Source organism: Peromyscus eremicus, chromosome 15 (assembly GCF_949786415.1).
Source record: "Peromyscus eremicus chromosome 15, PerEre_H2_v1, whole genome shotgun sequence".
In the NCBI taxonomy this organism is placed as follows: domain Eukaryota; kingdom Metazoa; phylum Chordata; class Mammalia; order Rodentia; family Cricetidae; genus Peromyscus; species Peromyscus eremicus.
Window position 1 is genome coordinate 17682203 of NC_081431.1, and position 71678 is coordinate 17753880.

Sequence of the window (71678 nt, forward strand, 5' to 3'; positions counted from 1 at the left end):
GAGCACTTCCATGGAATGCTCAAGGCCCTGGTTCCATCTTTAGTACTGTCTATATGAAGGGGGATCTTGGTCTCACCAGAAGACCCAGTTCATCATCCAGAGCATGTGCTGTTATATTTCTTCTAGCTTCCCCACAAGGATCACGTGGGCTCTTGCTGATGTTTGTGTGCATTGGAGGAGAAATGATTCACCTTTGTGGGGACTGGCTCAGAACTGGCTGATTGCAGATTTGAAACTGGCATTGCAGAACTTGTGGAGATTGGGATCTGTGGTGGCATGGGTCAGTACTGTGTCTCTGAACCTGTGAGGTCATTCTTTCAGTTCCAGAAAGATTAATGAGAATAATACTTAGCATTTGGAAGAATCCCATATTGGTGCTTTGACCCATGAGCTGAGGACTAGTTGGTGGGAGAGGCCACCTGGAAGACATTAGCACTGCCTATGCCTAAGGAAATAATAAGTCCAAAGCTTAACTATCCCTGGGTGATTAGAAATGTCACTGCCACATTAAGATAAGAGTAGTGGTTCCCCAAGAGCCCATGCATCTCTCCCATGTGCGTTTTGGGTATGATCCATTGATTAAGCAAATTCTCACATCCCTTGCTTGATGGTGGAAAGAGAACTGATTCCACAAAGTTGTCCTCTGACCTTCATGTGTGTTCCATGCACACAACATACGTGCCCCATGTATATGTACACACAAGAAAATAATAAATAATAAAGTACAAATAATAATTTTAATGAAACTTAAAAAAAAAATAGCCCTTCTAAAGGAAAGGTTAAGTTGTTGCATCTGACCTTGCCCACAAGCAGAACAGAGGGACCACGTCCACTGGGCCTCTTTATATTTGTACACAACCTACTCCTCATTTGACCAAGCTGCTAGTTTTCCAAACGAATGATTGAAATAAAGGAGTCTCAGTTTCATAGACCCAGCGTACTTCCAAAAGCTGATGGTTCTGAGCTGGGCTCATGACAGGAAAATGCTCTACCCTGCTTTTTTGTACGCTGCCCCACCATCAGGCAACACAATCCAGTGGATTTGTCTGCAGCAAGCAGGGACGATGTTTAGAGACAGCAGCAGGCTCGGAATCACAGAACAGGCCTTTGGAACATGGAGCTACACCCTTCCGAATAACTACTGTCCTTTCCAGAAAGTTGTTGGCTTGCTATTGGGCCTCAATGGAGACTGAATGACCTTAAGCTACCAAGTTGCCATGCAGCTCAAGGCTGTCTGTCATGAGCTGTGACCTGGCGCAGAGGGGTAAGAGTCCTGGGGGGAAGTGTGGCAAATGAGCGTGGGGGCTGGAGCAGCAAGCTGAGAGCTCCCTCCCACCTGGAACCATAACCAGAAGAGGGAAGACTGGGAATCGCATGGGACTTTTGAAACATGAAATCCTGCTCTCCATGGAATATTTCCTCCAGCAAGGCCATGCGCTTTAAAGCTACCCAAACAGGGCCACCAACTGGGACCAAGTATTCAAATGCAGGGGCCTCATTTGGATGGCCACAGGGGAACTCAGCTGGTTACGGCAAAGTCACTACCTGGAGGGATCAAGGATTTCCTCCAGAGGAAGCCAAATTCCAAGGAGCTTTTGGTGTTGCTTGGCTTGTTATGTATCAGCTGTCTTCTGTTACGAAAATCATGTGTGCCTTCATAGTTTTCCCAATTGACTTTTCCCTAAGAAGGGCTAACAGTGTGGACTGATCACTCTCCGGACATACACATTCCAGGACTTTGGAGAACAGCCTCAGGAAAGGCTTTCTCTGGAATCAGATATTTCCCTTAGCCACTTTGAAGGACTAATAGTGATAACAGCCCACTTGCAAGTCTCCTGATTTAAGGTAAATCCCACAAGGAGATACCGCCTAGGTCAGGTGGATGTTAAGTAATAGCTTTACACAGTTTAGCTCGGACCCTCCCTTCTTACCTTCCTCCTTTCCCAAACCTTACCTCTAGTTCCAGGTCTTTCTTTAACTATCACCAGAGGTGCCGGGCGGTGGTGGCACACGCCTTTATTCCCAGCATTCAGGAGGCAGAAGCAAGCAGATCTCTGTGAGTTGGAGGCCAGTCAGGGCTACAGAGTGAGTTCCAGGAAAGGCACAAAGCTATACAGAGAAACCCTGTTTCAAAAAAACAGCAACAAACAAACAAAAAACTATCACCAGAGGCATCTAGCTGTACACTAGGGACTGAATACACCTTCCCCCACCCTGCAGATAAATGGCAGATAGCTTGAACAGATAGGAGCCACAAAAAAGAAAAAAGAAAAAAAAATGATTTTATTTTCTCCCATTGCCCTAGCAACTTATAGATTCTTAACATTATCTACTAATCACGTTTAAGACTATAGCTGAGCACATAAGATCTCTCTTCTTAGATATTACCCGAATTTAGCCTTAATTCATTTCCCCATGGGTCACTTCCCTTTGGGGTTGCAAATGATAATTAACGGTTACTGCCTCTCTATGTGATTCTTATCAACCCCCCCCCCCCCATTTGACCCTGGAAGCCTGGCTTTACACTGCCAAGGGATTACTGCTTGTAAGTGTATATATACCAGGACTTCAAGGGCATGAGGCACGGAGAAGGGAAAAGAGAATGGAAGAACTAGATGGGTAAGAGCTTGAGAGGAAGTTACTAGATGGGGAAGAACTAGATTGAAGGGCTAGAAGAGAGTTCTAGAGGCATGAGATGGAAGATGAGGAAGAGCCAGATGGGGAAGTACTAGCTGGGTAAGAACAAGCTGAAAAGGACCTAGATGAGGAAGAATTAAGATGAGAGAATTAAGATAGAACTTTGAGGGAGCAATAGATAAGTATAGAGAGAAATCAGGCAAGAAAGGAGCTAGACGCCGGGCGGTGGTGGCGCACACATTTAATCCCAGCACTCGGGAGGCAGAGCCAGGCGGATCTCTGTGAGTTCGAGGCCAGCCTGGGCTACCAAGTGAGTTCCAGGAAAGGCGCAAAGCTACACAGAGAAACCCTGTCTCAAAAAACCGGAAAAAAAAAAAAAAAAAAAGAAAGAAAGGAGCTAGACACGAGAACAGAACTGAAGCTGTGTATAAAGGATGTTATGCCAGAGGAATTAAAGCAAGAGGACTATAGAGCTCGGTGTGCTGAGATTCTATTTCCTGAAAATAGTCCTCGCCGTTAGTAGTTCTCTCTCCTGGGCCCCTGGGGTGTATAATATTAAGGCTGGTCCTGCTAATATTATACAAGACCCCAGGCCTTCAGGTTTGACCAGGACTTAACACACAAGTACCCTCCATACAAGTTCTTGGAACTTTTGGCTGGGACTAGAACCTCAGCTTTTGTGGGCCTCCAGTTTGTGGACAGGGGCCATATCACAGGGCTTCGCAGTTCTTGTGAGCACATGAGCCAGTCCTTCGTAAATCTGCGTCTATAACATTCATATGTAATACTCTATTTCTTCAGTACGAGTTGTTTCGATAGCTTGCCTTCCTTTCCCCTGTATCCCTTAAATTCTAGTCTGTTTTATTTTGGCCTTTGTCTTGGGTCAGTTTTCAAATCCCCTGGTGATGCCTAGTTGACCGTGTTAGAGATTAAGTAAGGCACCTGAAACTATATGGAACTCCGTGTGCTTGGAGGGAATTTATTAGCAGAGAGGCTTTACTTTGGGGGAATAAGAAGCCAACTGATGTGTTGGGTATTGGGGAGTGTTTCCCAGCACCCAGAATGCAGGATTCCTTTCTTTGGGACCTTTAACCCTTTTCCTGAAGAGCTGATGCCTAGTTATCAAGGCTTCTTGTTGAGAGGGATGTTAATCCCGGAAACAGATTTTCATAATTTCCCCTCTTCACTGGTGCCGAGTCCCACTACAGACCCACGTTGTCTCCCGGACATCCTCCCTGACTAGTTCCCTCTGGTTCTCTCTCTCCCCCTCCCTCTCTGTATCTCTTTCTCCTTCTTTCGATCTTCCCCTCCCTCCCTTTCTTCCTCTCCTACTTCTGTGTGCATCTGTAATAATGGCGTAGCTATGAGCACATACAGACACTGTATGATCTCTGACCCCGTGTCTGAGCTCTTACTGAGAAGGGAAGATGGTTAGAGACTTGTCAGCATCAGCAACAAGATGCTAAAAGCTTATGACAAATTAGGACATGGACGCATTTTTTATTTCCCTTCCATGTGGTGGTGCAGGCAAGCGCTGTATTGCACCGTTAGCCCCTTCTAAGATGACAAACATTCTCGAGGTTGGATCTTGACGTCCGACCAATCTCCCCTGAGGAGAATTGTCAACACAAAATTTGTCTGGGATTAGATCCGTCTGTATACACACTGAAAGGCAGTGCTGTTCCCATGAATTTACTCACTAAGAAATGCCCACAGTTGTTTTCTTGGAATACCATGCTTATGTTAGTTTTAGGAAGTGCTCCTTGCAAAGCCGCTTCTCTTGTCACAGCAGTAGACTTCCGGCAGTGAATTGAGTGGTCTAGGATTTGATAAAATTGTGCCTACTTTATGATCCAAACCTGGAATTTAAAACAAATTAGTGATTTGTTTTGTGGGCTACTTACTCTGAAAATTTAACACACCGTCTTTCTTTCTTTCTTTTTTTTTTTTTTTTAGCAACTATATACAATGAAAAAGTAATTTAAGACATTTAAAGAGTCATAATTAAAATATGGGTGCCAGGGAGATGGTTAGTGGGGAAAGGCACTTATGGCCAAGTCTGACAAATGGGGTTCAAATCCTCTGCCTCCAGATAGTGGGAGGAGAGAACCCGACTCCCACCAGTTGTCCTGTGACCTCTGCATGCTCATGTGTGTGAGCACACATGTAACAAATAAGTATGCGACTAAACACTGTTAAAGTAAGATACAGAAAGGGGGGACGGAGTCAAAGCTCTTTCTTTGCTCTCCAGTTAATAGGTATGCTATTAGATTTCTATGCAAAGGTAAGAAAAACTCCTTATTGCTGTTTTGATGTCCCGGTGTCTGCTCTCCTGAGGACCTGGGTTTCAGCGTGGGCATCTCTGCCCTGCTGGCGCTGGCATCCCTCCAGACTGCAGCTGTTTCTCCGGAGACAAGACCAAGAGGAAATCCTTCCCAACCCCGCCATTCTTAAATTTGTTTTGTAGCCCAGGTTGGCTTTGAACTTTCAGTCCTCAAGCTTCAGTCTCCAGAGTAGCTGGAATTACGGCCTTATATCACCAGTTCTCTGTTTTTCAATAAAAAGAAAGGAACTCTTTAGGGAAAACTATGCAATTAGTAGTACCGGTGACACTTGGCTGTGACAGACAGTACAGCCTCCAGTTCAGTCATGCTGGGGTGTAGCTAGAGTTTTCCTGCCTGGCCCACAGTCAGGACAAATCTTTGTCACCCGCCAGTCCCACAGCCGCTCAGACCCAACCAAGTAAACACAGAGACTTATATTGCTTACAAACTGTATGGCCGTGGCAGGCTTCTTGCTAACTGTTCTTATAGCTTAAATTAATCCATTTCCATAAGTCTATACCTTGCCACGTGGCTCGTGGCTTACCGGCATCTTCACATGCTTCTTGTCATGGCAGCGGCTGGCAGTGTCTCCTTCTGCCTTCCTGTTCTTTCTTTTCTCCTTTTAGTCCCGCCTATACTTCCTGCCTAGCTACTGGCTAATCAGTGTTTTATTTATTGACCAATCAGAGCAATTTGACATACAGACCATCCCACAGCACTGGGGAGCAATATGGTCTGGGTGTGAATTCTGCCTCTTTTCTCCTGGCTGTGTGATTTTAGGGTTGGCTCATGAGAGGTCTTGGAAACTTGGCTTCCTCTTTTAAAATAACAGTACTCACTCACTGCAGAGGGATGCCTAAGGACTACATATGTGCCTGCCACAGTGTGAGACACCCCCCAAAATTTGGGGGATCCTTGATTTAGAAAGTCTCACCAATTCACTCAATGAGCCAAAGTCGAAAGCACCAATAACTATGGCGATGTGGGTACTGTTTAAGTGGTCGTCGTGTGAATACCCAGGATCACCTCTGTCCACCTCAGGATCCTCACATAGGCCACAGCGTACAGATATGATACTAGGGGAGCCTAGAACTTCTGAACCGTGAGGTAAATGATCAATTGCTACAGGCTTTTAAACTAGATGAAACGGAAGGTTCCCTAGCAGAGCACCAGGTTACATTCAAGATTTCGTTTCTAGCGCTCAGAGAATCAGCTTCCTAGAAGGAAGAGTTTTCACCCTTTAGCTAGAAGGATGCAGGGAGCTAGAAAGAAAGGAAGGCCGGGCTCCCCTCTACCTTCTTTCTGCGCTCCCCCCTCATCTGCACATCCATTTCTGCCGCCAGTTTCACTGGTTCCAGTCACGCCCCTTGAGGCAGTAAACCCCCAGGATATGCTGATCTTGATATCCCTGAGAGCTGATAGCACTTACCAGTGTCATAAAATGGCAGGGAGTAGTCTCTCAGGTAAGTAGATTGATTATACCATGTGGCTGTAGGCCTTGACAATCTTCTAAAACAAATGTATCGAATGAGTGTTTGCTGGTCGAGTTGAGGCTGATACGGAGCTTGGCTCTTGGGTGGAATTGCCAAGTCTATGAGGGGTCTACGTGGAAACAAAAATAGCTTGCTGAGCACCTTTGGAGAACTGGTCCATTTCTCATGAGCTGCAATCTAGGACTCCAGTGGACTGACACTCCCCCACCCCCCACCCAACCCCCCTGTGCATCTCGGTGTTCTATAGAACTGTTATAACTTTCCCATGCCTCTCCCCAACCATCCTCAAATGATGAACGTAAACCAAGAAATCAAGATGTAGTGGCCAAACACCTTCGTCACTCCTGGCGGTGTTCATTCACTGGCATGGCACCATGCTTGAGGCATGACTATAAGTATGCTAGGACACCAGATGGCATGTACCCGAGACCTTGAGAATATACATGTGCTTTGTCTCAGCAAGTCTAGCAATTAAAGATGTCAACAAAGACTAAGAATGCTTATCAAGGGGCTAATGGAAAGAATGGGAACAGCCTGACTTTGAAAAAAGAAGGGAAGCACCAGAAGTGGTAGACATGCCCCTCCCACAAAGGTGACATGTAAACTCAAGATGCGTGTCATTGCTTCAGGATTCTTTTTCCCACCTTGGAATGAGATTAGATGTATTCACTGTTTTTAAAAAAATTCTCTCCAACAAAGCACTAGAACACACACGTAGTGGGTAGCCATTCCAGCTTTGATCTGAAAGTTCCAACCTCCATTGAGGCTTCAGTAACTGTCGCCTACAAGGTGGGGCCAAGAGAGGACCCTGAAGACCCAGGATCCGGATGCACCAAAGAGTTCTCCAGAGAACACCATGTTCATTTTACTTTGTTTTAGCTTTTTTGCGGTGCTAAGGATCAAACCCAGGGCCTCGAACATGCTAGGCAAGCACTACCACCGGGCTATATCCCTAGTCCTTTCTACTTGACTGGATGCTTATACATTATGCAACGGACATTGCTTCTGAAGGCTAATCTGGAGGAAGCCTGAGCCAATCAGAGCCAACGGACTGTTAGCAGAGCCACGCCTTGGTAGTAGGCAGACTGGGATTTGGCCGTTAGTCCTCTAGGATATGATGGTAGAGGTAGAGTGGAGCGGGGTATTGGGTTCTGTCATTTCCTCTCTTACTGGTGTTCTAGTAGAGCACTTAGCTCTAGGAAAAGTTGATTAAATCATGCAGAGTGGTACACACCTATAGTTTGCAGTGACTCCACAGGCTGTGGTACAAAGGTACATGAACTCAGCTTCAATTTGAGACCAGCCTAGGTAACATAATTAGAGCTTATCCCCCAGATTTCAAAAACAGAAGTTTCTCTAAGCAAATACTTGATTTAGTACTAAGAGCCCTGAACTGGAACTCAGGAACTGTGGATTAAAACTTAAACCTAACATTTACAGTAATTGTGTGACCTTAGTTGAGACACATTACTTGGTGGAAAGAGAAAAACCGAGTTCTGAAGATTACTCCCTGACTTCCACACGTGCACTGTGGCATGAGCAGGCAGACCCACGATAAATAAATTTAAGAACTAAAGATGTATCATTCATCCGTATTTCGAACTGGGTCAGGATGACCTCAGAGCAGCTTCCAGTTTCGTAATTGAAATATAGACTATACACTGCTCTAAATACAGGTGGCCTGCCAACTCCCACCCTGCAGGAGGATAATTAGAGGTTGGCTAGTTGAAAGTTAGCTAAGAGAAGGGAAATCGAAATAGATAGCAGATGATGAACTCAAATGACAATGATCATGCTGAGTGCTTAATATGCCTTAGAATTTTACATCTATTCTTTTATTTGGGAGCGAGATACTCAGAGAATGTGAAAATTGCCCCAAATCAAACATTTTATAAGTTTCTCAAACTGACACTTTTACCTCTTGTAGTTTCTAGCCTGTCTGGACCAGGAAATAAGATTGACGTGTTTATGGCTGTTATTCTTTGCTGTTCTCTTTGTGAAAGCCACACATAGAAAGGAAGGAACCATGTAAACCAAACTTATATCTTTACTCAGAATGAAACCGAATCCCAGTAATTTTGAGTTATTTGGCCAATTTGGAATTCTAAACTCATAATGTTTCTTAAATTCCATAGATGATTTAGTGAAAATTCTATATTTATTGATGATTGTGGAAGCAATGCCTTCTCCTTTGAGAAAAATCTGTCAACTAGAGAAAAGAGTAAAAGAATACAAAGTACTAATAATATTACTACTTGTGAAAATGAGAACAAAGCCAGATATCATCAGTGAGAGAGATGTAGCTCCCTGGTGGAGGTCATGCTTAACATACTCGGGGCTTTGGGTTCGATTTCAGCACCCACAATCCTCCTAGGTAACCCAAATCAAGAAGTCCCAACATTTTTAATAGTTTGCCATATTCTCTCCCACTCTTCTTCTAGCCATTGGGTAACACTTGTGGTTAACATTACTATTACTGTTATTGTTAAGATTGTATAGCGAGGGACTGGAGAGGTGGGTTAACCCTTAGAGATAACCCGAGTTCACTTTCCAGCATCCACACGGGGCAGCTCACTTCTGACCTCCATGGACACTTGCTCTCAGGTGCACATACCCATATGCACACACATACGCATACAAAATTTTAAAAATATATATTTAAAAAAAGGTTATGCAGTCCACTGTACCCCATTCCCATTTTAGCTTCAGTGACATCCTTAGAAATTAAGATTTAGTGGTACGCTTCACCTTGGATCCCTTTTCACGCTGTGGTCAAAATGGAGTCTTGCCAGTTGCCCGGGATAATAACCTCTGATGTCCTTTCCTTGGTGACTGATAAATATGCTGGAGGAAGCAGGCAAGAAGCAATCAGTCATTACAGTCAGTTCCTTATGGAAGTGGACCAGCTGGTGTGTAATAGAAAATTTGTATGGACTTTGTGCCCTGTCCCAAGCAACTGAAACCAGTCAGATGTTCCAATCATTTTGGTTGTTATTCATAACACGAGTCTTTTCATCAGACCTGGGTTTGTGGTGTTGGCTGGTCTCCCTTCCCCAATAACCTCTAAAACCTATAATAGAATGTCATTTATTTCCAGGATTCATAAAGAAATATTTAGCATGTCATGTATTAGGTCAGAATAGTAGGGGAGAGAGAGAGGGTGAGGGAAGGGAGATGGGACAGAGGGAGGGAAGAGGGGAGGAAGGGAGGAAGGGATTAAGGGAGGGAGGAGACAGTATGTAAAGTCAATGAGAAGGCTGAAAGATAGTTAAGAGTAGTTAAGCCTGGCGGTGGTGGCGCATGCCTTTTATCCTAGCACTCGGGAGGCAGAGGCAGGCGGATCTCTGTGAGTTCAAGGCCAGCCTGGTCTACAGAGTGAGTTCCAGGGAAGGCGCAAAGATACACAGAGAAACCCTGTCTCAAAAAAAAAAAAAAAAAAAAAAAAAAAAAAAAAAAAAGTAGTTAAGAGCACTGTCTCTGTCTGCTCTTGCAGAGGACCCAGATCAGTGCCCAGCACTCACATCTGACAGCTCACAACTCCAGTCCCAGGGGATCTGATGCCCCTTTATGACCCCTGAGGGTGCCTGTACACATGCGGTATATCCATATATACTCAGGAACATACACATAAAATAAATACAGTCCTTGAAGTCAATGAAATAGATGTTGGTAATTGCTAAAACATAGGAGTAAAAAAAAAAAAAAAAAAAGATTCCTTATTATTTAACCTTTGAAATGTTTATAAAATTCCATAGGAAGTTTGTTTTTGTTTTTTTTTTTTGACTTAACTGTGGCGCACGCCTTTAATCCCAGCACTCGGGAGGCAGAGCCAGGCGGATCTCTGTGAGTTCGAGGCCAGCCTGGACTACCAAGTGAGTCCCAGGAAAGGCACAAAGCTACACAGAGAAACCCTGTCTCGAAAAACCAATAAATAAATAAATAAATAAATAAATAAATAAATAAATAAATAAAATAAAATAAATAGTTGATTATATAGGACTGTGATGTCAAGGCATGTGGCAGTAGTTAAGTCTGGTAGGGGGATTCTAACCTCACCTCAGAGCTGGGTTGTGAGGAAGGACAGGTCTCTACAGCCTTGGCCAGCCCTGAACTTATCACCATCCTCCTGCTTCAGAGCTCCTCAGTGCTGAGATTACCAGTATATGCCACCATCTTGGTTCTTGTTTTGAAGCGTAGCATGAGCCGCCCCCACAGGGACTGGGAAAACGTACGTCTGGGATGCGCGAGCATGAGATGTCTTTGTGTAACTGGAATGCTGTGGTGTTGAAGCCTTGGCCCCCAGGATGGTGCTACTGGGGAGTGGTGGAACCTTTAGGAGATGGGGCTTGGGGGAGGACCTTAGGTCATTGGTAACATTGAGGCAGAAGAATAGGACGGAGAGTGAAGTCCAAAAACCCTTACACAAAAGCTGTAAGATTAACGTATAAAAGAAACCTATTGACAGGGATTGGAGGAAGAGCTGATGAGACCTACAGAGAGCCAGGTATCTAGGGTTTGCATAGGCTAAAAGAAGGAAGTCTCTGGAGGAGGGAAATCACTTAAACCAAGACTAAATCATAGTTGAGTTCAGAATAGAGTATGTGTGGATGTGCTAGCTTTTTGTTACTGCAGCACATATCCGATAAATCGGCTTAAAAACAAGAAAGGTTATTTGCCTCGTGGTTACAGTCTGTGACTAATTAATTGGTCCTGTTGCTTTGGTCACACAGCACATCATGGCAGGAGAGCAATCTTCTAACGGCTCCTCCAGCCCTCCATAGCACCATTGGCAGGACACCAGCCCTTCAAATACTGGCCTTTGGGGACCATTCAAGATCTGACGATTGCAGGGGTCGGGGTAGGCCTGGTTACCTAGTGTGAATCACTGCAAGTGCTGGGCAGGGCAGGTTCTGTCTGTCTGTACAAACAGACCTCAGAGAGCTCTAATTTTCTGAATAACCACAGGTTGCCTGGGCCTGTGTACAGGCTAGGATAATAGGACCGAGCCCTGAGTTACTGCGGGGGATTAAGTCCTAAGAGGAGAGAGAAGTTGGCATGGAAATAGGGAACAAATGACGTTGCTGAGTGTGTGGGAGGTGGAGGTGCCACTTAGGCAAGCCTCCAAATCTGAGCACTGGTGTAGGAGTCCCCTAGAGCCAAGCTACAAGTTGGTGAGGAGTCACAGGCATCCAGGACGTGGTCCTTAGGGTTGGTTGCCCTCCAGTCTGCAGCAGGCTGTTTGATCCTCTCTGTTATCATCTGTCCAAGAAGAAGTTCACCCTGCTCTAGTCGGTGCTTTGAGAACGGAGCCATCTCCACTGGCCTCCAGTAGGGTGACCCGCTGCAGTCCCATGGAAGAGACCCCTGGTTGGTTGGGCAGAAGTGGAGTGAGAGAGGAGGAAATGAGTGTTTTAGGGAGGGCAGGAGATTTTGCTTCTAATTTTTCTCTCCTCCTTTTGCATTTTCTGCTCTCCCACCCCCTTTCCCCCAGGACTTTATGCATGCTAAACAGGTGTTCTATCACTGAGTCACAGCCCCCTTTTATTTTTATTTTGAAATAGGGTCTCTCTGCATTGTCCATGCTGACCCCAAACTCATGATCCTCCTGCCTCTGCCTCTCTAATGCTTGGATTATAGGTGTGTGCTCCATCATGCCCAGCCCCCTCTGACTCTGGGGAGTTTTCCAAGTTCTCACATGTGACCTTAACATGTGGAACACGAGAAAGCTTCTAATTCAGCCATTAAAGTAGGGAAGTTTCTGTTTGTTGTTGTTGTTGTTGTTGTTTGTTTTTTTAAGTTAGCTTAAGGAGAAATGCACCTGGCTTGGCCAGAGCTTTTGCAGTAAGGACTCAGCTCCTCTTCTGGAGGTTCACCTTGAGGGAAAGGATAAATGAATGGGAATGCCCATGGTCTAGGCTTCTGCTTACAGATTACTGATTCCTGAATCCGTCATAGAAAGCTCTCCTAAGGTGGCGTTGGTGTGCCAGCTGTTTCTGGTTCCACTGTGCATTATTTGCGTGTCCCTGACAGCTTGGCTGTCTGAAAGAGCAGGGTTTAATCTACACACGAGTAGATCTGTCCCCTGGGAGGGTGACTGTAACCAGAGCAGGATCTAGACTCAGCCACAGACAACATTCAATATGCATGGGGGAGATCAGGAGTGTTTTCTGTCTGTTGCCCGAGGGAATACCATCTTGTGCCCATCTGAGTGGCCTGTGCTGGGCCTCCAGACTTACAAACACAATCCTCTTTAATTCTCAGGCACCTATCAAGGGAAATGTGAACTCTTTGTTTTTATAACTGTTTCATAACAGTAAAAAGAGGCTCAGAGAGGCTAAGTGGACATTCTGAATACCACACAGCTTGTGAATACCAGAGCCGCGAAGCAAACCCAGTCCCTGAGTTCCGTGTCTTACTCAGAGCATCTACAGTCTATGCATGATGTTTGTTTTCCAGAGGAGTTCGGCACTCTTTCTGTTTGGACCGGATGATTCTCCCACTTCTAGGCAGTCAGCAGGCAGACCTAATGTACCAAAGGGACTGGGTAAGCTGGTTTTGGTTCAACCAAAAGAACTGTTCGGAAGCTCTGATGTGTCTGCAGTGTTCAGGCATGGGGGGTGCTGATGGTAGGTATGGTACGCTCACCCAAAGTTCATCTCCTGGTAAGGAAAAGCCATATCTAGACAACATGCTAACAACAGTGGTGAGTGCTGTAACATGTTCGAGAAGTAAGACTTGGGGCTAAGTATCTTAGCTCAGGATGTGAGCTAATATAGAAGATGCGATTAAAGACAGGGCTGGGAGATGACCAGAGCATCCTCTCACCTGCAGGATGTACTGGCCCTACGGTATTTCCTCAAGGAACGGGGGACGAGGGTGGGGGGCAGGTTCCATTAGCTCATCAGTAAAATGAGAATAATAGCTACTATTTTCATCAACGATGGAACAAGAGTAATGAGACATTTGTAGCTGGAGACTGAAAGGTCCCTTCTTTGTTAGATGTTTCTGTCTTTCTGGGTAGAATGAGCTGACCCTGAAGTGGTGTCTGGATGTTTTAGAGATGCTACAGTTGATATTTGTCTCAGTCACTGTTCTACTGCTGTGACAAGATACCGTGACCAAGGCAACTTGTATAAAAGGAAGTGTTTAGTTGGGGACTTGCTTTCTGTTTTAAAGACTTAGACCATGATCATTATATAAGGTGGGAAGCAGACAGGCATGATGCTAGCGCAGTAGCTGAGAGCTTTGTACCCTGATCTACACAGGCAGGAGGCAGAAACTGGGCCTGGCGTGAGCTTTTGAAACCTCAAAGTCCGCTCCCAGTGACACACTTCCTCCAACAAGGCTACACCTCCTAGTCCCCACAAACAGTCCCTCTGAGGATTAAGCATTCAAAGCCTATGGGGGCCTTTGTTTGTTTGTTTGTTTTTCAAGAAGGGTTTCTCTGTGTAGCTCTGGCTGTCCTGGAACTCCCTCTGTAGATCTGGCTGGCCTCAGAGATCTGCCTGCCTCTGCTTCCCAAGTGCTGGGATTAAAGGCACACACCACCACTGCCCAGCCTATGGGGGCCATTCTTATTCAAACTACGACATTTTACTCCCTGGCCTCTATAGGGCTGTGGCAATGTAATAAAGCAAAATGCGTTTAGCCCAACTTCAAAAGTTCCCAGTCTTTCATAGTCTCAACACTGTTTCAAAGTCCATGTCTCTTCTGAGACAATCTCTTAACTGTAATTTCCTGTAAAATCAAAAGCAGATCATATAATTCCAACTACAATGGCATAGAATACACATTACCATCTCAAAAGAGAGGAAAGGGGGCTTAGTGAGGAAATACTGGATCAAAGCAAGACTGAACACCAGCAGGGCAAACTCCAAGTTCTGTGTCTCTGTGTTTGATGTCCAAGAGATTAGATGACTCTTCGTACATCCCACCATCCCACTGTCTCCAGCTTTGCTGACTGCAACATGTTTCTCTCTCTTGGGCTGGTTCCCCTTCCTGTGTGCAGCTCTTCTTGGCAGGTAATCCCACCACTCTGGCATGGACAACATCTTGGGGTCTCCAATGTAATCCAGGCTTTACCTTCACAGCTTCAAGCAATGGCCTCTCCAGGCTTCCACACAGAGATTCCCCTGATACACACCTGGCCTAGGTGGCTTTTCTTTTTTTTTTTTTTTTGGAGCTGAGGATCGAACCCAGGGCCTTGAGCTTGCTAGGCAAGCGCTCTACCACTGAGCTAAATCCCCAACCCCCTAGGTGGCTTTTCTTAACCATGGAGGAAGACTCCATAACCCCTTTCTTGTATCCTTTATGACTCCAAATCCAGAACCGTGCAGCCAAAGCTGCCAAATCCTCCTGCGTTCTGGGGCTGGAACCTGACCCCTCTTCTTGAATTACATCTGCACAAGCTTTGTTGATTGTTTCGTTTGCTGCTCAAGCTTTTATTTAATTCATTTTCACAAATTAGAAGCTCAGTTGGGTGGGGTCTTGCCCTGAGGGCACCACCCCCTTTATTGATTTTTGAGTTAGGCCTGTCTTTAAACTTTTCATCTCCTTGGCTCCGACATTACACTTCCTGGTGCTCCTTTTCTCCCCAGACTATACATTTTGTATTTCTCTTTGTCCTACTTGCTTCTTTTTTCTGATCGTAGATCTGCATAAGAGTGATCATTTGGGCTGGAGAGATGGCTCAGAGGTTAAGAGTACAGACTGCTCCACCAGAGGTCCTGAGTTCAATTCCCAGCACCCACATACATGGTGGCTCACAACCATCTGTAATGAGATCTGGCACCCTCTTCTCTATACATAATAAATAAATAAATCTTAGAAAAAAAAAGAGTGATCATTAACAACCACATGGCACAGTCAGCACTAGGCTGTCTTGAAATCTCCTCCACCAACATCATCAATTCAAAACTCTTCAGTTTAGCCAAAGTTCTTTGCCCAAAAATATCACAAGAATGGTCTGTAGGCCACTTACTAATGTTCCTCCCCTTTGAAAGCTCTTGAGCCAGGCCTCCATAGTCAAAGTCATCCTCAGCACTATTGTCTTCCATGATCATACTTGGATTGACCTTTAAGCCCTCCTTAAAGCTTTCAACTGGTTTTCTAGTCCAAAGCCCTAAAGTCATCCATATCTTTTCAAACAACAACATGATCACAGCAATACTCCACTCATGGTACCAACTTCTGTCTTACAGACGCCATGACCAAGGCAACTCTTATGAAAGAAAGCATTTACTTGGGGCTTGCTTACAGTTTTAGAGGGTTAGTCCATGATCATCATGATGGGAAGTAGACAGACATGGCACTGGAGCAGTAACTGAGAACTTTACATCCTGATCCAGAAACACAGGCAGTGAGAGAGAGAGAGACTGAGCCAGGTATGGGCTTTTGAAACCCCAAAGACCATGTGACATATTTCCTCCAATAAGGTCACACCTCCTAATCCTTCTCAAACAGTTCCACTAACTGGAGATGAAGCATTCAAACATCTGAGGTTTTGGGGGGCCATTCTCATTCAAACCACCATAATATTCATTTGTTTGTTCATTTATTTATTTATTTTGGTGCTGGGGCCTGAATCTGGTGCCTTGTCCATGTCAAGCACATGCTCTACCACTGAATGGCACCTCCAATTGATGTTTGTTGATGTTGTTTATTTTATGTGTATGAGAGCTTTTTGTCTGCAAGTATGTCTGTGCACCATGTGTGTACACTGCCCACAGATGCAAGAAGAGGGTGTCAGATTCCCTGGAACTGGAGTTACAGATGATTGCAAGGCTCATATAGTCATGTGAGTGCTGGGAACTAAAGCCTGGTCCTCTGGAAGAGCAGCAAGTATTCTTAGCCACTGAGCCATCTCCCTAACCTCACTACTTAGGTTTTAAAGGGGCAATTAAACCTGACATGAACCCTGAGTTTTTGATCTCCCATACCACACTGATTTTTCTCCATTTGGGGGATCTTTTCAGGAATATCTTGGGCTCCACAAACCAACAGAGCATCCAGCCCTATTCAGTGAGCACCAGGCATCCAGTCTGGCCTGGGCATGGCACTGGTTAGCACTTGTCTCTAATTGAATTCTTCTTATGAGACTCTTATGTGGTCACTAAGATTACACTTGAGCCTTAATTACTAACTTATTAGGGGCCCACACTGATTTGCCAGTCAGTTTCACTAGTCTAGCCCTCGGGGCTGGGCATGCAGGGATAAGCTGGATGAATGTGTCTGCAAACAGCGGAAGGCAGACCCAAGTCCTGTCAGTGACCAGAGCCAAACCACCAATAAATGCTTTCGCTCACTTGTTCTGGTTTACTCAACAGCAGTGCTGTGGGATAATGCTGTTGTACACTGGTTTAATAAAACACAGATTGGCCAGTAGCCAGGCAGGAAGTATAGGTGGGGCGAGCCGACTAAAGGAAGAGGAAGAGCAGAGTCAGGAGTCGCCAGCCAGACACAGAGGAAGCAAGATGTGAAGGCAGAACTGAGAAAAGGTACCAAGCCCATGGCTAAACATAAATAAGAATTATGGGTTAATTTAAGTGTAAGAGCTAGCCAGTCATAAGCCTGAGCTAATGGCCATACAGTTTATAGTTAATATTAAGCCTCTGTGTGATTATTTTATAAAAGGCTGCGGGACTGTGGGTGAGAAATTTGTCCTGACTGCAGGCTAGGCAGGACACAGAAAAACTTCCTACTACACAACAGTGCATAGAAGGTCTGCTCTGCATAGTCACTACTGTCAGGCAGAGGTTATGGAAGTGATTTTCAGAGATGAGCAAGAAAGTTCCATGCTAGAGTGGGGACTAACCCAAACAGCAAACCATAGTGAGGCCAGACTAATGGGCTCAAGTTCTATCTCTGCTAGTTGCAACCTGTGGGATCTTGGGATAGTCACGTGTCCACATCTTGCCTCAGTTTTCTTATCTGGAACTCACAATTGTTATGAAGGTTAACTAAAATAATATATACTAAGACCAAGGCTGACGTGCAGTAAGATCTGTTAACTTTTGATACTAGTGATGAGATGGGTAGGAAATAAATCATAAGTAAAAAAATAAAACTGGAAGTTGTGATGTGGGAATTGAAGCGGTGTGAAGTAGGGAACATGGGTACGGAGATGGGCAGAAGGAGAAGCCTTCTGCTGGCCAAGGGACTCAGGAAGTGGCTGTCTAACGAGTTGGAAGGGAGCTGAGACATGCTGTCTGAGAGGATGGGGAGATGGGGGAAGCAGTCGCCCAGGGAGAAGGAAGAACCTGCCCAAAGGCCTGGGATACAGAAGAAGCATGGCCTCCTGAAGGAACTGAAGAAAGACCAAGGACTCTAGCTAGGAGTCTAGGTGAAGAGCTAGGACTGCAAGGGCTTTGCAGGACACAGCAACGAATTCGGATTTGATCCCAGGTGTAGTGGGCTGAGGGATTTATTTCAAGGAAGGCTGAGATCTAGCGTGCACTTTATGAAGCTCAAGCTAGAGAACAGATTGTTGGAGGATGAGAGTGAACACTGATAGAGACGATCAGGGAAAGGCAAAGGTGACTTGGATACCCTGAGACAGTGAGCTGGGGACACAGCCTGCATTGGGAATGGCCCCGTGCTACAGGCCATGGTGCTAAAGAGATAATGGAGCATTTAAGAGGTGGCACCTACGAGAAGGAAGATTGGTCACTGGGGATGTAACCTTGCAGGAGTGACCTTGCAGGAGTGCTGTGGGATAACGCTCTTGTCCACTGTAAAGATCTGTCACTCGAATTGGTTTAATAAAACGATTGGCCAGTAGCCGGGCAGGAAGTATAAGCAGGGTGACCAAACTAGAAGAATTCTGGGAAGAGGAAGGGCAGAGTCAGGAGTCACACATGGGAAGCAAGATGAGAATGTCATTTTGAGAAAAGGTACCAAGCCACGTGGCTAAACATAGAGAAGAATTATGGGTTAATTTAAGTGTAAGAGCTAGTTAGTAATAAGCCTGAGCTACTGGCTGAGTATTTATAAGTAATATTAAGCCTCTGAGTCAATGATCTGGGAAGCGGCTGCTGGGTATTTGGGAACAGGCAGGCAGGAGAGAAACTTCCACCTACACAGGGGATGTTGGGACCCTTGATCCTCCATCTCTCGACTGCTTCCTGGGTGATATTAGCCATGCAGCCAATACAGATTAATCTTGATTGCTAACTTGATGGGACTCTAGAAGACACACTGTATGTGTGTTCTGTGAGAGCTTCTCCAGAGAGATGGGCAGATCCATCTTGAATGTGGGAGGCACCTGCCAGGCCTCGGGCTGGAATCCAGGCTGAAGAAGAAAGAGAAAGCAAGTGGAGTGCCAGTATTCACCCTTCTCTGCTTCCTGACACCACGTGACCAGGTACCTCCTGCCATGTCTTCCCTGCCGTGATGGTGCGCTGTACCCTTAAACACGAGCCCAGATAAACCCTTTCTTAAGCAGCATTCGTCAGTTATCCTGTCCTAGCGATGAGAGAAGTAGCTAATGCACTGCTCTTGTGGTGTTCTGTGCCACCACAGCCACAGGGCCAAGATGACCAACATGCAAGCTTTCTGACGGGAGAACTGTCCTGGCGGCAGAGTTGACAGGACTCACTGGGGAATTAGACTGTCATCGGCAGGGTCTAAGGTGGGCAGAGAGCCACCTCAGGGCACACTGCAGTGGGGGGTGAGGCAACACGTCTAGTCCAAGGGCAGGGATTCCTTTCACGTGCTTCTGATGAGAAGCAAGAACGAGCTGAATACCGACAGCCAGAGGCCCCGGGGTGCTCTACACAATGTCCTGCTCAAACCCTTGAGCTCCCCAGGGCCTGGCTCAGGACACAAGTGATGGGTGTGGCTCCCCACAGCTCCCCAGAGCAAGCAGTGGCCAACAAAAATTTGTGTCCATTTTTCCTAGGAGATGAGCCCCCAGTAGACAAGGTGATCTCACCCATACACAGGAGGACCAAGGACTTGAGGGAGGAAGGGATGAGAATGCAGAGCCCGATTCCAGTTTCTCTCCATCCTTCTTCCTCCTGGGGTGGAGTTCAGAGGACTCAGAAGGGTCTGTGCCTTCTCTGGCAGAAACTTCTTTCTTTTTTAAACATGTATTTACCTATCCATGGGTTTGTGTATGTGTGTGGCACACACGTGTGCCACACCTGTGGAGGTCAGAGGACAACCTGCAGGAGTTGGGTCTCTCTACCATGTAGGTCCTGGAGACTGAATTCAGGTGTTCAGGTCTGGTGACAGGAGCCTTTGTCCCCTGAGCATCTCACCTGCTCTATGACAAGAAGATTCTCAGGATATCCAGGAAGGAAGCACCCTTCCACTCACGCCTCCTGCAGTAACTTCTGGGAACAAAGGGGCTTCTCTTCGTTAGCCAAACACTGAACAGGAAAGTAGAAACAAGGTCTGCTCAAATCCACCAGGCCACTGGGGCTCTAAGAGGCTGGCCCCAACTATGAGATGAGAAAAAGAGGTCTGAAGGGGTGGAGGGGGGGGTAGTAGGGGAAAAATAAACTATTGCATATTTTCTCTCTCTCTCTTTTTTTCCCCCGAGACAGGGTTTCTCTGTGTAGCTTTGCGCCTTTCCTGGAACTCGCTTTGTAGCCCAGGCTGGCCTCAAACTCACAGAGATCCACCTGGCTCTGCCTCCTGAGTGCTGGGATTAAAGACGTGCGCCACCACCGCCCGGCCATATTTTCTCTCTTATACAGAATCTAGATTTAAATATTACATGTGTAATACAAACACAGAAGTGGACTAATATACATGACATGCAAACTGTAAGGGGATTATTTACATGCAGCAAGGGGACCAGTGAGAGTTGGGGGAAGAGAAACAGAGGGAGGTAATTGGGCGCAGTAATTTATATTTGTTAAGATGTCATAATAAAACTCATTATTTTCTATAATAACTTAAAAATAATTTTAAAAAGGCTGAGAGAGAGAGAGAGAGAGAGAGAGACAAAGAGAGAGACAAAGAGAGAGAGACAAAGAGAGAGAGAGGCTGGCTGGGCCCCAGGGTGTGAGGCTTGCAGCTCCAAGTTTCTTAGTTATTAAATCTTTGCAGATCCCACAGCATGGGGTGATGGGAAAGAGGGCTTAGGACTTACAGATGGTACCTACCATCTCCCGGCAAGATAAAGTCAGCAGTGAAGCATGCCTATAGGGCTTATTACTGTCCTGTGACAGATGGCCTTGGAGAATGAATGAAAGTCCCCCTTGGTCTCTCTCTGTACAGTCAGCTCCCATACTGCAGAGGGGTGGGGTGGTTTGATTTACTCCAAGGAGAACAAATGGTTCTGGTTCTAAGTTTGGGCTTGAGTTGCCCATTCTTCCCGATGGAGACCTTCCCAAGAGAAAACCAACACACATCTCTTATCTTGGGTATTTGGAGTTTCCTGGTTGCTTGGATTCTGCAAAGAAGTAATTTCTTTTCTTACAACTTTGTCTAACCTTGGGGCTGGAGGTTGGTTCTGTGGTTAAGACCCCTTGATGCTCTTCCAGAGGACCCTGATTCAGTTTCCAACATCCATATCAGGCAGCTTACAACCACCTGTAACTCCAACTCCAGAACCTAATGTCCTCTTCTGGCCTCCAAGGGCACTTGCAAGCATGTAACACACCACACACACACACACACACACACACACACACACACACACTCACTCATACACTCACTCATTCACTCATACACTCACACACATGCGCACACACTTAAGTCTTAAAAAAACAAACACAATTTTCTCTAAAGTCAAGGACATTTCCTTAGACCCCTCTGGCAGCAGTTGCCCCTCAGTTGCTGGGCAGCAGGATGGGTGATTCTATTCTCCTGGGTGCTTGCTTTCTTTAGCCCTGGTGGTTTCTGTATCCAGATGAGCCTTACCTAGGTGGAGCCACTGGACGACGCTCTACAAATTCGCGTAGTCGGATGGCCGTCATGATAGAATCTGAAAAGAGTTATGGAGTGAATTTCATATTGCACGTTTACACACATTTCTAGGCATTAGCTGTTGCTATAGTTTGGCTCTGGGTTGTCCTCAAAAGGCAGGCCCTCCCTGGGCAGATGGGCCTGGGCTGTATAAGAAAGGTAGCTGAATCTGAGCCCTTGGAAGCAATCCAGTAAGCAGAGTCCTCTATGGTTTCTGCTTCAGTTCCTGCCTCTAGATTCCTGTCTTGAGTTCCTGCCTTGGCTTTCCTCCATGATGGACTGTAGCCTGTAAGCTGAATAACCCCTCTCCTCCCTCCCCAAGCTGCTTTTGGTCAGTGTCATATCACAGCATCAGGGAAGCAAACTAGGTCATTCTGAAAACAGCTTCCTGGTTTTTATGGCGTTGTCCCACAGGCTTCCTCCAACCCCACCCAAACCTGACTGTGTTCCCTTTAAAGCTCTCTCTTCTTGATATTGAGCCTTTCTCTATTTTCATACTCACCTTAAACCGTGTTGCTTCTTTCCTAGTTTTTATATTACCTTTGATTAGGTACTGGAGAGTATGGCTTGCCATAAGCAAACCAGTACATTTAAACATTCATGTGAGCAACTCCAGAATGGGGAGGGAAAGTGAGTGGGTGGGAGCCTGAGGTGGGAGGGAGGCCTGCTGTTGCTAGACTACCACCGTGAACCTCATAGACTACTCACACTGTGAATAGGTTATCTACTCTACGTAAAGAGAACTGTGTCTCTAATTTGTATGAACCTTGGATGGAGACCCCTGTGGCCCGGGCAACTCTGTATATTGATTATAATACCTCTCTATAGGGTTCAATGAGGCCACAGTGTGCATGGGCATGCTCTGTGACTTAAAGGCATGCTTGAGGAAGGAGAAATATGAGTTTATTATTAATTATGTAATTATGAGAAATATGAGTGAGCCTGTGTAATATGTTCCAGGGAGCACGCTGTAACTAACAGCGTCCTTGAGGGAGGTCTGCAAAGTGCTGTGACTATTTTCCTCTCAAGAAAACATATACTCAGATGTTAGTAACTTGTGCAAGTTACATGGGAGCTGTGGCTGGACTCCTCAGACTCAAGTGCATCCATCTTAACGACAGAGTTACACCAAAACAACCCAGAGCGCCCAGAGACCTGAAACAACAGGGACTGTTCAAAAGGAAGGAGGAGGAAAGAGAAGCCATCAGGAGGAAGAAAGGGTTGGGGGAAACATGAGGCCTCCTCTTCTCCTTGTATACTCAAGTTTAACTCACCCTCAGGCTCCCGCCAGCTCTCTTCTACCTCTCAGTGGGTTTTTCAAGTCAAATTTCTCAATAGCAGTACATGGTAATAGAGTGGTTGGTGATCTATCCCGAGAAGCCTGTTTATTGCATAGTATCATTTTCCCCAAGAGACCTACTTTAAATTTTTTAGTTACTATATGCTAATTGTACATATAAATGAGGTTCAAGGTACCTTTTCCATACATGCATACAGTGTGTGCTGATCAAATCTAACTCCCTGATTTTTCCATACCTGCTCACCCTCCCCAACCTCTATTCTGTTTTTCAGGCCAACTTTGGTTCTTATCCTCCTGCGTTTGGCTTAGCTCACTTCCCACCCCCACCCCATTCCAGCTCCATCCATTTTGCTGTATGTTGTATGATTCCACATGTCTTTATGGCTGAATAACGCTGTACCACCTTCATATACCACATATCATCCGTTCACCCACCACGGAGCACTTGGGTTGAAGGGATGTCTCAGCGACTGTGAACGTGGCTGTGATAAACATGGGTGTGCAAGGGTCTCTTCCATATGCATTTTTTTCTTTTCTTTTTTTTTTTTTTTTTTTTTTTTTTTTTGCCTTTAGCACTGCCGTGTTTTTGTTTTTTAATGGGAGGATGAGCAAAAGAAAATTTAGGTAAGTGCAACTGAGCTCTTGCAAAATCAAACTCCCAAAACCGCGTTTTGAGGTTTTGGCTTGCACATGTAACGTGCTGGTGAGGAAGCCAGCCTTTAAGGAAGCCAGCTCTAACACATTGCCCTCTTTTCTAGATGGGCTAATGCTTAGTACTTAGAAAGCGTGAATCAGCACGATGGGAAAGAAACCTGTCATGGGTTGTCCTGCTTTGGCCAGGCCACTTAAACAAACATTTTTGGAACAATGGATTAAAGTCTTCTACCACTGGGGGCCTGTGAAGGGCATCTTGAGAGTGTGGCCACGTTTTCATCTCTCTCCTTATCCCTAGCCACCGTAAGACACACAACCTCTTTTCTTTTTTTTTTTAAGATTTATTTTTATTTATGTGTACATGTGTATATGTGTGTGTTCCTCATGTACATGTGTGTCTGTGGAGGCAGGAAGAGGGTGGCAGATCCCTTAGAACTGGAATTAGAGGTGGGTGCTGCGGACCAAACGTGGGTCCTCGGCAAGAGCGGCAAACCCCTTCCCCACTTAACCGTTTTCCAGGCTCAAAGTGCACAGCTCTGCGCTGTCATTTCCACCATGCGCCACCAAAGGCCCCAAGCCACGAGGCCAACCTGTCATGTCACCAATGAAAACCTTTACAACCATGAGTGTCTTAGTCAGGCTGCCAGTGCAGTGAGGAGACACCACGACCAAGGCGAACCTTATAAAAGAAATCATTTAACTGGGGACTTGCTTACAGTGTCAGAGGGTGAGTCCGTGACCAGCCATGGCAGGAAGCACGGCAACAGGCAGGCGGCATGGTGCTGGAGCAGTAGCTGAGAGCTCACATGGTCCTCAAGTGGTGGGCAGAGAGAGAGCCCTAGACTGGGCCTGGTGTGGGTGCCCACACCTTGTGACACACCTCCAACAAAGCCACATCTACGCCCAGGAGACCACGCCTCCTACTCCTTCCTAAACACTTCCACCAACTGGGAACTAAGCATTCAAACACATGAGCTTATGGAGGCCATTCTCCTTCAAACCACCACAGGGAGCCAAACTATAATTCTTACAAGTTGATTATCTCAGGTATTTTGTTATAGTAGTGGATGGCTGACTCAGACATCATAAAAACACTTTTTAAACTGAAAGCATAATATACTCAGAAAAATAATACTATGATAGTAAAGGCATCCATAATTATACCTGTTTCCATATTCCATATATGCATATATGTGTGTGTTTATATATTCGGAGCTTCATCATCTATTCTCTTGAGTAACTTTTGGTTTTCCTTTGACGATGTCATGAGACAATTTCTACATTGCCACAGTCATCCAATTCTAATATTTAGTGTTCCTTGGGGTTGCCTGGTGAGGCCCACCTATCACCTCATCTATTTAGTGCTAGAAACTGAGTCCAGGGCTCATGCATGTTGAGGTCCATGCTCTGCCACTAAGCTGCACGTCTAGACTCATCACCCCATGTAAAATAGGGTCCACATTTGCTCCCAGCTCTGCAACTATCCCTGCTTTATACTTTAGTTTTCCCCAAAACAAAGGCTGTAGGGGCAGACAAGATTGCTTCAGAAATCCTGGGCGTTTTCTCCAAAGTCAGGCACCTGAGAAGTTTTTCCTAATGGAGACAGGCTTTCTGAACACTTGGTTTAAAAGTGACTTTAAAACCAGCATTGACCCCACTCTTGGACAGATACCTAAGAAATGCTCAATCATACCACAAAGATACATGCTCAACTATGTTCATAGCAGCACTATTCATAATAGCCAGAACCTGGAAACAACCTAGATGCCCGTCAACCGAAGAATGGATTAAGAAAATGTGGTACATATACACAATGGAGTACTACTCAGCAGAGAAAAACAATGGCAGCATGAAATTTGCAGGCAAATGGATGGAACTAGAAAATATCATCCTAAGTGAGGTAACCCAGACTCAGAAGGACAAACATGGTATGTACTCACTCATAAGTGGGTAATAGATATAAAATAAAGAACAATCAGACTGCAACCCACAGAACCAGGGAGGCTACCTAGCAGGGGGGACCCTAGGATGACTATGGCTTATAATAAGTTTTGGGTTTACTCAATCACTGGGCAAGCCTCAATGAAACATTTCACTATTAGGATAAGAATTTGTACTCTAGCCGGGCGGTGGTGGCGCACGCCTTTAATCCCAGCACTCGGGAGGCAGAGGCAGGCGGATCTCTGTGAGTTCGAGGCCAGCCTGGGCTACCAAGTGAGTCCCAGGAAAGGCGCAAAGCTACACAGAGAAACCCTGTCTCGAAAAACAACAAAAAAAAAAAACAAAAAAAAAAAGAATTTGTACTCTATCAAGCTGATAATAGAATAAATAAATAAATAAATAAATAAATAAATAAATAAATAAATAAATAAAAAACCAGCATTGACTTCTATCACACACAAAAGTTAAAAAATAATATTGTTGTCTGGGCCTGGTGGTCTAAATACCAGTACTTGAGAAATGGATATAGGAGGATCTCTGTACAACATGACCTTGCCTTAGAAAATAGTATTATCAAATCAGATGTCAGGTGCCCTTAGTACAATGTAGAATTAGTGACAATTACTTGGTAGATTTAACCAATATATAAATAAGTAATAAATGAATAAATGGCATGTTATCATTTAGTGTGTTTAGAGAAGAGGCAGGAATAAAATATTAGAGTCAGGGCCCTAAAATCTTCTCTAGTGTTTAATCTACCAAGATTTAGAAATCTCAAAGAATAGTCAGTGCATTGTGTTTTCACTACAGTAATAACGTTGCTGAGGCTAGGCAATTACATGAAGAAAATAAGTCTGTGTATCTAACATTTGTGGTTGTTGAAGCATGGCACCAACATTAGCAAGACTCATAGTGGAGAACATATACGAGGAAGAAATCACGAGAAATCACTCAGTGAGACAGGAAGCCAAAACTCTCAGTGGGCCAGGATTTTTAAACAGTAATCTTAACTCAAGGAATCGCATGAGAACTACCTTAGTCCCAGGGGTAACCTCTTACGCCTAGTGACCTCCTTCACAATTCCAGCACCTTCTACCGCATGAACCCTTTGGTGGCTGACTACATCCAAACCATAGCGGTCAGGGAATGACGTTTTCAGCTGCGTGTAAATAGTACCTGTTGATTTTCTGTTTGTATTTTGTAAAGCCCCCTTTCCTTGGAAGAGTTGAGTCTGTGCTCAGGCCATTGGAGGTGTCTTAGTCACGTGAGAGCATAGAGACCACATGGGGTGCTAGGCCCGCTCAGCCCATGTGGCTGCCGGGTTGCTCTGGAGCTGGGTGGAGCTCCCGGTTTGGCACTCAGAAGCCGGTGAGCCTCCATGTCCTGAGAGGATGATCAGACAGGAGTTTTCAGCACTTGAATTGCTTTAATGGGGCTCTGTTGTTCCCTTAGGATAGTAGTCGCCACACTTCTGGAAGGTTCATCTCCCTTACTCCCACCTCCACCCCAGAGTCCTGATGTGAATTCTCTTGCTTGAACATTATCCTTTCTTTTCCAATCTAAATCCAATCATGTTTCAGGGCCTTCTTCAGGACCTATAACATTTCTGCCTGATGCCTTGGTCAAGGACTTTGGACTCCCCAGGGCCTTTGGTAAATTCTATAATGTGTTTTGGTTCTGAGTCTTTCCCTCTTTGGCTTATTGGTTTCCTTATTAACTTAAACATGTTGACATTTAAAACAATTTTTTGTAAATGGCAGTTTTACACTGAGTCTTGTATAAAATCTAGTTTCTTCAAACAATAGCAGAACATCTACTTTGTACAGTCTCCTGCCTCGTCCACCAAAATGTAAGCTCATAGACCCTGGAGGGCATGTTCTTATGGTAGCTTTGGGTTCTTATCTCACAGTCTTAAAAAGTGTTCCCCACCCAAGAAGGGCTTGAAACACGCTTTGGAATAGATGAAAGAAACAATTAACACGTCCTTGAAGCTACCTAATAACCTGGTTAAGTCTTTAAAACCTTAGTCTTCTTAGATCATAGGTAAACCTCATGAAATCTAGGTATACAATACTTCTTTGACAATTCATTAAAATACCAAGGAAACAATTCAGCATCCCAAGTAGAGAACGATTCACATTCTAAAATAGTTTTTAGGGCCAGAGAAATAGTTCATGGGTTATAAGAGTTTGCTGTTCTTGCAGAGAACCAGAACTCTTAGTACTTGGGCAGCTAAAATTGTCTATAACTCCAGCTCCAGGGGATCTGATACCCTCTTCTTGTCTTGTTGGACACCTGTACTCATGTGCACATACTGACACACAGATATATATATACACATACATAAAATCTGGGAGGGGGGTGGAGCAGAATTCTTGGCTTTGCAAAGAATTTCAATCATAAAGTTATAAGTTGTGAGCACCTATTAAAAATACAATCCTCGGCCGGGCGGTGGTGGCGCACGCCTTTAATCCCAGCACTCGGGAGGCAGAGGCAGGCGGATCTCTATGAGTTCGAGGCCAGTCTGGGCTACCAAGTGAGTTCCAGGAAAGGCGCAAAGCTACACAGAGAAACCCTGTCTCGAAAAAAACCAAAAAAAAAAAAAAAAAAAAAAAAAAAAAAAAAAATACAATCCTCACCAGTGCTTGAGAAGCAGAGGCGGGCAGATATCTGAGTTTGAGGCCCACCTGCTCTACGGAGCGAGTTCCAGGACAGTTAGGAGCTAGGACCACCCAGAGAAACCCCATTTCTTGAAAACCCAAAAGCAATCCTCGGTTTGATAATACAACCACTGAGCGAGGGGAGAGGCGCGAGAAATACGGCCTTGCTGGCATTACCGGCTTGGGCAGCAGTGGGCAGGGGCCTCCTGGTTCTTCAAAGCAGCCCTCCTCTGAGGGCAGCAAGCATCTGAGTCACCTCCCTGTGTGGGGTTTGCTTCCGGAGCACATGGCAGGGCTGTGAGACTTGATCCCTTTACATCATTCAAAGAGGATTATGATGCACCGTGGGGTGGAAAGTCTTGCTAAGCAACGCCTTTCAGGCTGAGAGAAAAGAGGGTTTTGAAAATCTCTAACAGAAAGCATAGCTGTGCATTAAACGAAAGGGCAGGAGTGGGCGTCAAAGGGAAAGCCGTACAGGTATCCATGACCCAGACTATCAAATCACTAGAACTTGCTTTTCTGTAAACATTACCCCGAGGGTAACGTAAGGTCAAGGAGCTGGTGCTGTACATGTCCTTTGCAAGCTGGCACTGAGAAAGTAGGGTTGGCCCAGGGACAAAGGAACCCAGCACTGCCTGGTCTAAAATGACACCAGGCTTCAGAACCCCGCTGCTGCTGCTAAAGCCATCGAGGAGGCTTTTAATTGTTCAGGAATACGATTCCAACCGATCCACATGTCACAGTAGCACGACTACACGGAAAAGCAAGTCACAGCCTGAGAACAGAATGGCTACAGGACGGTCGTTGAGACCCAGCTACAGCAAACATCTAGGACCAAAACAAGCACTGGCATTGTTTACCACAGGTCGGCCTGGAAACAGGGCACTTCTCAATCAAATCAAGTTTGCAAGTAGGAAGTGAAATATTTCTGTGAGGCTCCAGATGGCACGTAGGGGGAGCCTGGGCCAAGGCTGGGCTCCCCCAGGGAGCTTAACCCACATCACCACAACACAATCTAATACCAGAGTCTTGGTGACATGGCATTTTGTTGAAAGCAGACAACCATGGAAAATGTAAATATGAGGACAAAACAACATATTGGGTCCAGGGGAACGGAAGTGGTGCATTGAGTCTCATTCGGGAGAAGAACCCTCAGTGTTTGAGCTACCTAACACCTAACCATCCCAGTCTCTGCCATGACCCGGAGAGCCAAGTATCTCCATTTTAGCAAGAACTAAGAGAAACTGAAGGACTTAACCAGAAATCCTACAACAGGGAAGTCATGAATCTAGGATTTGAATCCAAATCAGTTTAACTTGTAAGTCCAGTTTTAATTTGCATTTTAACTAAAATATATCAACCTTTCTTTTCCATTGTTTAAGACAGAGTCTCATTTATCTTAGGCTGGTCTTGAGCTCACTATGTAGCTGAGGATGACCTTGAACTTCTGTTGACAAGTCTTAGATGTGGACTGCCCGAAGGTGGGGCCATAAACCTCTAATTCTAGTGTTCTTGCACAGGGAAGTTACGGATCAACAAGATCATCACACACTCACAGCAGATGTGCAGATGTAGTGCTGAGGGTAGGACCTTGGGCGCACCATGTTCTCCTGCACTGGGTCCCTCCACCTGGCACTAGAGGCTCCTCCGCTTTGAAAGTCACCTGTAGATGAGGTAGGTAGAGAAGTCAAAGAGGAGACCTGAGAAGTGGCAGGAAACCAGCTCTGGCTGGCTGGCTGCATTTTCAAAGTTGGTGAATAAAAGGGATGTTTGTAGATGGCAGGAGAGGGATTCTCAGCACAGCTGCTCTGTCCTAGAATGAATCCTGACTAACTAGGCACCAAGACACTACACACTCCTCCAACAGTAGCCATGATTTAATTAATGATCATAAATATGCATCCTAGTCTCTCTGGGTTGAAGATGGTACATTACTTCAATGTTCCTCTGTTTTCCTATATTACCTGAATGGTGAGAACATTGTTGTTTTTAAGACTCCCTCCCATTTATGTAGTGAGGGAGAGGGGCATGCAGCCTGTATGTGGAGGTCAGAGGACAACTTACAGGAGTCAGTACTCCCTTTTTACCTTTATGTGGGTCCCAGAGATCGAACTCAGGTCTTTGAACTTGGTGGCAAGAGCCCACTGAGCCATCCTGTCAGCTTAAGGGAATATTTAGAGCTTCTATGCAAACGAGAAAAGTCTCTGAGCTCTCTAATCACCGCAGGAGAAATGAGACGTTAATGAAGAGAAGATGTCCCCAGCTAGTAAGTCACCAGCAGACGATGGGAAAGAGTCATTTAATGATTAGGCTTCCACACTTGAAAATCTGAAGAAGAAAAGTTGCAATTGCCTCGATGCCAATCTTCTTTGTCCACTTGACTGAGTTTGGAATCTCCTGGGAGACGCGCCCCTGGGCGTGTTTGTGGAGGTGTTCCCAGAGAGCTTTAACTGCGATGGGAAGCCATCTTGAATGGGAGTGACACCACTTCACAGGGTAGGGTCCCAGGCTAAATAAAAAGGAAAACTGGAGCAAACTGCCTGTGCACAGCATCCATCTCTCTCTGCTTGCTGACCACTGACAGGAATGTGCCCAGCAGCCTGGCGCTCCAGTCACCAAGCCTTCCTGCCATGATGGACAGTACCTGCTCAAACCAGGAGCCGGAATCCACCTTCCCTTAGTTGTTTATATCGGCATCTTGTCACAGCAACGAGAAAATGTCAGACACAGAAGAGCTGAAGGCATATGTCCAGAAGTACAATGAACACGGAAGCACCTTTGACCTATTTTCACCAGTCTTTAGTAGTTTGCTACATTGCATAATTTGTCTTTTCATGCAGGAGGTCCGATCCAGTGCCTCTCACATGCCAAGCATGTGCTGTCCGGCTGAACTGTCTCCAGTCTCCCGTCTTTTCTTCATTGTTTAGATTAAATTTATTACCTGACAGTTTCATACATGTATGTGGTGCATTCTGAGCACATTATACCCCCAGCTCAAGATCTTACGGCTTCCCTCTCCCAAGTCTCCCTCCCCATCAGCCTCCCTCCCCCAAGTCTCCCTCCCCCATCAGCCTCCCTCCCCATCAGCCTCCCTCCCCCATCAGCCTCCTTCCCCCATCAGCCTCCCTCCCCCATCAGCCTCCCTCCCCCATCAGCCTCCCTCCCCCATCAGTCTCCCTCCCCCATCAGTCTCCCTCCCCCATCAGTCTCCCTTCCCCATCAGCCTCCCTCCCCCATCAGTCTCCCTCCCCCAAGTCTCCCTCCCCATCAGCCTCCCTCCCCCATCAGCCTCCCTCCCCATCAGCCTCCCTCCCCCATCAGCCTCCTTCCCCCATCAGTCTCTCTCCCCCATCAGTCTCCCTCCCCCATCAGCCTCCCTCCCCCATCAGTCTCTCTTCCACTTTCATTTCTGTTTTTATTTATTTATTTATTTTTTGTGAATCAATGAGTTTCTTAAGAAACAACGAAGTCTTAAAGAACAATTGCTTTATCATCATCCGCTGTGCTATTTTCAGGGAGGCTCACTACCGGATGGTGACAGGACCCACCTCTCAGGGAGGTCTGTGACAGAGGCTGGTGTCCTGGACCAGCAGTGTAAAAGAGGAAATGTCACTTTAACTCCACTGCAGACTAGTCCTTGGACTCTGCAAATACTTCTGCCAAAAGAAGGAAGGTGACCCGAATTAGTCAACAGTAACACACGGAACCAGCAAGTTAACCCCCATGGGCAGATCCCAGCACAAACACACCAGTGACAAGAAAACCAAGACAGTATGTCTTCTCCGAAAACGATCGCTCCTGTGGGAACCCCAGTGAGAGCCCCTGAAATGAAACTCTAGACGGAGAAATGACAGTTACTGGGGCTGGAGAGATGGCTCAGCAGTTAAGAGTACTTGCTTGTCTTACAGAGGACCGGGGTTCAGTTCCCATCACCCACATGACGGCTTACAACTGTCTGTTACTCCAGTTCCAGGGAATCTGGTGTCCTCTTTTGGCCTCATCCTGCACCAGGCAGGTGTGAAGTGCATGTACCTAGCTGCAGGTGAAACACTCATACTCATAAAAAATAAACAGTTCCTAAAAAACAAAAAGTACTACTGTGTCCCACAAGGCTTGGGTCTGGAAACCTGACTGGGCAGCAAAGGACTGAAGAAAAGGCACAGACACAGAGACAGAAAAGCCGGGGTCAGGTGGGCTGTACACACTCTGAGGAGTGGTACCCACTGTGGGGCAACTGGGAACTTCAGCACCCGGGAGGGGTAGCTAGTCTCTCATAGGTCTGTAGGCTGGAGGAGGAAGCTGTGGTTGCTAGCTTTTGCACACACAGGTCAGTCATTTAATACTTGTACTTGCATACACTGCCACCGTTTGCACTTGAACCTGACCCACACGGGGAGGGCTTTGCTGATTTCCCAGGAGTCTGAGGTCTTGGTCCTTGACATGACTGTGCCCAGGCCAACAATATGCGTGTGCTCAGGACTTCACTCACTCTCTGCAAAGGACAACTACAAATCAATATGTTCAAATAAGTTAAAGACAAGAATAAATTCTTTTTTTTTTTGTTTTTTTTTGTTTTTCAAGACAGGGTTTCTCTGTGTAGCTTTGCACCTTTCCTGGAACTCACTTGGTAGCCCAGGCTGGCCTCGAACTCACAGAGATCCGCCTGGCTCTGCCTCCCGAGTGCTGGGATTAAAGGCGTGCGCCACCACTGCCCGGCTCAAGAATAAATTCTTGAATAAATTCCAAGAGAATATGAACAGCTGATTGAAATTAGGATGTTAATTTGGGATATGAAAATAGAATTCATTAAGGAGATAGAAACACTATAAACAAAAACAACCCAACAAACTGAAATGATGATGGAAGGGAAAATTTTAATAAGTCCAATAAAAAGCTTAGAGGGAAGAAATCTTACCAGCAGAATGGAGCATGTGAAAGTGCATAATATTAGGGCTTGAAGAAAAGATAGAGGAATTGAATTATTTTGTCAAGATAAATGATAGTTTTTTTTTAAAAAATGTGTGAATGTAGTATGAAGATTCTTGGGAAGCCATAACAGAAAAAAAAATCTATGAATATAATTTTAAACAAGAGGGAAAATAATTTCACGCCAAAGACATAGGAAATATTTTTAATAGACAAAAATCCCAAATCTAGGGAAAGAGATGTCCATTTAGATATAAGACATACACAGAACACCATATAGACAGTACCAGAAAAGAAATTCTGCATGGGCAAGGTGCTATTTTGCACGCCTTTGAACTCAGCACTGGAGAGGCAGAGGCAGGTGGATCTCTATGAGTTCAAGGCCAGCCTGGTCTACATAGCAAGTTCCAGGCCAGGCAGCCTTATATAATGAGACTCTGTCTCAATCAAACAAAGAGACAGCCCCCCCCATAAAGAAAACAACAACAAAGAAGAAATTGCACATGTCATATTATAGTTAAAACACTGAATATACAGAGCAAAGAAATAATATTGAAAACCGCCAGAAAGGAAGATCAAGTTCATAGGAAGGCAAGTCCTCACCATGATAGCTGGTTTTCAATAGAATTCTTAAAAAACAGAGGGGCTTAGAGAGATGTGTTTCCAGTTCTCAAAAAGTTATCATAACTGCTAACCATGTCTGTCATGTCCAAGGGCAGCTATGTACGTCCTGTTGTGAGCAAGACCTGCATCTGGGTGTTTCGTGCCGTCCTTCGGAGGCTTCAGACTCTGTGTGGGGAAGACACAGAGAGAAAATGTGAGGTTCAGGCGGTGCTGGGAGGGTGTGTTGGTGGCCACGCCCCTACAGCATGGTGAAACAGTACGTTTAAGGACATCCGGTGACTGCTTCCCACTGGACTCAAGCTTCCATCTTGCCTCTGTGGAGCCAAAACTACATGGGTGCTGAGCAGGATGAGGCCACTGACCTTAGAGTGCAAACCCACTTTTGAGGACTTTTCTGCTTACTGCTTTCATTCATTGTTCTATTGAAAAACTCTCTGACCTTGTCTACAAACGCTTCCTTTGTGGTCCTCTTAGGAAAGGGCAGAAACTCGATGAAAACATGGTCATTGTCATCTCTTTCAGTCTATCAGCCCCGTGTGCCCTTCGAGAAGCAGGACCAACTAATGGCATGGCTGCCACAACACAACCAGAGTGATGTCCTTATTACTATTAAGATTGTTTCTATGCCCCTCACCACTCCCCACCTCCTGCTCTACAGGAAGGCAGGCAAGTGTGAACACTTCTCCAGGCTCCTAGGACGCTCCAAGAATTGGGTCTAGTGTTAGTGAGGACCACTTGCACCCCAGCTTCTTCATATGCTGTCACTGGAAAGCAGCAAAACCTTACAAATGTCCAGAATAGAAGTCTGGAATATGCTGGGCGGTGGTGGCACACACCTTTAATCCCAACACTCGGGAAGCAGAGCCAGGTGGATCTCTGTGAGTTCGAGGCCAGCCTGGTCTACAAAGCGAGTTCCAGGAAAGGCGCAAAGCTACACAGAGAAACCCTGTCTTGAAAAACCAAAAAAAAAAAAAAAAATCTGGAATATGGATCATGGTTCCCATACAATTAAGCCTATGGAAATAAAGAAATGTAAATGTAAATAAAAAATAAAAAAAATACAAAGAAGTTTACGTAAAATGTGAAATAAGATTGCTCTATTGAACAGTTACTACAATCATGACATGGTTGTTGTTGTTATTATTATTATTTGCATCCTAAAAACCCAATTTGGGGGCTAGGAAGATGGCTTAGAGCATTAAGACAACTTACCACCAAGCTCATGATCTGAGTCTGATTCTTGGAATCCACACGGTGGAGGGAGAGAACCGACTTCTGCAAGTTGTCCTCTGACCTCCACATTTACACACATGTGCACACACATACGTATATGCACACATACTTTCACATCTCCCACACATACATGCTTAAATTCTTCTTAAAATGCTATTTGTTAGGGAATCAGCTGAGGTCTGTACACATACAGTCTCTGGCTTACTTTTACACCATCAGTCAAGATAAAGGGTTGCTTAAGTAAGTACTGTCCATGGCCCATGTGCTAAGAAGTAGGTACCCAGCTTAATGTCCTGGGAAGTGGTGGATCTTTAAGAGGTGGGGTTCGACTAGGAGGTCTTAGGTCCTTGGCAGTGTGCCTGGAAGGGGTACAGTGGGACTCTGATCCCTTCTTCTGTTTCACATCTTGGCCCTGAGGTGAAAGCTTCCATTCCTCTCCACTCTTGACATGATGTACTGTCTCACTACAGGTCTCATAGCAACAGGCCAACTGACTGTAGGCTGAAACTGCCACACTGTGAGGCAAGATGATCTTTTCCCCATTGTAAGTTGATTATGCCAGGCATTTTGGCATAGCAACCAAACACTAACGCTACAGCTCTGAACACACCTTTGTGTGACCCCCCCCCCCCCCCAGAGTCTCTCTGCTTCTGTGAAACATTCTTTAAGACCAGTGGGAAGGCAGGCTGTGGGTCAGAAACGCTGAGCTGAGTTCCTGGCTTCACTCCCTGATTTTGGGTGTTTTCTGGCTTCCCTTAGTGAAGGAGATGGCTGCTGTGCAGTGGAAGGATCCTGCTTCTGTGCTTTCCATTGAACAGGCTCCTGTGATGACTGAGAAATGTGGAGACACCCCCCCCCCCACTACTGGGGTGGGGGCAGTGGAAGAGGCAGTGCTGGGTAGGCTCTGGCAGAGAGAAGAGACGGGAGGTGAAAGAACACGCTCGCCCTCCTGTTCTCTCGGGTTGGACTGCACCCTTTGTCCCAGAGCTGGGTGTTTCTGCGCTGGCGGGGGAGAGCCGGCTGAGACCGAAGTTGCCAGAGGAAACCAAACAATTCTTATTTACCAAACTGTCAAAATCCTATCATTGCAATTAAGGAGACGGGCAATTAACTGTGTCTTAATTACAGCAGCTGCCACTTCTTCTGGATGCTGTAATTTACGGAGAGAATGGGAGGAGACTCTAAATTAATGTGTGTCTTTAAACAACGAAAAACATTGATGAGGCCTGAAGGAAACTGTCAGCAGTGGTCTTGGGGCCCCTCCCGGAAGGAGGCATTGTTGGGAGATGCCTCCAAGTGCAGCCATGATTTCCAGAGCCTTTGTTGCCTAATGGCTGCGTTTTCGCTAAATGCCCAGTGACATTGTTACATCCTGTTTTGTGTACAATGCAAATTCCCACAGCGGCATCATCTGTGGCAGCCGCTGGAGTGCCATCTCGGTTTGGTTGCTTTTAAACTTAGCTTTAAAACAAAGAGATTGAAACAATGCATCCAGACACCCAGGCAGAGAAAGGAGCTTTTCTGTGGGGGCTTGTGAGGGGGTAGATCTGCCTCAGGGCGCTTTGTAGGAGAAAACAGAGGCTCCGAGAAGTGAGGGGCAAGTCACAGCTCAAGCTATTCAGTGGCCCAAGTTGCTTTTAAGCTCAAGTGTGACCCCCAGAGTTTGATTCTCTCCAAAGGCAGGCTGGCACCATGGTGTGTAAGTGAGGGATCCAGACAGGGGAGATGACAGAGCCATGGATGGCACTGTTGACAGTGAGCAGCTCCCGGAAGTCCCTCAGCAGGGCTGGAACTCTACAGCACGTTGAAGACCCTGTGTTCAGTCCCCAGCATCAAGGAAAGAATAGGGCCGGGGTTAGAGCTCGCTTGGTAGAGTGCTTGTCTACCACCCACAGAGTCCTGGGCTCCCTCCCCAGTACCTGTAAGTTGATTGTGGCATGTGTCTGAAATCCTACCACTTGGGAAGTGCAGGCAGGGGGATCAAGAATTCAAAGTCATCCTTGGCTACATTGTGAGTTTGAGGTCTGGGCTACATGAGACCTTAGAGAGAGTGGGGAGAAAGGGGGAGAGAGGAAAGAGGAGAGGAAGGGACAGGGACAGAAGGAAGAGAAGGAGGGAGGAGGGAAGGAAGAAAGGGGAGAAGGGAGAGGAGGGAGAGAAGGAGGGGGAGGGAGGGAGGGAGGGAGGGAGGGAGGGAGGCCGCCTGACATAGTGGCAGGAAAGGTAACTGGAAGCTGGGGCCCAGGCTTAGTTGTGGACTGGAGCACAGCTCCAGCCTCTGGGAAGCCTGGGGCAGGGGACTTGGTGCTACCAAACCCTCAGGCTGGACTGAGCGGTCTTCAGACCTGCCCTCTTCCAGCCAGGTGACCTTAAGAAATGCCCTTGTCTCAGAACCAAAGGAGCATGTGGCCTTTCGCCTGAATATTGGGAGACTGCATGAGCCTTTCCCAACTGCTGGAGAGACAAAAGGACAGCATGGCCTAGAGCCTGGCCAGTCGGCATTGGATGTATGCCAACACATTTTTTCTTTCCTGGAAGGTAACTGAGGTCCTCCGATACCGAGGGGTAGGAGGTGCTGGTGACCGAGGTGCAAGGGCTTTTGACAAGAGCTAAGTCCATGTTGGGAGAGGGAGACTCAGTCTCAAGGACAAGGGTGGGTATCCAGACAAGTGCTGGACCACTGAGACCACCGACTCGGTGCTGAGTCCTGGAGAAACTGGCTTTGAGGCTGTCCAAAATAAACTCCAGAAGCCGGGCGGTGGGGGCATAGGCCTTTAATCCCAGCACTCGCGAGGCAGAGGCAGGCGGATCTCTGTGAGTTTGAGGCCAGCCTGGGCTACAGAGTGAGTTCCAGGAAAGGCCCTAAAGCTACACAGAGAAATCCTGTCTCAAAAAACCAAAAACCAAACCAAACCAAACCAAAGCAACACAAAATAAACTCCAGGAGCTGTGTGAGAGACTAAATAGACAAGATGCATGGAGAGAAGGGATGCTTTGCTATGGAGCTGGGCTGACTCCACTCCCAGGATGCTGCACAGCTAAGTGTCCATCCTGGAACTCTCTCTGTAGACCAGGTTGGCCTCAAACTCAGAGATCCACCTGCCACTGCCTCCCTAGTGCTGGAACTAAAGATGAGCACCACCATGCCCAGCCTACAAAAGCACAACTCTTACCTCAAAGGGAACAAGAGAAGAATTTATTCTGAAGCCAAATATGAGTGGCCACGGCCCAGAAACACAGATTTAGGTTATTCCAAATGCCACATTTCAATATGGCATCAGCAGTTTCATGAAGCTTTTATAATTAGAGAATGTAAGTCATAAATCGAGGTATTTTTCAAGTACTTTTGTGGAAACAGCACACAGATAGCTTATTGCAATGTGGGACAATCTCTGCAACATTCCAACACTCCGAGATCATGACCTTTGTAGATAGCCTTGTAGAATTTTTAGCACAGGTGAGGCTTTTCTCCTGCGAACTTCCTTTCACATGGGAGAATATAACTCCATGGCAAGCATTTGCTGAGGGGTGCAGCTCTGCCCTGCCAGACACACCTCAGGCTGCTTACATTCTGCGTCATCTAGTTGAGGTCTGTCTTCTAACACGATCAGCTGTTGCCTGTAAAAACCTTCACATGAGAGTCAACCTGAGTATTCCCTGACAACCCACATGATAAAGACAGAGCTGGCCAAGGGAGAGGCTCTGTAAGGGCTAAAGTTAACCTGTAAGCCCCCTTGCCTAAGGACAGACACTTCTGGAGATGAGGGAGGCTGTAGTTCACATAACAAGCCACACGGTTCCACTTCCCTAAACAAGTTTGGTTGACCGAACCGCACTGGATGTACTTATCACACATAGGCGGGAGTTAGGAGGGCAGGAAGTACATCAGGATGCATGCTTGCCCCCGATTGGACGAAAGTGGGAAGTACTGTAGACTTGTGGGGAGGTGGGGAAGTGGGGGGTGGGGGTGGGTTGCCTTTATGAGCACCTGACTGGCCTAAACTGGGGCCCTTTTCAGGTATGGATCTAGGCAGTGTCCACCTTCCTGGCCAATATTAAATAAAGCTTGCTTTAATTGGATAATTGTGGAGCTGGTCTTTTTCTTCACTATTCTCAGGTTTAACAGCTCCCATCTTGTCCTAATGGGCCCCGTGTTTGTTCTGTGCTGCTGTAACAGGAGGCACGAGTCTGAGTAACTTACGAAGAACAGAAGTTTATTTGTTGGGAAGTCTGAGATCAGGGCACAGGTGTCTGGAGAGGGCAGTTGTCTGCTTCTAAGACGGTGGCATCCTCTGGAGGTCAGGAACTTGACCCTCACGCGGCAAAAGGAAGAGGACAAAGAGGGACACATAACTCGCGACTCAACTGCTTTCTGAAGGCCACACCTCCCAACACTGTTCTTCGGGATTAGATTAAACCGGAGCGTGTAGCAGGTACCCATCCCGGCTGCCTCCCTGCCCCTCACCCCTCTGACGGTTGCCACCACCTGCATTTGATGGGATGTGAGCTTTGGAGAGCCTGCCTCCGGGGAGCAAGCATTTTGGTATCCTTGTGATCAACATAATCAGGAGTGTTCCTCTGTCAGATGAGTGGAAGTCACCTGTGCAGAGCTCTTGCTCAGGCATTTGCCGAGCGTTTCCGGCAGAGGACAGAGGAGTAAAAGGTGATGATGGCACAGGGGCAGAAGGCAGAGGTGGGGACCCAGGGGAAGATCCAGGTGCACCCCACTATTCTACAATAATTGACTTTATTTTTTTAATTCGATTTATTTATTATTTATTGTGTTTACACATGTGGAGGTCAGAGGGCAACCTTCAGGAGTCAGTTTTTAGGGTTAGGGTCTGAGGTCTATTATGTGACAGCTTCAGGTTGATTGCTAGGCTTGGTGAAAAGCACCTTTACCTGCTGAGTCATTTGCCCAGCCCCAGGGGTGTTCTTCAATGCCTGTATTACTTCAGTCTCATTTGAATTTTCTTTTATTTGCCAGTTGTTAAATTTTACCCACTCATTTACTTAAATGATCATCAAGTGTTGAGGATACAATTATGACCAAAATGTGTCCTCAGGAGTTACCATCGTAGACATGTGATAAGCTTTCCCCAGCTGACCTTTCCTACTCCTGGAAGGTGTCCAGTGACCAGCAAGTGCTCTGTCCTGCTGAATTTTCATGCTAATTGTCTCATTTTTTTTTTTTATCTTTGTCTTCCCGTAAGTCAATACCTTTTGTGAGAGAGAAGGCTGTGTAGAGCGAGTGGGTTCTCTCTTTCCACTATGTGGGTTCTACGCATTGAACTCAGGTCATCAGCCTTGATAACAAGCCCCTTTACCTGTTAAGCCATCTCACTGGCCCAGTTCCGGTTCCTTGCTGGCCCCCGTTCCATTTCATTTATACACTGGAAGGCCACCTGCAAGGCTCCAGGAGTCAAAAGTGAGGGACCAGCTCCTTGCTTGACTTCTTCAGAGTCAACCAAGAGAGAACAGGGTGTTAGGATTCTGCCACTCCAGCTATACGACCACACATGTGCAGTAGCTAAGTAAGGGGTCTTACATCTTACGTCATCAGTGCGCTGCGTCACGCAATCAGCACAGGCATGGTGTAGCTCCTTAAGCCCACATGCACATGTGCAGGGAAACCCTTTAAAAGTCGGTCACAGACTCCTCCTCTCTCTCCTACCCGCCCCCCCTTCTCTCTTTCTGCAAGTGTCTCTTCCCAGGCCTGGTCACTCTCTTCTGTCATCCCCGCTTCCTCCTAATAAAGCTTTGATACTGGGTTTTGTCATGCCTCATACGGTAACAGCACTGCTTATTTGAAACCAATACAGGGCAGTTACAGGCACTGGATGGCTGCATTCCTCACTTATAAAGGAAGAAATACATCTGTTAAGGGCTGAAATACACGTGGAAAGGCCTGTTGCTTTGCACCCTGAATTTATGTAAACAGGAGGTATTCTCTTACCTGTTCCATGAAGCCTGAAGGGAAGAGTCAGTTACAAAGAGTGATGAGCATTGCAGCTTAAATCTAAAGTGTCCCAGGAAAGCTCAGGAGTGGGAGGTTCAGTCCTTGACACAGTGATGTTCATGGGGGATGAAGTCGGGGGTGGATTGGGGTGTGATGACTGAATCCTGAAAGTCCGACTGCACAAAAAGATTCATTTATCTGCGGATTCCTAGATTAATGATCTAGTGGGAGGGGCTACTGAAAAGCCCTGACCAATGCTCAGTTATGAATAGGTTCTTCATAGATCTGGGGAAAATTTTAATTTTCTTTATGGTTCTTCATAAGAATTTTTTGAACTTATTTTCACCTCAAATGAAAATTATAGTTTTGAAAAAAATATATAGAGAAATGTAAACACATAATAATTGTAAGTGGCAGAGAGGGAATAAGTGTGTCTATATAGTCTTGAAGAGTGTTACATTTTCTTTTATTTATGCTTGTGTCAGTGTGAGGGGATACATGTGTATCCATGGGTGCCTGTGGAGGCCAGAGCAGGGTGTCATGTTCCTCAGAGCTGAAGTTACAGGCTTTTGTGAGCTGGCTGCGGTGGGTGCTGGGATCTGAACTCTGGTCATCATGACCGAGCAACAAATACTCCTAACCTTAATGGCTGAGGCTTGGCTCCAGCCCAAGATGTCTACATTTTATGGAAAATAATATGTATTAATTGCAAGAGAATATGAAAAATCAAGGATATCTTTCTATGTATCTATGTATGCATCTATGTATGTATTCATGCATCTATGTATGTATCTAGGCATCTATGTATGTATGTATGTATGTATCTAGGCATCTATGTATATATCTAAGCATTTATGTATGTATCTAAGCATCTATGTATGTATGCATGTATGTATGTATGTATGTACTTACCTATATATGAATTCCTAGGGTAGCCACCAAGAAGCAAACAATTAGAGCTGATGTCTGCTGCAGAAAACCAAACCAAAGCCAAGGTCTCCTTGCTGAAATTTCACTTTCTACACTTTCAGTTACAATAAACCAGGCTCTAAAAATACCAAATGGAAAGTTCTAGAAATAATCCAAAAGTTTAAATACCAGATGATCCTGTTCTGAGTCCCATGATGGAACCTCTTCCCACCATGCTCTGTCCTGCCTGGTTTGAATCAATCATCCCTTTGTCGGGCCTGCCGAATATATATATATATATATATATATATATATATATATATATATATATATATAAATATATATATATAAAATATAATATTAATGGACTAAAGCACTCCAGGGAAAAGGCAGAGATTATGAGGTAGAGGGAAACCACCACTGTCTTTTCTTCTTTTACTCTGATACAGATCATTTCTACGGACATCAAAATGTGTGTGGATTTTTTTCCTACCAGCAATCATGTTTTGAGGGAAATTCTTCAGTATCAGCTCAGTATCCTGTGATTCAGTTTAGTCCTAACACTACCAGAGATAGTACCAGATCCGGAAGGGTGAGGATTCAGTCCCATGAGACTCTCCTACTTCAGACACCATTTACACCCAATAGGTTCTCACTGTGAAAATAAAAGAAAATTTACGGTGGGAATAATGTTGAAAGAGCCTTTCTGATGGGGCCTGGGGCCATTAGGGCCCAACTGATGCAAGGTTTCAGTTGTTGCCTAGGAATGGGAAGTTGTATTGCCTCTAGGTTTTGATTGCAGGCAACAGGAATCTGCAGGAATGACTTGTCTAGACGGTCTGGATGCATGTCAGTGTCCTCAGAGCCCCCTTTTATGGTCACTTCCATCTGGTGTAGACATTATTTTCTTCCTCTTCTATTGCTCACACAGCCTGTTCCTTCTCAACATTCCACCCCATAAGCTCCTCCTTTTCCTGCCTACATTGGGGGACTGACTCTTTCGAGCACTCCATGATCTTCAATCTCACCCGCCAACTCCAGCGAAGTCATTTTACTTCAGACAGTTTCTGACTTTGGGTTGACTGACATCACCCACACTTGTGATCAGTTAGCTACAAATTGGGTTTTCTACCAACCCTCCTGTGAGGTCAGCTCACAGAATTTGGGAAGCACTTATGTACATGTATTGATTTGTTACGAAGGATTTTATAAAACATTCAGATAAATACCCAGAGGGAGAGCTGTACAGAGCAAGGCATGTGGGAAGGTGTGTAGAGCTTCCATCCCCTCTCCAGGGGCCCAAACCTCCAGGACCTCTGTATTCAGCTATCTAGACACCCTCCATACCTGACACTTTTAAATGTGTATGGAAGTTTTATTACATAGACATGGCTGATTGTATCACTGACCTTTAATGATGTTTTTAGTCTGTAACCCTTCTCCATACCCGACAAGTTAGAATGGGAGATGTTGAGTCTGAAGCCAGGGCTCTGATCACATTTGGTTTCCCTGGCAACCAGCTCCCATCCATTCCTATCCAAGAGTCCCTAGCTACTAGTTATCTCACTAGTATACAAAGACACCAATTAGAGATTCCAAGGGTTTTAGGCATTACAAGAGGTATTACTCTTCTTGTTGTTATGATAAACACCTGACAAAATCAGAATAAGGCAGGAAGGGTTCAGTCTGGCTCATGGTTTGAGGTTACAATTCATCATGGTGGGGAAGGGGTGCCCGAAGGCATGTGAGGCAGCTGGTCCAATCGCATCTACAGTCAAGAAACAGAGAGGAAGGCCCCCCCTCCCCCAGTGCAGGGATGGTAACTCCCACTCTGAGGGCAGAGGTGCCTTCACAGACCTGCTCAGAGGTGTGTTTCTGTGATGATTCCAAATCTCGTCAAGCTCATAATGAAGATTAAGTATCACAAGAGTCGAGAAACTAAGGTTAAATATCTGTTTCACAATATCACAGTTAGAAAAACGCAACTCTACTCTAAGATACTTACAGGGCACTTCCCTTTAAATATAAACACATAAAGAGAAAAGCAAGAGCCTAGAAACACATACACCTAACCAGAAGTTAGCATAAGAAGGCTGAAATAGCCATACAAATGTCAGATAAAATAGATTAAAAATAAAACCCAAAGTGGGTTATTAACAACAATAATAAGAGTTAATAAATCAGAAAAGATGTATTTGTGTATACTTTGAGTAAGAGAGTTTCAAACACAGGAAGCAAAAAATCAACAGGATGAAAGAGATATGTAAACAATGTTAAAATTGCTGTCAGAGGTTTCAATATCTTTCTCTTGGCAATTGATGGAACAATTAGTCAAAGCCATCAGCAAGGACCCAGAAGCTCTGGCAAACACAGTCATCTACCTGATTACTATTTATTGACAGAACACCATGCCTAACCATGACAGGGTAAATCCAAGAGCAAACGATACACCCAGCGAGATAGTCTGGGTTCTAGGCAGCTCTTTATTGCTGAGATAAACTAGACACAGGTTCAGTGTGTGGTTCAATAGCTCCCCTGCTGTGGGCTCAAAGCAAGGTAGAACAGCGGCAGAAGTGTGTGGCACAGGAGGTGACCAGGAAAGGGAGAGAGATATCTCTTTTGAGGATCACTTGAGCCCAGGAGTCGGGGTTGAGACTGGGCAGCATAGACAGGTCCTTTCTCAAAAGTAAAATTATGAAAATAAAATTGAAATGTTTGAAGTGGAAAGAAGGATTGAAAAAAAGCAAGGGCCTTCTTCAGCCTGTAAATGTACACGTTTTCCAACATCTGTAAAGCTGCTGTAGTACCAGGAAACTAAGCATGCCTCTACTACCAAGCTGCATCCCTAGCCCTGCCAATGACAATTATCTAAAATCAAGAACACTCCTACTGAGCCTTGTACTGAATGTCCTAGGCAATGCAATCAGATAAGAAAGAGAAATGAAAGATGAACATATTGAGCAAAAAGAAATAAACAGCTACTAAAACAACACAGGTAAACACATGATCATGCAACTGACCTACAGTTCCACTCTTTGGTATTTATTCAAGAGAAATATCAAAGTATGCCCACACAAAAATAATGAATATTTATGGTAGAATTATTCAGAGTGGTCCCAAACTGCAAGCAACCCCACAGCCAGGAATGCAAGGAGAGACGAACAATCAAAGTCGATCGTAGTATGGACCACTGCTTAGCAATGAAATGGAGCAAATACTAACACACATGACAACAGAGATAAATGTCAAGGACGTTAAACTGGCAGAAAAAGTCAAATGTAGAAGACAAGACTACACACTTCATGAATTTCCTGTGCTAATAAGAGAGCTTGTCATTGGTCTGGAAAAGGGATTGCCCATGGAAGAGACACCAGGAAGCTCTGGTGAGGGAGTCCCTGTGTTGTTAATTATGGTGGCAGCTGAATATCTGTATGCTTGAATATGGGACTTTTCATGTATTTGTAACAGCTAGAGTGGCAAAAGAAAAGGCTTGCCTCTGCCCTCCAAAGGGTCCCTGAAACGAACTGAAAGTTGGCAGATTGACTGGAGAAGACCATGTGTAAATGTGTGCAGGGGAAAAAAATCACAGCTGGAGAGCCATACACAGAGTATGTGGCTCTCCACGGGCCAGATAGATTAGGCTCAAACAATTCCCGAGTCCCTGAAAGGAATAGAGGTATGAGTGGGATGGGTTTGGGGTATCCTGAGATAACGTTTGGGAAGAATAAGTCAGTTCTCAGATCCGGACAGATGGCTCAGTGGTAAAGAGCACTGGCTACTCTTCCAGAGAACCTAAGTTCAATCCCCAGTACTGGAATGGTGGCTCACAACTGTCTGGAATTCCAGTTCCAGGGATACTTTTCTGTCTTCCATGGTGATAAGCATACATGTGACACACAGGCATACATGCAGAATAAACGCCTATCCATGTTAAACTAAATTTTCTAAAAAGCCAATTCTTTCTTTGCACCGTGTGGGGGCCAGAGATTGAACTAGGTTGTCAGGCTTATCGCCAAGTGCCTTGAGCCTCTGAGCCATCCTGCCAGCCCTGAGTCCTAATACTTTAAAACACTGTTTTGTTTTAAAAACTGGTGCAAAATTTGTTCACAACAAACCTGGTTTTGCTCATCGCTTGCTGGAGAACTGACACAATCTTTTCACGTTCGGTTTTTGCTTGGGTAAAACAGAGACGTAAGTGCTGATCTTACAGTTGTTTGACGAGGAGGACACGGGCTAACTACCTGCTACAAATTAATGCTCACAGAAGCTCTTGTGGGAGGAGCTTTGGGGAAGAGGAATGCAGGAGCACAGAGCCTCAGCTGGGCGGAGGCAGAGAAGCCAGCCGGTGAGAAACAACTCAGTGTCCAGTCTAGTAGGAATATAGAAAGAACTGAAGCTGTGGGGGGGCCAAGGGCCGAGTCATTGAAGACTATGGCTGAGGACTGGGGGGGGGGGTTTCTGCCTGCCCTACTGAAGAGACTCCTCAAAGGCTTACAGTGGGTTTAGATTTTCGTTTGAAGTCCTGAGAGTAATGAAAACGATAGCGTAAAGTAGTGCTTCATGGAGCTTGGGTGGCTGAATCTGAATCGCGTTTGTACAACCAAATGCAATGGGTTCATTTCCTTGATGAGCACAGAGCCGATCTGCCCAACCAGATTAAAGAGTGGACACAGAGAGAATATTCCTAGCACAGTGTTTCCCCAAGCAGAGGAAAGCCAGGAGCTTTTTTTTTTTGGTTTTTCGAGACAGGGTTTCTCTGTGTAGCTTTGCACCTTTCCTGGAACTCGCTTTGGAGACCAGGCTGGCCTCGAACTCACAGAGATCTGCCTGCCTCTGCCTCCCGAGTGCTGGGATTAAAGGCGTGCGACACCACCGCCCGGCGAGCCAGGAGCTTTTTACAAGGGAAACTTGCACAGATTCACATGAGAAAGACTTGTCATCACACGTAGGGGTGGATACATTCCCAAGCATGCTCAGATGGAGATCATGCATAGCGTTTTCAAAAGCACGGCAGAATGGAAACTCTCTGGGTGGAGAATTTCACACAACAATGAGCAGAATTGACTGTAGATCCCCTAATTAAGTCGGCTGGTTCCTTGAGAGTTGCTGTGTTTGAACTGGAAACAACTCAATGAAAAAGGGAAGCCTATGTTGGTGCTGGAGATGGCTCCGTGGTTAACAGCATTTGCTGCTCTTCCAGGGGACCACAGTTCAGTTCCCAGCACCCATGCCAAGTGGCTCAAAACCTCTAGTTTTATGGGATTGTACGCCCTTTTCTAGTTTCTCTGGACACCCTTACGTGTGACACATACACAGAGAAAGAGAGAGAGAGTGTATGAGAGACAGAGGGAGGGAGAGAGAGAAGGAGAGAGAGAATAAGCTGAAGAACAGTAGAGGAAAACATGGAAGCTACCTGGAATTGACTTTGGGCATCCATTGCACACATATGGGTGCACGTGTATATCAAAACACATACATCAAACACACACAATAAATAATAAATAAATAAATAGACTTTGAAAATTTGGTTCTGATTTTTAATCTATATAATACATATATATTTTAAATATAAGAAATACGATGTACTCTAGTGTGTAGACAGGCGTAATCATAATTAGCTGAAAACTATGGGAAGAACCATTTATCAAAGGCACACGTAAAGAACAGTTGAGATTGGGCCCGGTTGGGCTCTTGAGACAGGGTTTCACTTTGTTGTCCTGCATGTCCTGGAACTCATTACACCTTGAATTCATGGTGATTCACCTGCCTCTGCCTCCCAACACCACCACACCAGTTTTCTTTCATTCTTTCCCTCTCTTTTGAACTAGAAACACCCAATGCCACTCCAGCACTGAGTAACTTCATCCTGACTGCCGATCATCCAAGCAACTGAACGGGCATTTGAAATATAGAGCTGTCAGAACCTAAGAGATGGATGGGAAAAGCCAAGCCATGTGACAGTTGGCATGGATTCATTTACTATAAAGTACCGCATCTGAGAACTTAACTAAGGGACACTTGTCATTTCACAGTTCTACATGCTACAGTTGGAGATAGAGTATGAACAAGACTGGTTCTGATATAGGCTGTGGGAGAGTCTGCCTGACTTTCCCTGGGGGAAATTCAGAGACATCTGCATATTCACAGCCTTCACAGTAAAGGGTGCCAACATACCAAAGACAGGATGCCCTGGAGTCCCTCTGGGTGAGCACATGACTTCATGGGAGTTAATGACAGAAGAGCAGGTGATTCACAGGGAGCTGTACCAACAGCCTCAGTAACCGCTACACCTCCAACGTGTCCTGCCCCAGTCAGCTGTTAACCTCTTGTATAGTTCTGCAGGGCTTTCCTAAGAATTTCACGAGCACCATGAACTCCGTGAGCTTTGTGAGCCTCTTCCCTCTCTCCTTGAGGGAATGTTAATAAGGTTCACTCATTGGATGAGTGATCACAGAAGTACTGATTCAAGATGGCAATGGTCATGCCCAACCCAGCGGAAAGAGCTACACAACACTTGATAGAAGTATCACTTTGATCTCTTTCTCTTCAAATGTCTCTTCAGAATCTCCCCTTCTCTCTCTCTCCGACCCCCCCCCGTGTGTGTGTGTGTGTGTGTGTGTGTGTGTGTGTGTGTTTCTGTCTTTCTTCTCCCTCTCTTCCTCCTTCTCTGACTTTATCTTTACATCTTCAACAACCCATTTCTAGATGAGGTCACATTTTGAAATATTTTGGGTTAGGACTTCAACATATAAAGTTTTAGGGGACATAATTGGTCTCTTGTCACTATATGTGGGACATACGGTGTGGCCGATCTGTGAGGACTGGGGGATGGAGGAGAGAAAGAAGTTAGGTCAGAAAGCAAGACCTTGAGAAGCCTTTAATGATGGGGGTAATGGTGATGATGCAAACACTGAGTAAGCAGCTGTTCTGCAGCAGATATGATTCTCAATATCTTGTGTGATTTAGAATGAACACTCTAGTTTCTTTCTTTGAAATAGAGTGTTGCTACATTGCCCAAGAAACTGTGGTTCTCCTGCTCCAGTCTCCAGAGTGCTGGGATTACAGGCACACAGCATCACATGGGGCTGTATTAGAATATTTAATTCTTATCTCCCCCACCCCTGGAGCTGATGTTGGAACCCAGGGTCCTGGGCATGCAACGTTCATGCTCCTCCACTGAGCTACATCCTCAGTCCTAATCCTCAGCATTTTTATAGACGGGGAAGTTGAGGCACAAGGATCTTTCTCTGCTCAACTTTGTAACTCTCCAGACATTCCTTCCAAATGGATTTCCTTTTCTGAAAAGGTGAGAGAGCAAAGGAAATTCATGTCTAGTCACATTTTCTGTGTTGTAGGGAAGCTGGCTCAATGGGATTCCTCAGTGGCCATCCTGAAAGTTGACTGGCCCGTGAACTTTGAGTCAGGATTGAGTCACGGCTGTGCTATGTTTTCCTGGCAGAAAACAAGCTGTTTTTTAAGCCTCCAAGGAAAGGTTTTAAGGAAGTCGGTGCCCTCTAGTCATCTCTGGTTCAACTTCTTCACTTGTGAATGTTTTCCACATGATTTCCCGAGGTTCCTTACACTTGAGGTGGCCTTGTTCTATGTCTTTTCAGTATGTGTCAGGTCCCCTCTTTCAAGGCCTTTTCAGTAGCTAATAATTTGCTGAGCTTCTAAACTGGGATAACTATAGCTCTCAGACTTGGTCAGACAGGTTTTTTTGTGCAGTGGATGGTGGGCACTGAAGAAACTCATGGCTGGTCCAAGTGCAGGCAGGGAAGAAGTGACAGTGAAGGGCTCAGCCACACACGTAGATCTGTATCACCACCCCACCTCCTGAGGCTCAGGAACCGCTTTGGAAGAGGATGTGGAAGGCTCCTAAGAGCCAGCAGTCGGGGAGGACGAGAAGGGAACAGTGTCCTCTGGACACGACGGCACTGGCGCACTCACAGCAGCTGTATTTTCCTGCCCAAGATCGAGCCAGATCCTCACATGAAAGCAGGGGGTTCGTAAGCCCCTACCTGGCTGAGGAGCTATGCAAAGCTGACAGCTTCTAGGGGTGGAGTCAGTTTTCTATGAGGTCGTGGCTCCTGGTGGATCAACCATGCTCTAGTGGATGGCCCTACACCCAGGAGTATATGGATAACCCAGATTGGAGTTGTTTGGTTATTAACAAAAAATAGACAAAAAGTTAGGGTGATAGGGAGGTGGGAGTAGATGTGGGAAAAGTTAAGGGGAGGAGCTATGGGGTGAATATGATCAAAATACCTTGTCTGAAATTCTCAGAGTTAATAAATATATTTTAAAAAATTTACTAACAACTCCAAAGGTTGTCAAACTGGTTCAACAGGCCTTTGTGCAAGATGCGAAAGGAGAGCCAAGTGTGAAGTCTGAGATTACTTTATGATTTTTAATGTGGAAGCTCTGGCTTTGCTGGCTCAAGTCTGAGTGGCTCTGAAAAACCTGAAAGTCCTACTATGCTTAAGGACAGAGAAAATGCAGAAGGGGGAGGGGTAGAGTGCCAGGTCCTTCCCGGATTTTAAGATTTTGTTTCTGTTTTCTGAGGTGCAGGAACATGACATAGAGATATTAATGATAATGATGCCTCTATCTATCTATCTATCTATCTATCTATCTATCTATCTATCTATCTATCTATCATCTATCATCTGTATAATAATTTACTTTTTGTCCCAGAGAGAGAACTCAAGGCCTTGCATATGGTAGATGTGTATTCTTCTACCAACCTATACTTCCAGGACTTTACTTAAAGGCTTGGGCAGCTTCCCCAGTTAGAACTGACCCACGACACAACCTTAATGAATCACGGAAGCACGAGTTAGAAGCAACTTGGAGGTCAACTGGTCCTTCCTACCACTCCCTGTGCTAGGGGAGACAGGAAGAGGGAACCGCAGTGACTTGCCAAGGTCATGTGACTCCTTCTGAGTCAGAGCATATTCCTTTTCCTTTTCTGTTTTAAGAAATTATCTATTTTTATTTTCTGTGTATGAGTATTTTGTCTGCGTGTGTGTATGAACACCACATGCATGGTACTCTAGGAAGTCAGAAAACGGCATCAGATCCCTTGGAAGTGGAGTTACAGATGGTTGTGAGCCATCATGTGGATGCTGGAAACAGAACTCCAGTTCTCTGCAAGAACAGCCAGTGTTCTTAACCACTGAGCCATTTCCCCAGGCCCTCAGATCCTATATTCTTATCTGCATTTAAATATCACAGTGGAATGAGATCTGCAAACAGTAGAGTCTTAGATCTATGAGATTTTTTTCCTTTTTGAAATACCACATAAATAACACTCATTTATTATTTGTTTTCCAAGGCAAATAGATGATGTCTAGAGAGTGCGGCCACCACCGAGGTATTCAGGAATCAGACCGCCCCTTGATGTGTTTGGATAGACTTTACTATTTATTTATTAAGAGGAATTTTATGTTCTCAGAGGATTTATAGGTTGAATGTCATTGTTTTTATTTTTTAAAAAGAAAGAAAGGGAGGAAGGAGGAAACTGGGTCTTGTTGTATTGCCCATACTAGACCTAAGCTCCTAGGTTCAAGGGTTCCTCCTGCCTCAGCCTCCTGAGGAGCTGAATCCTGCAATCAGTTTTTGTTTTGCTTTGTGGTGCTAGGGATGGGACCCAGGGCCTTGAGCCCCCTAGGGGAGTTCTCTGTCATTGATCTACAGCCCAGCCTCTAATCCTGCAGTCACTGTTTTATCTACTGTGGTTTGATATTACCCAGGAGGGCGTGCTGGAACGTGAGGTGCTACTCCAAAAGGCCTGCCAGCTCTTGTGCCTTGGGATGCCTTCGGATCTGCAAAGGTCATTGGGGGCAGTTCTTTATCTGCTGTGACCAAGACCAACTCCCTTCCTGCCAGACCTCCCATAGCAAGTTAATCACAATGGACACTTGCTCAACATTTTCAGCTCTAAACCCACAGGTCAACATTAGTGTTCTTCATTGTTCACTGGACACCAATATGGCACAGTTGTCTTATTTCACCCCCAATTCTCTTGGCAGCCGGCCCAATTCTGGCGCTCTACTTTGTCATATAAATTCCACCGAAAGCTTATTATTATTTACTTGGGCTGCCCATTTTGTTTGGTTGTTTAACTTAGCGTTAATGCCTCCTTTCTGCGGTCTTTGGGCTCAGTTATCACATACAGTCACAATGCTGGTTCTCTTTTACAAAACCAAATACAGTCACTCTTGAAACTCCAGCAGAGTCGACAGATGAATACAAGGTGGCACACAGTAACTAGGATATACTTGTCCTAAAGACTGTTCCTTACCGGGCGGGCATTCATAGCTGCTTTGAGTTAAACTCCAACATCTGCATTTTTATTTGCTGAGCTAGGTTATGCCCTCCCCAAATAAAACTGCACGGGGCTCCCATGTACCCCACAACCCCAGTTTACTTTCTACTGTTGAGAATCCTGGAGAAGTCATACTTTGTCATGAGTCTATCATCTCAGTTTAGAGACTGAGGCAGGGGGATCACAAGTAGAAGGTCTGCCTGAGCGGCTTAGTGAGTGTCTGTGTCAAGCAAAACGGAACACAGCAGGCTGGGGCTGTATCCGGTGGTAGTTCATTTCAGGGTTAGGAAGGCTGAAACGCCTTCCACAGCATCATGGCAACTCTGAAGAGCCATCTGTGATGGTGTTTAACTGTGAGCTTGCCACAGTCTAGCAACACTTGGGTCAGTGTCTTAATGAGGAATTGTCTAGATCAGAATTGCCTATGGACCTGTCTGTGGGGTACTCGACTGTTCATCGATGTAGGATGACCCTGCTTGTTATAGGAGACACCGGTCCACATGGGGCATCCTGGACTACATAAGGCAAGAGAAAGCCAGCTAAGTAGGAGAGCAAAGCAGGTAACGTGGAGGTATTTATGTCTTTACTCTCGACTGTGGGTGTCATGTAACTGCCTTGAGTTCCGGCCTTGACTTACCCCCAGTGACGAACTGGAACATGGAATTGTGTGCTAAAGAAACCCTTTTCTCCCTGAAGCTGCTTTTAGTTGGAGTGTTTTTATCACAGCGAAAGAAATGTAACTAGAGCGGCATCCCAGGATGAGAGTGTCCCACCAAGCGAATGAGGTCTTGGGTGGTACCGCCCCATCCAGGGGTCCTCATGACTACTCCTGCTTTTTCTCCAAGGGCGTTGACCCCAAGAGCTCTGTAACAAGTTTCTCTTGGGACAATCTTCATCTTGGTTTGTTTCCCAGGGACTCCATCTGTAACTGTTGTCGCCCGGGGTAGCCCAAGAATTCGAAAGATGCCAGGATGAAGTTCTGCGGTCAGCCACCTGCTCCTGGGCTGATAGTGAGGACCTCATACCTGCTTCTAGATGGACGCAGCGTAGGCCTGGTTAAAAAGCAGCAGTGCAATTGTCGAATCTTTGCTGCAGTGAATGTAGATTGTGCTTCAGCGGAGAGAAATCCAGTGGCAGGTGAAGTGCATTGGGCACTAGGGAAGCAAGAGGTGGGGGTGGGGACTAGGAATTAGGACAGTGTTATTGGGTGACTACTGTATGAGACAACTGAGGCTTTGAGACATGACAGACTGAAGGTCATTGTACTGCTGCACCTAGCTTTTAATATGGGTGACGGGGCTTGGCTCTTTACTTAGATGCTGGGGATCTGAACTCGGGTCCTTAGGTTTTCGTGGTGAGCTCTGTGTCTGAGCCATCTCCTCAGCCTGTCCCCTTTACCCCTCCACCCCTCCCGCCATATTCTTCATGAGCTGTCCTTTGAAACTTTTAACCTGAGAGACTACACAGGAAGCTCATTTTTAGACACAGCCAAGTCTTCTGGTAGCACAGCTATGATACCGAAACCAACCAATTCAGAGCCTGCGCCCTGAATCGTCTCCTTTATCATACCCTAAGACATCGGGTCAATGTGCCCTTAGCCAGCCCAGGGCCAGGAACTGGACAGCTAAGAGTCACCCTTATAGCCCACGGCCTCTTGACGTCATCGCTACTGTTCAACCCTAAGCTGTACCTACCTTCCCTTGTTCCTGTGAGAATGACCCAGTCAAACGCTCTGGAGAGTCCTCCCCTTGTCCCGCTCGCCTCCTGCTTCTTGAATCTGTGACAAGAAATTTCTGACTGAATCGCAATTTTTCCCAAGCCTGCTGCTTCACCCAACCTGACTAAAATGAATCCTGGGTACATTTTTAACACAGGGGTGGACTATAAATTTGGGCAAAATGACATTTTTTTTTTTTTTTTTTTTTTTTTTTTTTTAGCAACCTCTACACTCTGCTGGGATACGATTAGATGCTTTGGGTAAGAACCAAGGAGAAAGAGAGGGCATATTGTTACTTCAGCTCTGAGAGGCAGAGAAAGCAGTGGCCTGAGCTCTATGAGGTAGAATGCCAGTGCTATTGTGACAGAAAGTGGGGGAAAAGATTAGAAATGTACTTACTCTAGGGAGCTGGAAAATGCGCAGCTACCCTGCAAGCATCTGCAAGACATTGCCTTTGCTGGTGTGGTGGAAAACGAGCCAGGGCAGAGAATACCATCGTGGCTGGAAGTATAGGCGTGGACTCGCTCAACGGACCAGCACTGACGAGGCTGTAGCTGAACACATGATGAGGAGCAGCTTGAGGGAAGGAGGGTTCGTTGGGCTCACAGTTTGAGGATACAGCCCATCCTAGCAGGGAGGTGCTGTGTCAGGAACCACTCTCAGCTGTGGCTGCAGGAGGGTGAGGCTGCTTGCTCACATCTTAGAGGAGCAGGAAGCAGAGAGCAGGATACTGATGCTCAGCTGGCTTTTCTGCTTTTCTTTGGTGCAGGACTGTGGCCCTTGCAGAGAGGTTCTGCTTTCTCCCTCTCTTCACAGACACACCCAAAGGTGCGCCTCATAAATGCCCCAATTGTCAGATTGTCATCAAGCTGACAATCACAGTCAACAATTACAGGAAGCAACTTACCCAGATCCAGAGTCACCAGGAAACTGGCAAACTTCTGGTTTTGTTTGTGGAAGTGTTTTGGAAGAAGATTGGTATGCAGATAGAAGAGCTGGGCTTGGGGTGGGAGAGACTCATCCTGAAGATGGACAGCACCATCCAATAGGCTGGGAGCCCGGTGGAACAAAAAACAGTGGGATGCTCTCTGGTGCACTATTCACCCTGATTTTTAAAAATTAAAAAAAAAATGTATTTGAAGCGTATAGGTGTTTTGCTGACATGAACGTATGTGCATCATGTTCGCGTCCTGGGAAGCCAGAAGGAGTCACTGGGACTGGAGTTATAGGCGGTGGTGAGTCATCATGTGGGTGCTAGGGATCAAACCCAGGTCTGATGGAAGAGCAGCCTGTCCTCTTAACTGCTGAGCCATCTCTCCAACCCCAGCAGTTTATTTTTAAAAGTCTCACCTATGTGTCAACATAAGATTTCACACCTGTCTCCTGGAAACCTTCAATTTGAATGTTGTGCTTTTTTTGGTATTTTCCAAGGAAGCTTGAAAATCGGCAGCAGGAATAAAGCATGCTTTTCGCCTGGAATCTTATAAATGTGTATTGCTCCTCACCACTGTAGAATGTGTCAGAGGTCATAGTCTTCCACCTTTAAGGGGGTTCTGGGACCGAGCTCAGCCAGGCTTGAGCTAAAAACACCTTCAGCTGCTGAGTCATCCAGCTCTGAAAAACGTTCTTAAGAAAACATTAATCATTAGGAAGGAAGTCGGGCTAACGGTAAACTTTCCCTGACTCAATGACTCAGGGGAAACTGCTAAGTATACTCCATTTTTGGAAGGAGAGAGAAACAGATTATGAAATATTGCGACAATGAAGTACTTAAATCCTGCTGTGTAGCGTTGCTGGTAGAAGTACCGGGGTACAGAGAGCAGAGCCCAGGTCGAATTCTCAAAACATCTTCGTGGCGGTTCCTATTCTCCCAGTTTATTCACTCCTCGGTGTATTGTGATCCCCAGGGCCATTAGGGGAAAACCTGTGCAGGCCAGCTGAGTGCCGACCTGCCCTCGTGTCCCTGTATGGGGTGCTTCCCCTTCCAAGTTGTTCCCGGGAGTCCAAGAGTCATCAATCCTCACAGAGCTCCTGATTCGAAAGTTTGTTGTAGGATAGATTACAGTGGCTAGACAGGAAATAGGGATGTCTCCCACTCACCCTGGGAGAGTTCATTAATGAATGCCCGTCTCCCGAGATAGAGCTTGTAAACCCAGTCCAGGGTCTTAGCATAGCCACCTCCCTGAAGCCCTTCCCGGGCCCTTGCTAACAGCAAGCTACTTTTCCAGTACCACTAAACGTTACTTCATGCCATTCTAGTGGGCAGGTCTAGTCCCCCTCCCACCTCCCGGCCTTCTGTTTTGGGCCACAGTTTTTGAATTTCAGCCTGGTTGCCTCTAGGTGGCAGCAATGTACCGTTTCCCGCCGCCGAATCTGCTCGGCTAGAATCCGTTTTTCTCCGGTCCAGTTAATCTGAGAAACCAGTGCTTAGCTGAAATCTTCCCAGCGATGTTTCTTTGCTCAGGCTCCTTCGAGGTGTCTTGTAGTTTACTGCCCGAGAAGGTTGTCTGAGTGAGCAGAAGGCTAGTTGGGGCGGGGTGGGGGGTGGGTGATGAAGTGACATGGGGAAGAATGGAAACAAGAGAGGTGGTAGCGAGGAAGGAGCCCCTGCAGGCCTTGGTTTCCGACCTGGCCTCTGCAGAGGGGCAGCTGCGGGTGGGAGTTGCAGCTCCTCGAAGAAGCTCAGGGGCTCACCTTGGTGTTCATTGCCCAGGGAATAAAATGCACCACAGAGAGAAGCAAGGAGAGCTTTACTCTCGACCATGACCTGATGCCAGGCTGCCACACAGGGGCGACTGTGGCTCATTGCAGCTCTCAAATGGTTTCACGGACAGGGCACAGAACTTGGAAATCCTCTTTGTGACCCTCTGAAATATGCCACCTCCCCACAGGATCCCACAGGGATCCGAGAGGATTTTGCAAAGTCCCATCCTCCATGAAAGACGTCAGACGAAGAAGGGAACTAAACAGGGTTAGCGGGGTGGTGGGGCGGCTCATCTGCCCCTGCATGCTGAAGATGTGGTAGCCATCCATCTACGCTGCTCTCATAGTTTCTACCACCTATGTTAGGTGACTCACAACTGCCTGTAACTCCAGTTCCAGGGGACCCGATGCCCTCTTCTGGCTTCTTTGGGTACCTGCGTGCACATGGATGTACCCCCACACAGACCCTACACACATACACATGATTAAAGATAACAAAATAAGTATTTTAAAGACAGCAGTATCGTCTCTATGTCAGCAGCCTTCACAGTAAATGTTGTTAATTGTGCTGGAGTTCTTTTACCTTTCCTTTAGGGGTGTGTGTGTGTGTGTGTGTGTGTGTGTGTGTGTGTGCATGTGTGTATATGCACGTTCTCACATGTCTGGGAACTCATGTACGGGTGCACATCTGGAGGCCAGAGGTTGACATCCGGCTTCTTCCTTGATTATCATCCGCTTTGCATACTGAGACAGACTCACACTGAACCTGGAGATAGCTGATTCAGCTCCACCAGCTAGGCAACTTGCCCTGGGCATCCTGTGTCTCCACCTCTGAAGCACTGGGGTTTCAGGTGAGCTCTGGGATCCAAACACCTGTCTTCACGCTGTGATTTGTCCACCAAACCCCCATGCTGAACGTCTTGATCCTCAGGGACAGGAATCTTCAGCCAGACTCCAGAGTGGTAAGGACTTTTCTGTTCCCACGCTCCCCTTCTGAGGTGATAGGTCAAGAGGGATCAGTGCAGCGCTCATGGGACTCGATTAGCTACTGTGAGTAGATACTTGGGAAGCAAACCATCCCTGTGTTTTTTTTTTTGGTGTGTATCCATTTGCTTCCCTGCTTTTCTGCCACAATATTGTGACATAGCCTGTGGCCAATGGCCTGTGTGGTTGCCTGATCTGGGACTTATAGCCTCTAGAATCACGAAACAAAGAAGTCGCAGAGGAAGCGGAACCACGAAAGGAGCCGTGAGGAGTGTGGGGAAAACGAGACAAGTCTTTATCTTTTTCTCTGCCTTCTAGAGGATTCCTGGATTCGTCACGTCTCCATCAGTCCATGTGGGAAGGTTTACTTTCTGTGGGTCTCAGCTTAGCGCATGTGCTCAATGGCTGGCCTGAGCACCCGCACCATGCCTGGCTTGGAGGAGGAGCCCAGTAAAGATTGGCCAAATGTGAATCTACGGTAGGACAACAACCCAGAATCTATACACATGCTTCTAGCCACAGCTACTTCCTGGATCATCAGGGAGTCACCACGGTGGGCCTCATTCTAAACACGTTGTTGACCCTTAAACTGCGCTGGGCTCTGAAGGGGAGGCAGATAGATAAGAGATGACTAAGAATAATGCTTGACCTTTAAAGTCTAAAAGGGAAGAAAGGATGCACCCATGAATTAACAAAACTCTTCTTTGGCTTTCTCCAGATGAGAAAATCTTGCAGATAACTTAGTGCATTGGAAACAAGAATGCACGGCATTTAATGAGTGAAGTATGTACGAAAAAGAAAAATGGACATTAAAAAAATTAAACCCTTGCCCCTCTCCTCACCGGGTGCAACACTTGGGAGAGTGGGCCCACACAGTAGAGCTCGCCCTGGTGGCATGGGTGCTGGAGAGCTGCTCCAGGGGCATGAGCTCTGGAGAGCTGCTCCAGGGGCATGGGTGCTGGAGAGCTGCTCCAGGGGCATGAGCTCTGGAGAGCCAGTCTGCCCCTTGCCAACTGTTGCAGCAGCCTCGCGTGGGCATATCGGGAGATCTGGCCCTGGTGATGCAGGTGCAGGAGAGCAGACTGGCTGACCAACTCAGCTACCACCCAGTCTCAGATCCAGGGCTTTGAGTTGGCCCACCCCAACATCTACCTCTTCCATGAACTGCTGGAGCTCATGAAGGGAGCTGGCCATGCAGAACCAAAGCTACAGGATCTCCATGACACAGGGCAACAGGTGGATTTGGGAGAGGAGTCCTGGCTGAGGAGCCAATATTGATGGTGTGGTAGAAGTCAGAGGCCTTGAACCAGTCCGACGGCTCATTGCCATGAGCATTGGCTGGTAAAGCTGTTTGGGCAAAAAGGTATACCGTGTGACACAATGTGACATACTACAGCTTCCAGGGTGAGGGTTTGTTTGTTTGTTTTCTTTTGGAGAGGAGGTCGCAAGGGCAGAGGGCAGATATTAAGGAACGGGGAGATGAGTGAGACTGGGGTGCATGATGTGAAATTCAAAAAGACTCAACAGAAAGTTAAAGAAAAGATATGAACATTTCTCCTAAAAAATGGAGAGGTCTGGATAAAATGTTTTCAGAATCCATCATTTTAAAACATCCCAGTCCACATTCCATGTTAGTTGTGATTTCACTGATGCTTAATTTATTTTACCACATAGTATAGCTAGAAGCTAAAAAAAAAATTAAGCCCTCTTTTGAAAACACACTTAATTTTATCTTTTAACTTACCTTTCTGAGCTACCTCATAAAGCCCAGTTTGCAACTTATTTCTAATTTCCTGACAGCATCCCTCCTAACAATGGCATAAAGTACCTGCTTCTTACATTCCTATCCTGGATATTAACTAGTAATCAAGATTTCCCCCAGGATTATTTCACAAGGCCCTGGATTCGATTCCCAACACCACACACACACACACACACACACACACACACACACACACACACCCTCTCTCACTCACTCACAGTCCCTCACAGCTTAAACAGACATCTAACTCAAGAAGGGAATTATGAACAGCCGATTACCCTGGCTTCCCCAAGGGCTTCCACCTTCTGTGATGAATGGCTTCTCCTAGCTCACTGTGAAGATGGAATAGATAGAAACTTTGAGTTGAAGACAGTGCTGATTTTGTGCGCTCCATGTAAATGCGGCACTCACACATGCAGACCCGTAATGGATAAGAAATTGGCTGGAAGTGAACAGACAGAGCAGCAAGCCGACTTTAGAATAGGAGGGGGAAGTGAAGCGTGAAGAACAGCCGGAGGGATGACTTGGAATCACAATGGGCCTGGAAGAGACATCCTGACAGGTGAAGCCGTTGGGACATTCATGGGGTCAGGGAGACCTGGGGACGTCCAGCCTGGGGTATCAGGCAGATGACTGAGGCATCTGGGATCACTCAGTGACCAGGATCAGAGGACCCTTGAAAGCACAACTCTGTCAATGACATTGAAGGTCACTGCAGCTTCCTGGACCCAAAGTGTCTTCCGCCGCCTCAGACAGGTAGGCTAGGCGGTGGCTTTGACACTGCTGAAGGCTAGTGTGGCCTGGGAAGAGTGCAAAAACAAATCCAGATGTACACACACACAGACACACACACACACACACAGACACACAGACACACACACACAGAGGGAGAGAGAGAGAGAGAGAGAGAGAGAGAGAGAGAGAGAGAGAGAGAGAGAGAGAGAGAGAGGCAGGCTCCAATCCCTAAATGCACCAATTTAATTGGGGTAGGACCCAGACTGGATACATTTTAATAGCTTTCTTGAGCTACAGTTTATATGTCATAATCTACTCCTTGAAAGTGTAGAACTTGATGCCTCTAGGCTGTTTACAGCAACCATCACCTCTATCTAATTAGAGAACATCTTCGTCACCTTAAAAAGATCCCAGTGTACCTATTGGCAGTCGCTCCCTATTGCCCTCTCCACCAAACTCTAGGCAACTGTTCACCTACTTTCTGTGCATAGATTTGCCTGCATTTGGCAAGATGGCTAATGGCTAGATGATACACATTTTTCTGATTGGTGTTTTTTTTTTTTTTAATTAGACATAGTGACTTCATGGTTTGCCCATGTCTGTAGCAAGTGTTTGGCTGTGGTGGTTTGAATGAGAATGGCCCATTGGCTCATATATTTGAATGCTTGGTCACCAGTTGGTGGAACTGTTTGGGAAGGATTAGGAGGTGTGGTCTTGTTGGAAGAGGTGTGTCACTGGGGTGGGCTTTGAAGTTTCAAAAACCCACTTCATTCCCATTTAGCATTCTTACCCCACCCTGCTTCCCTTACCTTCAAAGTATGGATCAGGATGTAAGCTCTTAGCTATTGCTCCAACACCGTGCCTGCCTGCTCCCCAGGATGATGATCATGGACTCTAGCTAGCTGTGAGCTTTAACGAATGGTTTCTTTTATAAGTTGCCTTGGGCCGGGCGGTGGTGGCGCACGCCTTTAATCCCAGCACTCGGGAGGCAGAGCCAGGCGGATCTCTGTGAGTTCGAGGCCAGCCTGGGCTACCAAGTGAGTTCCAGGAAAGGCGCAAAGCTACACAGAGAAACCCTGTCTCGAAAAACCAAAAAAAAAAAAAAAACAAAAAAACAAAAAACAAAAAACAAAAAACAAATAAGTTGCCTTGGTCATGGTGTCTCTTCACTGAAATAGAAAAGTAACTAAGACACAGTCCTGCATCCCTGTGTATGACCAGCTAATTTTCTCTCCTGTGCCATAATTTGGCTGGCTTTGGAATCTCTGAGAAGACACACTTGTGGGTGTGTCTGCAAGGGTGTATACAGACAGGCTTAACTGAAGAGGGAAAACCCACCCTGAATGTGAATGGAACCATCCCCCGGCTGGGGTCCTGGACTGCATACAAAGGAGAAGAGGGAGAAAGTGAGAAGGATACCAGCATCCATTTCTGTCTGCTTTCTGACTGTGAACACAGTGTGACCCATAGCTCTGCTCCACACTCCTGACATCCTGCTTTCCCTGATGTAATGGACGGCGCCCTCAGACTGTGATTCGAAAGGACCATTCTTCCCTTAAGTTGCTCTGTCACGCATTATACCACAGCAATGAAAAAAGTGACAAATGGTTTTAAAGAATTCCAGGGTTGGGGTGTGTAGCTCTGTGTTAGAACACTTACCTAGCATGTGTGGGGCCCTGGGTTTGAGTCTAAGCGCTGGGAAAAATATCCCAGAAGTTCTAATGTGCTGCTGTGATTAAGAACCATAGATGGGCTGGGCAGTGGTGGCGCATGCCTTTAATCCCAGCACTTGGGAGGCAGAGACAGGTGGATCTCTGTGAGTTCGAGGCCAGCCTGGTCTACAGAGCGAGTTCCAGGGAAGGCTCCAAAGCTACAGAGAAACCCAGTATTGAAAAACAAAAACAAAAACGGAAAAAAAAAAAGGGAACCATAGATGGTTCTTATTAAGGCCACACTGGGCTCCTCAGTATCCATCCACGGGCTGGGGCTGGACGGATGACCAGGCGAAGTCAGTTGCCCACAGTACTGTGTGGTACCTTTAGTTTGCAGCTCCTGTGCTGTGGTTGCTTCCCTCTGAGGAGCTGGTGGTGTGTGAGGCTGCAGTGAGGCACCAGAGGCGGGTGGCAGAGAGGGAGGTCCCAGTGGGTAGAGCCCCAGCGTTAACTGACATCTGGGCCAGCGAGGGAGCCACGGGGCTTGCAGTAAGTCCCGGAAGTCTTTCCACCCTGGAAAACAGGAAGAGGTGAGGAAGGTGTTCCTAAAACCTGAAGCGGTTCCGTGGGGGCCTAGGCGCAGCGCTCACTGCAAAACAGACAGATTCAGTCCTGAGAGACACCAGAGCCGGATTTCCGAAGAAGCCCGTTTGCCAGTGGGTAGAGGTCTCTCACAGCCTCTCCGGGGGCTTTCCACCTGTATTCAGCAGAAGAGCCCAGCTGGGGCCCAACCAATTAGACAGGTTGGCGTTAACCCCCTGAAACCGCCCGTTTGCTGGGTAAGGAAAGATGGGCCCACCTGTTCCCCTCCTGTTTGGAATCTTTATTGCACCCTGGGGCAGCTTAGCAGCTGTTTAGGCCATTGACAGGAAGCAGGCAAACACTTCTGTCCCTGCTTTTTTTTCTCCCTTTTTTTTTTTTTCTTAAATTTGGGAAGAAACTGATTTCAGCGGTGACACAGGATTGAACTTCAGCAGAACAAACCCCACAGCTGTACCCGAGTTGCGCCCCCTGGCCCCACCTTCTGAGGCCTCCTGGTTCTGTCCCGGGTCCTTACACTTGCTGTTGATTCTATTTCCCCAACCTTCACATTCATGACTTCTGCCTCAGTTTCCCTGTCTCTTCCTCGGAGACACACCTCTTTTTCCTGCACTTCATCTCAATGGGGGCTTAGTCCCACTTCTCACGTGGCCTGGGATCCCCTCACCCACCATGATGCAGTTCCGTGTCTGCTCCATTCCCCACGTTGTTTAACCCATCTCCCTTCACTAGCTGGGAAGGGTCTGTGCTGGAGTTATTCTTACCTTTTTCTTCCACAGAGAGCCTGACTGGGATGTTCTCAGAATGTTTTTTGGGCACCATGAGTGTGACTCAGGAGTAGAGTGCTTGCCTGGAGCATAAGAGATCCTGGGCTCTATCCTTAATATGGGATGTACATGTGTGTAAGCACACAGATGCAGTTGATGAAGAGATGCTCAGATACGTGGATCACTGGAAGGATTCCTGCAGCCATTCTTGTGTCCCTTACCAGCCACTGACAGGTGCTGGCCACCTGTAGCTCCCTCCACGGTCTCTCAGACATGCCTGAGGAGTCAGCTGCCTTTTGCCACTGGGAATACTGGTACCCAATCTGCAGATGGAGGTTGCTCTTAGAGCCTGGGTCTCCCAGGAGTTAAGGGAACATACAGAGAAGTGAAGCGCCTTGCTCATGGCCACAAAGTCAGTAAGTAGCTGAGCCAGGACCCAAGATCATGTTTCCTGACCTGGGCATCTCTGTTCCTTTTCCATGGCCCTTTGTCACCGGAGCATGGCACAATGGAAAATAGTAGTAATCAAGTCCAGGGACACCAAGGTGGCCAGATAGGGGTCAGGACGCACACAGATGCGGGCCTGTCTTCACCAGGAAAATAGGATACAGAAGTTGTAAGCTGTTGGTAGAGTCCCTGCTTGTTTCGTGGGGACTGGCTTGGAGAGGTGTAAAGATCATTCTGATCACAGACTCTTGTCGCCAAGACTTTCATAGCTCTACCCCGCCCCCCCCCCCCCACCTTATTTAGCTCTCAGGCACAGAGGTATTATTATCAATGTCCCCACAAGACTTTATGTGTTTATTCATTTATTTTTGTGGTGCTGAGGATTGAACCCAGTACCCTCTGGGTGCTAAGCAAGTACTCCACCCACTGAGTTACATCCACAGCTAAAATAACTATTCTCTTCCCTGAGTCTTCCACAATCCCATTGCCCCCTCTTCCTGCTCCAGAAGACTTACACTTTAACACATCTTTGTTCAGTCCGCCTTCTACTGCACAATTATTGCCTCAATTTTGCATAGTTGTTTAAAACTTTTTTATAAATGCTATTATACTGTAAGTGTTCTGTTACATGTTTGGGCTAGCAATTTTGAGATTTATGTGTGTTTGTGTGTATGGTACTTCTGCGTTTGTGTAGATATGTGCACACATGTGCGGGTATGCATGTGTGTAAGTGCGTATGGAGGCCAGAGGTCAATACTGTGGGCTTCCTCGGTCTCTCTTCACCTTGTTCTTTGAGAGTCTCAACCTGCTGAACCTGGAGTTCACCGATGGTCTAGACTAGCTGGCCAGCAGGCTTTAGGAACCTGTCTGTCTCTGCCTCCCCCTCCCCCAGCACTGGATTACAGCTCTGCTGCTAAACCTGGGGTTTGCATGGGTGCTGGGCTCCCCACTCGACCCCACAGGCTTGTGAGCAGGAACGTTATGGGCTGAGCTGGCTCCTCTGCCTGGTTTCTGTGTTTGCTGTGCTCGTGATGACCCTTCCTTCTGTCTATCGTAAAGCGTTCTGACAGATACAGGTTACTTTGTCCATTTTTTCTGATAAGGACCTCTTGGCTGCCCCAACTCTGGTATCAGTACACTCAACTCTACGATTCCCTTCATGCCCATCTCCCTGTAAACTTGGATAACCTGCCCAGGGTGTATGCCCCAGATTGCTCTTCTGAGCCCTGGAGAATACTCTAGAAAACTCTCTTCCCAGCACTGCTCTAGCCAACATCCCCATCGACAGTTCATACTTCTCATGTTCTTGTCTCTCACTTGACAAACGGTGAGCAATGTTCTCAGAGGGTGTTAGGTCACCCCAGTCTCCCTTTTCACCTCAGGAAAAGGCCAGCCTGTAGACGATGTGGGTGTATTTGGCGAGGGGTAGCTGGGGCTCTTCATATTCATTGGCAAGGCCTGGACAACTACACTTGAGATTCCCAGATCAGAGAAGGGCCTTAGACTGTGTCTAGCAAGCTCGCCTGTGAGGTGAGACTGGGTCTCCAGCATTGTCATCTGGTGGCTGTGAGACCCAAGCTATTTGCTTCAGGTTTTAAGTCTCAGGCTTATTCTACAAACTTCCTCACAGGATTATTGTGGTGATTAAACATGGTCACTAGTGCCTGAAAATCGCCCACAAGGATTCAGTTTGTGCCGAAGAATTATGTAAGAAGAGCTGTGTGATTTCCCGAAAATATTAATATTCCTAATGGCTTTGGAGGGTGTGAGTCCTGGGAGATGTCACAGCCTGAGAAGGGGAATTTGCAGACAGCTACATCATTCAGAGTGCTAAGACCCCAAGTGATTGGGAATAATCTTGCCATCTGCCCTCCCCTTCCTGCTGGCCAGTCTGGCAAAGCATCAGGAGGCGAGTGCGGAGGCCGAACTGTGGCCAAACCCTCTTTTGCTACACCTCTCTTGGTGACCGCAGCATTAGACAAAAATCCCTGCTAGGTTAAGAAGATTTAAGTGCTCAGAAGGGAATGGAATGGCCGTGGAAAAGAGGGCAGGAAAAGCAGAAGGCGGTCCCAAGAACAGGTCCGAACCTGTCTCCTCATCGGAAAGTCTTTGTTTTGCTTTTAGACAGGGTTTCGTGTAGCTCAGGGTGGCCTTGATCTCACTACGTAGCTGAGGTTGCCTTTGAACTTCTGGCCCTCCTGCCTCCACCTCTCAAGTGCTAGAATCAGAGGAGTGAACCATGCTGGCTGCTCTGAAGGTTCTGAGGGGCCGACTGCCTCTTCTTCCTGCACTCTATCTGTGGTTGACTGTTTTGCTCTTGGAGAGGCGCGAACAGTTGTTTGAAGGGTAAGGAGGTTAATTGTTTTAACTTGAGCAGAGCAAACTTGGAAAGTGAGAAATCCTCCCCATTCCAATAGGTCTCTGGTCCAAATCCACACCTGGCCTCGCATCCTTCTAATGATAGTCCCCACAGAGTTCCAGGTGTTCAGCCCAGTGACTGATTACCAGCCCTGCAGAGTTCAGAGGGACAAGATGGAGGCTATATATAAACCTCACAAAGTTTCAAAAGGTAAAAAGATGCATGACCGATTATGAAAGTTTACATGGCTCCAGGAGACGCTTTTATTTCTGCCCTGGTGGACACAGTGTCTTTGTTCCTTTTTGGAAGACAAGGGGATCCTGGGGCCATAGTTCCTCATCTGTGAAATGGGGTGAGATTATCCACCCTGTGGAAACTCGTCTGTGCAAGGCCCCATGGGAGGCCCAGGGTCTCAGAGCAACCCCAGTCTGCAGACATGGTGCCAGTATTCCCAGTGGCAAAGGCACCAGGGCCAGCTGATGCCTCGGGCTTGTCTGAGAGGCTGTGGAGGGAGCTGGAGGTGGGCAGCACCTGTGAGTGGCTGGCAGGGTCACCGCACGGCTGCAGCCCAGTGACAGTTGGGGGAGAGCGAGGTCAGCAGGCAACCCCTGCAGCAGGCAAGGCTGTGGGTCTTGGAAGGTGATGCCTGGCATCCGGCTCCGATCCGTCTCTGCTGTATTCACCGAACCACACAGACGGGCAGAAGGAGTCTGATGCAGGGTAATGCCAGAAAACAAACTCACAAAAGTCAGGCAAGGTGAAGCAGCCTCCTCCGGAAACGCACTCTTTGCAATGAGGAGGTGACATGTTAGAGCTTGTAATGCCCTGGGCTGGGAAGGCAGAGACAGGAGAATCCTGGGCTTCACCAGTTGGCCAGCCTAACGTATTTAATGAGTTCTAGGCCAGTGAGAGACCCTGTCCAAAAAAAAAAATGCTGGACAGGGCTCAAGGAATGACACCTGAGGTTATTCTCTGGACCTCACACTCCAGGTGTACACACGTTCACTCACCACACACACACACACACATCATGCGTGTACCACACATGTTATACACACATCATATACACATCATATATGTGTACCTGCACACATACACACACACACAGACACAGACACACACACACACACACACACACACACACACACACACACACCAGATTTCTTGAGTAGTTCTAGAGTCTCAAAAGTTGTCCAAACAATAGTAATTTCTTTTGTTTTCCTGTTAGGGTAAGCACCTTTCACATCATCAGACATATCCAATTCTCTTAAGTTTTTAAAAAATCTACATGTATTTATCTTGTGTATGTTTGGGGTATATGTGTGTGCCAGAACACACTTATGGAGGTCAGAGGACAACTTGCAGGAGTTAGTTCTCTCCTTCAACTCTATGGATCCTAGGGATCAAACTTAGGTTGCCAGGCCTGGCAGCAAGTATCTTAACCCACAGAACCATCTCCTGAGCCCCCATTTTCTTTTTAGACAGGGTCTTATGGAGCCCTGGCTGGCCTTGAACTCTTGATCCTTACTTATGCTTCTACATTTCAAGTGTTGAGATCATAGGTGTATGCTTCCGTTTTTCATTTGGGCAAGTAAATCACACACACACACACACACACACACACACACACACACACACACTCACACACACATTCTCTTACCCTATACTCAAATGATCACAGTCTGTCAGTGCTCAGAGGCACCCCAAAATCCCTGGAGCTCTCTTCACATGGCAAGGTGCTGGAGGGTGAAGATGTAACTGCTTTGACAGGACTCCTGAGGCATAAGCGGTGTAACTTGTGTGGATTCTGTGTGGTGACCTGGTTCCCAGTATCACCTGTGTGATGTTCTGGGAGTGTGATCCTATTCTTTGGCAGTTTAATTGAGAGGATGAACTGGGGGTGTCTGTGATGGGGCACTACACTGAATGCACTGCCTGGCTGACCCAGGAGGTCTAATAGAATTTCCTTCTCGGATTTTAGATCATAATGTGTCATCCATCAGGTCTCACTCTACTTTCAACTCGGCACCAGGGAGGCTTGAAAACCATTGCATTGCTCTCCGCTGTGACCCTTCATCAAAGTTCCTTTACTCTTTGGGAGACGTCAGGAAGAGGGGCCAGAGGTCAAGGTCCCTAGTCCATCCGTCTTTATTCACACCAGGGAATTCATGGAAGATCCAGAGGGCGCTGCTACTTTCTGCTACATGTTCACACAACTGGGTTCTCCCCAGCATGGCTGTCACACACGACCACTTGCCAACTTCCACCTCTGCCTCTTGGTAAAGAAAACTAAGAGCATGCGAAGTTGAACTAGGAAGAAATGGCCCAGCAGTTCAAAGCCCACTTCAGCCGAGACAAACCACTCAACCACTGTTTCCTGTCTCTCCCTACTTTCTTGTTCCGTCCTCTCTTTCCCTCCCTCTATCTTTCTTCTTTCTTTCTCCCCACCTTCCTTCCTTCCTTCCTTCCCTCCTTCCATTTCTCCCTCCCTCCTTCTCTTCCCCCTAACAAGACCTGAGATCCCCTAAAAGTGGTAAACAAATTTCTGCTCAACAATGTTGGTTGTGTCTAAACAGGTGCAAATAAATTTTGTCCCGCTCATCTCTCCCACGATATTGCAAAGGCAACTCAAGCCCAGACAGACCACACTCCCACACCCCAAGCTGTCATGGTTTTCAAAAGGTTTTGCTCATGGTGCAGAGGTCGGAGGTCATGTGGAAGCAAAAGCAGGCAGATAAAAGAGACAGGCCTCTTAAAATGTCCTAACCTGTGGTAAAACCGTGGCCTTCTTCTTGTTCTTCAGAACACAGAGTTGAAACAGAACAGACAGAACCAGACAAATGACCCAAAACCCTAGTGTTAGCTGAGACATTTTGGAATTCTTTTCTTTTCTTGACTGTATAAGAGGGGCTTTCCTCAGGTCACAAAATGTTCTTTGAAAACATGGTTTTTATGCATTTATTATGTTACTGTTTTTCTCCTTTAGTGGCGTGTTGAGTTTCATTATATTTTTATGCATGTATGTAATATACTTTGACCATATTCTGCCCCCCATTGCCCTCTCTTGTTTCCCCTTTCCCCCTCTCCAACATTTACTTTTTAGTTAACACATGTATTTATGGATGTATTTACAGGGTACCATACTAATTTTTTGGTTGTTTTTGAGACAGGCTCTTACTATGTGGCTCTGGCTGACCTGGGACTCACTATGTAGACCAGACTGGCCTAGAACTCATAAAGATCGACCTGCCTTGGCCTCCTCAATGCTGGGATTGAAGACAAGCAACACCATATCTGACCCACGTGATATTTTGAGACATATATATATACATTGTGAAACATTCAAGCCAAAGGAAACGTATTTCTCCCCAAATATTTGTCTTCAGTATGAAAATACTCAAAACCCTTCTAGCTTCCTTTCTTTCTTTTAACTAGGAAGCACATGAAAATGTAAGTATCTCTTTTTTAATTGGAGGGGCTGTGGATGGAACCCAGGGCTTCCCATATGTTAGGCAAAGTGGCCTCCTCCCTACCCTGCAGACATATTTTTGTTGGTGACATGGTTACCTAGTGTCTCCTCATTTAGCTCTTCTTTGATTTTTTTAACCGGATCCCTGCTGTCATATATGTAGGTTTCCAGTTTTCAGCGTGATGTGTAATTGTATGATAAACACCCCAGTTTTAGATGTCACCCGAGACGGTCCAGGTGACATTCTCTCGAGCCCCCAATTCTGGGACTGGTGAGAACCAAGGAGCCCCAAGCTACTGTCAGTGGATGGGCCTGGGTCCCCTGGGCTCCACTGCTGTGGGTGTGCCCCCTCCTGGACTCGTCTGCTCTGACTTCCTCCGCCTTCCATATAGGAAGCCTTGCACAGGGAGCAGCTACGTGTTGGGACCCTGGAATGGCGCTGCTTTGTGCCTCTACAGCTGCTCATACCTGTCCAGTCTCCCCTGTGGTTACTCAAAACTGTGATCTTGTCTTTGGCCTCTTGTGAGGCCACTCGACACCTAAGTCCTTAAAAGTTGAGCTCATCTACACAACCATTTTTGTTTTATTTCTTAACAACAACAACAACAACAACAACAAAGTGCTACCAATTGTTACTTCTTAGACTTCAGAAGAGATCATTGCTAGAGAGCACCAGGTCTAAGGATTAGAATACCAGGCACTGGGAGGAGCTAAGGGCATCAGATATGGGGATAGGAATATAAATGATGGGCTGGGCACCGTGGAGCATGCCTTTAATCTTGGCACTCAGGGGCAGAGGTAGGCAGATCTCTGAGGTTCAGGTCTGTCTGGTCTACACAGTGAAGTTCCAGGTCATCTAGGGCTAAACAGCGAGACGTTGTCTCGAGGCATATAACAGTGCAAGTGTTTCTGCTGATATTGCCAGACTTTAGAAGCCTTATTTTATTGTGAACAGCCAACACTTGCCTATCCACAGGGGACTGTTGTCGTTTCACAAGTTTTTATTTTTAATTTTTATTGTACTGGATTACATAAGGCCAATTTCAGACAAGTATATGGTGTTCTTTGAACATCTGCCTCTCATATCCCGTTACCCTCCCCCCTTTCCTGCGCCTCCCCGTCCTGTTAGTCCCCTGTGCAGTGTGGAGGTACAGGAAGCTCAGCCTGGAGAGAAGATAGCTGGAAGTCTGAGTCATCTGTCCTCATCACTCACCCAAGGAGCTGGTGTCCCTTTCGCTGGGGTGATACTTTCTCTGTGTAAAACTATTGATCTTGCTGTCAACCGCACCCTAAGCTCACCTCATGTACCTCGGAAGACACTCTGAGTTCTGGTGAGTGCCTTGAGTGCTATCAGTAGACAGGGCAGTGACTAGCCGGCCCACTGACCCCAGCAGAACTGAAATTGGCACAAGGGGAAGGCTATACAATTTGCATTTCTTTACCAAGTTCCTGGCTTGACAACAGTTCTTGGCTTCCTCCATACAGCTGCATAGAAGCCATAGCCAAACCCATGTTGCATTTGATGATGAGTCATCCTGCGTCACCCACGTGGGACAGACACTCAGGAGCTCCCGGGGCTGCTGTGTCGGTGTGTGCTGCTTTTCCAGAAGACGAAGTAGAGGCAGGGGTGAGACGTAGTGGTAGAGTCCATGCTTAGCACTGAGTACACATTTAGCACTTACAGAATGGAGGTTTGATCTCTATCACTCCCAGCCACACCAAGACTCTACTCCCAGCCTTGGAAACAGACTACACATAGGTGAAATCTCAAGCCCCAGGACCAATCAGACACTGTGTGATACTGTGATCTAACTTCTAGGACTCCTATCCATTCCTCATTGTTCACTTGCTGGCCCTAGGTAGAAAGACCAAAGAAACTAGTTGTACTTGCATCACAAAAAGACAAGGGAGAGGATTTGGCAGTAGGTATATTTAGGAAAGCATATGACTGCGTGAATTTGTTCTCTTTATCTATTCTGAGGCCAGGGCTTCATGCTATATTGGGGTTAGGATCAAAACAGGGTTTGAGTGTTTGAAGAAGTTTAACTAAGTGTGAGTATAGGATCTACTTCTTTAGGGATCCTTAGTGTTCTTATGTGTATGTGCATTAAGAATTTAAATGTCATATTTTGTTTTATTTTGGTTTGGGTATTGGGAATTGAACCCAGGGTCTTCTGTATACTGAGTGTGGGCTCTAGCCCTAGATACCCCGACTCTTAATAGTCACTTTTTTGTTTGTTTATTTGTTTGTTTGTTTTTTTTTTTTTGGTTTTTCGAGACAGGGTTTCTCTGTGTAGCTTTACGCCTCTCCTGGAACTCACTTGGTAGCCCAGGCTGGCCTCGAACTCACAGAGATCCGCCTGGCTCTGCCTCCCGAGTGCTGGGATTAAAGGCATGCGCCACCACTGCCCGGCTAATGGTTACTTTTTATTTGTCTTATCTTATGTGAACTTCAGAAAAGTGTAATAACCGTATTTATCATGAACTCCATAGAAACCAGCCATAAAAGTGAAGCGACTTGTTCAAGTGAGAGAGACAAATGGTTGTTCGGCACTTAAATACGTTCCTGTCTGCGTTCTT

General features: G+C 46.3%; 1 protein-coding gene and 1 long non-coding RNA gene across 3 annotated transcripts; both read right to left on the bottom strand.

Moving 5' to 3' along the window:
• Positions 1 to 4117: 4117 nt before the first annotated feature.
• Positions 4118 to 29522, bottom strand: Spmip3 (sperm microtubule inner protein 3). Of its 2 annotated transcripts, none has more exons than XM_059280488.1 (5): positions 29482 to 29522; positions 21326 to 21389; positions 9203 to 9298; positions 6391 to 6563; positions 4118 to 4496 (listed from the first exon to the last, which is right to left on the bottom strand). In XM_059280488.1, exons 2-5 carry the CDS (start codon positions 21379 to 21381, stop codon positions 4387 to 4389), a joined length of 435 nt encoding a protein of 144 aa, XP_059136471.1. In that variant the 5' UTR covers positions 21382 to 21389; positions 29482 to 29522; the 3' UTR covers positions 4118 to 4386. The 2 variants fall into 2 exon arrangements, with proteins under 2 accessions (XP_059136471.1, XP_059136470.1); XM_059280487.1 differs by lacking the exon at positions 29482 to 29522 and adding an exon at positions 28103 to 28216.
• Positions 29523 to 33344: 3822 nt separating this feature from the next.
• On the bottom strand, positions 33345 to 53680 carry LOC131925569 (uncharacterized). The gene is made up of 3 exons (XR_009383290.1): positions 53598 to 53680; positions 52929 to 53057; positions 33345 to 33640 (listed from the first exon to the last, which is right to left on the bottom strand). It is a non-coding gene; the product is annotated as an uncharacterized LOC131925569 (long non-coding RNA).
• Between the last annotated feature and the right edge of the window lie 17998 nt (positions 53681 to 71678).

Bases quoted from the DNA above. Each gene is read 5' to 3' on its own strand.
- Spmip3 (XM_059280488.1), bottom strand. From the start codon at position 21,381: ATGACGGCCATCCGACTACGCGAATTTGTAGAGCGTCGTCCAGTGGCT. The intron at 9,299-21,325 runs GTAAGGCTCATC...TGCTTCCTCCAG, and splicing joins CGTCCAGTGGCTCCACCTAG to CATATTTATCAGTCACCAAG. The intron at 4,497-6,390 runs GTAAGTGCTATC...TTTAAATTCCAG, and splicing joins CCTGCCATTTTATGACACTG to GTTTGGATCATAAAGTAGGC.